Source organism: Macaca mulatta, chromosome 12 (genome assembly GCF_049350105.2).
Source record: "Macaca mulatta isolate MMU2019108-1 chromosome 12, T2T-MMU8v2.0, whole genome shotgun sequence".
NCBI classification, from domain to species: Eukaryota; Metazoa; Chordata; class Mammalia; order Primates; family Cercopithecidae; genus Macaca; species Macaca mulatta.
Genome location: NC_133417.1, coordinates 103,225,264 through 103,297,352, shown reverse-complemented (window position 1 = coordinate 103,297,352; position 72,089 = coordinate 103,225,264). Strand labels below are relative to the sequence as shown.

The following is a 72,089-nucleotide window of genomic DNA, read 5'->3' as shown; positions in this document are numbered from 1 at the left end:
CTCTTCATTCAACCAGTAGAAAGCAGAAACAATGGATGTAATGTGTTAAGACAAAGGCCTAAGACATGTTAGGCCATAAACATGTACATATGTGAAGTGCAGAGTTATTCCCTTTCAAAGGATGATGTGGAACACAAGACAAACTCCTACGTGGTGTGCAGTAGTGTCTGAGCCTTGCAGATGCAGAGTGCTCAGGATTCTGCAGTATTTGATTGATTTTCATTTATTCCAATACCTCCTTCTACAGCTATTGTTTTTAGTCCGAGCTCTGATACAAAAGAGCTGCAACTCAGGAGGAACAGATATTATGGAGAGCTTCAGAGCTACTTACTCCTTGTCAGAACAGTGAAGAGAACTAGAAAACTTTGGAAATCTATAAACCAGAGAGTACCATCTCAGTACAGCCCACAATTCTCTCTGCTTCATCCCAAGATTTCCAACCCATTCCTTTTCCTTCTTTCCTCAGGAGGATAATGGAAGAAAAATAGCTTATGTACTTCCATGTGAGTATCCCCAAAAGAGAAACAAGGAGTAAATGAGAAGTAGTCATAATTATCTGCCTGATTCCATCCCCAACTGTAATCCTCCTGACCCCAGAGATAGAATGCACATGGATTTAATTGGGATCCCAGGACAAAAAAAAAAAAAAAAAAAGGCTCATCAAAAAAGATCATGCTCTCAGGTCTTAGCATTCATACCTACCACCGAGCCCTGCTGAAGGGGCAGAGTGACTGCTGGCTGGCAGTGTGTTTGAGGGACCTAATCCAGGTTAAACTGTGTGTGTTGTGATGAGCAGTTTCACAAAGACGTCCTCACTCCTCAAAACTCATGTAGTCCTGCAGGGTCACAGGAAAAATGTCAAAAAGGCAATTGCCACATCCAGCATTTAACAAAATCATATTGGTTTTCACTATTTAGCTATAAACAGTCACTAAGGCTTTAAGCCCTTCATTCTTTCTCTTTACCTCCTACCACTTTCTCACTGTTGATAGTGGACATTCTAACCAGAATATATCTTTCACACGTCAGCTTAAATCACTTCTGTAGGGTGGCATCCCCAACTCACACCATCGAAATGACTCCCCTGTCATAAACCCTGCACTCTCTCTTTTATAACACTTGTTACACCTGTATTCAAAGTTTATCTTTTCTGGGAGGGCACAGTAGCTCATGCCTGTAATCCCAGCACTTTGGGAGGCGGAGGTGGGAGGGTCACTTAAGGCCAGGAGTTCGAACCCAGCCTGGGCAAAGTAGTGAGACCCCATCTCTACCAAAAAATTTTAAAAAATTAGTGGGGTGTGGTGGCACATGCCTACAGTCCTAGATATGCAGGAGGCTCCAGCAGGAGGGTCACTAGAACACAGGGGTTTGAGGGTACAGTGAGCTACGATCACATCGCTGCACTCCAGCCTGGGCAACAGAGTGAGGCCCTGTCACTGAAAAACAAAAAATTATCTTAGAATGAAAATTTCATGACAGCATGGACCATCGTGCATCAACACGATATTAACAATGTCCGTTCCTTGCATGGCATAGGTGTTCAATAAAATATCAGTTGAAGAAGTGAATAATATTTTAGTATCAGCTGATGGCAAATATTTTCTGTCATGGGACTCAGTAATAAATTCTCCAGTGAACAGTAAAGCTGTGGATAATATGGATTAACTTTAACATTGCTGTAAAGATGTTAAATTCTTAACATCAAACCCTGCCACCTTTTCCAGGTTCACCTTGCGCCAGATTTCTCTTGCTGTTCATTCACACTATTCTTTCAGTTCTCTGAGTGCACCATGGACTCCTTTACCACTGTGGTTGTTTTAAGGGGCTATTTTCTTTGCTGGAAATGTTCTCAACACCTCCATCTTGCATCTGTTCCTCATATTCTTTCTCACAGTTGAATTTTGCATTTATTTCTATAACCTTTCAATTCCTCACCAGATCGTGCCATCTGTGAAACTAGGACAGTATCTCTTTATGTTCACTATAGTATCCCAATGCCTAGCACAATGTAGGCACCTGATAAATATTGTTGCATGATTAGATGAATGAACAGATGAATATATATTTACTGTGCCTTAGATCATCCAATTATATTACCATCTTCTTATTGGTATTTATTGCAATGTTGCCTTTGAAACTATAAATTTTTCTATTATTTATAAAGTTGCTACCACCATGGAATGCAAGAAAGTAAAAAATGTGCCACCTACTTCATAATTTTTCTCCTTTCTCAAACCAGGAATTTTCCACAGATATACATCAGATTTACCAATTCCCAGATTTCTCCAAGACTATGGCCAGCCTATAGAAAAGGCCGATCTTTGCATCTTTGGCTTTGGCATTATAACTTTGAACCGTGGTCTGTCACATTCAGTGGCCCCTAGCATTGGTCCTTGACAGATATCAACTAAATTACTACTCCATTAACGAGTCCTAAGGACTAGACCAAAGTGGATTTAAGAGCTATGTTAGGCCAGTGCATTCAAATATATCCAAATCACTCACATTTTATGGGAGACATACTCTCTGTCTTCCACATACAGCAGAGATGCACTTGCCCCCTGTTACCCATCTCAGGGTGGATGACTGGAATTGGTATTTTGATTTCTTGCCTCAAAATGGTAAGGTCTGACATCACCCCTCATCAGAAATATCTAAAATTGATTTCTTAAAATGGGATGAAAATGACTTTATGGATTACACAATGGGAGGCTAGACACTGAATTAGACTCAGAACAAATAGATAAAAATTTACTTTGCTTAGTCTCAGGAGTCCTCTGGGCATAGGCCACTTGACAGCATGCAGAGCATTGGCTAGCATTCTTTTCTTTCTCCTCTTTTAAACCACAGGTCATCTTAAGTAGATGTACCCAGTTAGTCAATCCAACAGACTTTTTGCTGATCTGGGACTGATTGTGACAAAATATGTGGGGTGTTGACTTTGGTCACCAAACCCTAGCTATTCAAAACTGCTGACGTGCCAGACACAGGTTTCCTTATAGACATATGTCAAAGGCACACTGCGTGCTCTGGCTCCCAAGCAGGGATTTCAGAGTTGTTGGCTTCCTAGCTTGCAATTTAAACCCTCGGACAAAAGTATTCTTCTGGGTAGTGTGGGTTCAGCGTTTGCAAGCTTTAAGTTGTTTAAGCTGAGTTGCCCCAAAAGGCAATTACTGGCAGCATTTCACTATCTTTCTGCTCTTTTGATGTGGCATTCATTTTGTTTGAGGCATTTGCCTAATTTAGGAGGTATGAAGATTCTGTTAGGATTACCACTCAACCCTTCCTGGGGTTGGAGAATGGGTAGTCTCTGTACAAACCACAGAGCCCACTGCATAAATTGAAACACTAAAAAAACACACACACACACAACTGTACATCTAGCATAATGAATCCAGCATCTAGGCAAAAACGAGCTGATGTTTACAGATTACAGGGTAACAAGGGGTTACCCTCTTGGGTTGTCACACTTTGCCCCCTTCTCTCATGAGACATTGTAATAAATGTTTTGAAAAGCAGCAAAAACAAAAACAAAACAACACCCTGCCTTTAGATTAACATTGGAAAGGTATATTCACAACTCTTTTCCCTGACTGTAACTTTACAAAGATCTTGTGGCCTTAAAAAAAATGTCTTCAAAATGCGAACATATCCATCTTCACCTAGAAGAGTGAGCCAGGTGGGTTTCAGAACTGCATGAGTAGAAGTAGCAACCGGGCCTGGAGAATAAGCCCACATGTCCTTAGCAACAGGTCAGCATCTGCTAAGTCCCTAGATTTTGAATTATAACAGGTAGGACCTCAGTAAAAATCTAAAGTCCTGTGGGCACTGGAAGAAGGGAAGAGTTTAAGCTACATGCCAAGTAAGCTGCCAGGTGGAAATGGGCCATGCTGATGCACAAAAATAGAGTTGCTTTCGAAAATCAATAAGGTCCATTCCTTGGATTTGAATAAGGACAATGTTTTTTCTCTTTCAATGAACTTTTGTTTCTGGAAAGTAAAATGAGGACAGATAGACTTTTGAAAAAGGTTGTAACCAATGGATCCATTTTCATTATCTATTTCAAAATAATCCACTTTGCTTCACTGGATTCTTACTAGCTTAAAAATTCAAGTTGTTAACGCAAATTTTTACAATAGTGTGGTGATGAGAATCAGTGTGAATATGTTAAATAATTGTGCACTTTTATATACTGGGCATGAATATTACTAATGGTTCAAAATCTAAGCTGACTTTTCTTTGCAAAATGACTAAATCATTCTCACATTCTCAGTACTAATGATGTTACTCAGAATAATCTCTTTTAAAAAATACTTGTGACTTTTAAAAAGCCTTTGCCACAAAATATCTAGTTGCTACCAATATGAATTCAGGAAGCATGGAGTTAAAGAAGTTGGCTTTTTTTTTCCTTAAATCTGAACAATTGGAATCAGCAGTTTGCATTATTTTAAAAATGAATGCTTAGAATCAGCAATTTTCTTGGTTTTTTTTTTTTTTAAGATCTTGAGGGTTTTTTTTTATTTAAAGTGGAAAACTACATTAAGTGCAAGGCAGTCAACAAAGAAGCAGCCATAAAGCCTAAGTATTCCTGGAGTTATAAAATATGTCCATTGTGCCAATTCCACTGCCAACAATGAAGTTTTAAGCATTAATATGCCTTCATTGCAGTTTTAATGCCTTAATATTGACTCTATAGCTCTTTTGGGTAATTTTGCTTTCTCTGGTACTTGAAAGGTGATGATGTCAGCGTTCTTCGCACTGATTCATATGCAGGTTGATGAAGCTGAGTTATTTATTGAGTTCCATTATATTTTCTATAAACATTAGTTCTCAATAAACAGAGACATTTAGCCGAGGGTTTATTTATTAAATAGGTACTGTACAGATGGTTTTGCCACACATGATGTGCTGCAGAGGATATTACTCAGGAATAATCAGCTGTGTTATAGCTTGGCTAAATTAATAAGATGATAATGATGAAATTGATGCTTTTGAGCTAGGCTTGGTAAATGGTTTTTGCATAAACAAACTGATAAATTTGAGAAGCAATTACTTGCTTGTCAAAGATAAAAACACAACAGGGCCCATTTATAGTTAGGTCCTATTTATTTTTAAAGATTGTACCAGATTTTATGTTTAATATGCTGCAATTAAAAAATAATACTTAAATGAAGAAGAATAAAAAAACTTTGAGTTCTTCAAATCTGAAGAAACAGCATTGCTTGATTAGACATCAAGAAAACTTTTTTGTTGCATCTGGAGGGAAATATATCTGAAAAACAACAGTGTAATATTCTACATAAATTTTTTCATCATATAGGCATATTGCACAAACTGCTGATTTACAACTCCTGCTACTCTGTTTTTCACCCCCTTCCCCAGAACACACTAACACACAGACGAAGGGAGATACACACACTATATAAAGGGCTCTACAGAAACTTGTTTATCTGGTTCCCAAATAGCAAAGGAATTATTTAACCTACTTAATGACTTTCTCCAAAAATTACAGTATTCGCCCATCTTCTTCAACGAAAGGTTGTTCAGTGTTTACCTGAAGTCTGAACATGAAAAATACATGCCTATGGATGAAATTTACTGATATATTTTCATTACATGATGCTGGCTTTTTGCACTGTAAGAGTCGACCTGACTTCTAAAATCAAGGAAACATTAGCTTCCCTTCTCAGCTTTAGCAGAATCTTTTAAAGCCCTTAGGGCCCACCTTTTAGACCTGGATATGCTTACATAAGTTCCATTAATATCAACGTGGGCTATAAAACAAATGTATATTGTCTACATCTGTGTGTGGAGGGGTAGGGGGTATGTTTTAAACTATACAAAAAGAACCTACAGGCGATCTCTCTATATACTGCAGCATCTTATCAAAAGCTACTAAATAGCAGTTTTCATTTTTCTCCTCTTTAAAGAGTCTATCATTACCAAAGGTAAGTGTTAGCACATTCTTACTATTTAGATATATTTACTGGTATCTACAATGAACTATTTGTCATATAGAAAGGGAATCAGACAAAAAATTAAATATTTTAGTTTTAGATGTTAGGAACCAAAACTTTTGTTTCATAATACATCTATTTAAAAAAAAAAAAAAGTAACAGAGGCAGAGACCACCACTATTCAAAACTATACCATGATTGTGAGATGAATAAGATACTTGTTTCATTAAAATAGTTATCTTTTTTGTAAAAAAAAAAAAACTTTGATTTCCTTTATGAAAAATGTGTTAGCTTAAATTAATGCTGTGACCATTCAGTGCAAGCCACAGTGTGAGAATGAGTATTTGGTATTTTGCATTTTATTGTTTGTGTGACATAAAATGAGCTCCAGGAAAATGGTGTATATGTGCATGGTAAAAATTCTATCCCTCTGGGAAGCTCAAAAACACCAAAATATTTATCTTCTCAGGAAATGCCAGTAAGTACTAAAATGTAATGATCATAAATAAATAAGAATGGGCAGAATTGTTTTTAACAATATGTAACAGATTTTTATTACAAAAATTCATAATACACTGGTCTGATATCAGAAAGCCTAATGATTTGTTATAAAACTTCAGTGGTGATTTTCTCCTCCTGGTTAATTGGAAACAACTGCTCCCCAGGACTAATTGCAACTCTATCAAAAAAGAAAGGTGAGCACAAATATGTCTTAAGGGAATGTAAAAACTTTGAAGGTGAGGGCCCATAAACCGAATTAAAGGATGAAATTTAAAACCATTCCATAAGCTATGCTTTCTAGAGACTGTTGCAATGAACATCAAGGAAATAAATCCAAAGAGTTTTCCAGTGATGGTATCAAGAGGCATGAAAGCATAACACACTGACATGCCTTAGATAGTGAATCCACATTGATCAGCTCACAAATTGCTTATTGTTAATAGAAACTCTACATTGGGTTTGAAATGTCATTTGCTTTACCGAAAATAATTTTTAGTAAGTGCTTAGCAGAAACTGACTGCTTGAAACTGGTCTGCATTACCTAAGAGCACTGATCTGCACGTGAATGCTGCCCTAAGCTGTAATCTTGGTAAAAATCCTACCTAACATGTACCATGTAGTTGATACTTGAAAAATTCAAAATATTTTAAATTACCTAAGAAATTAAAGAATGAATAAGTGCAATGGTAGCTCTGTGTTTCTTGTTCTGCTATTAAATATTGCAATATCTGAACTGATTTCTCTTGATTTCCAATGTGCATGATCGTATGTCACAAACCTGAGTATCTGGTTTTGTCCTTCCTTTTATAAATACTCTGCAATGGTGATTCCCAGTAATACATGGCACACTCTTGACAACTAATACAAGGGTTATTTGGTTCTAATACTGAAAGGATTTGTAAAAATTTGCTGTTTATTTGGCAGTCTAATGTTCAAAAAAAACAAGTAATGTTGAACTTAGGAATCATATCTTGACATAAAAATTGTCACGTTTGTAAAGTTGTTTCTAATCAATGTTCATGTGACACACTTTTTATCAAAAAAATAGGGAAATATTCTAGTTAAAGTTCACAGATATAGAAAAAGGGAAACCATTTTACTAGTCATAACAAATAATTTTATAATTTAAAAATTGTATTGTCTATGTGCTTTATCACATATTTTATCAATATATACTAATTTATATTCACCATTTGCTATATTTAATAGTCCTATATCAAATGTTGGTAGATCTATTCAATTAAATAATCAAAATGAGAATCAAAGCTCTCATTTGGACACATTTTGACAGCTATTTTTGGTTTATGGTTTTAAAAATTGTACTGTTTCACATTTTAATAATAAATTATATTTTAAGAATAACAAAACACTCAGAAACATTTACCCAGTTCTAATAGACATAAGCAAAACAGTTCTAATATATTTATTTGCAGTGCCAAAATGTAGTCGTGGTTTCTTGTGTTTAAGAAATTCTCCCCTTTGTGTTAAATAATTTTATTGGTTAAAATAATCAAAATCACATTCATTACATTATTATTTCACATGCAATGAAAAACACTGGATATAGCAGTGGTGAAATTATAAACTCTAACAGAGAACACGGAATCCTCCTTATAGACACACATCGGAGCAGGCTCCTCAGCTAGAAAGCTGAATTATGCCGATTACAAAGCAATTGTATAAGATGGCTTGCATAGATTAGAACACTAAGCAACCATTCAAAATGAGAGTGGGAGAATGTCAAAGGCACCAAGTAGAAGAGAATGATGAATTCCTGCCACTCTGTCTCTTAGACTCGGTCTCTTTCATATTTACTTTTCACTTCACTCCTAGATATGGGTATGTGTCTCCAAAGGCTAAGAATGCATTCATTCATTTATTCATTGTTTCTTTCATTCATTTACTGAGTACCTGATATGTGCACTGCGGGAATGTTAAAATGAATCAAGCAAGGGTCCTACCCCAGAAAGCTCAGAACAGTGAGGGAGACAGCAGAGTGTAAGAGACGTGTATCCCAGTATCACCAAGTAAAGTACAGCACAGAAGAAAAATTCATTAACAGGTAACAATTGAACCAACATGCTCAGCTCTTCTATGTGCATGAAAACTGAGGTATCATAAGTCCTGGGAGAAACCAGGAACATGAAGTCTGAGGTTGAATTGATGAAAGAATATAGTAGATACCCAAGCAGAGGTTTTCATCCCATAACATGTTCCCTGAGATAAGAAAGGAGAAAGTGGGACCAAATGTCCAGTTCCAAAATGCAAGAAGATGTGGGAATGGAAAGGAAGGTAAGAGACAGATGATGGACAAATAACTGAAAAAAGTCCTGTCAATGTTGGAAATGTCATCTTCTGAAAATACTATTCTTTGAGCAGTACATAATTATTTTCTGCTTATATCCCCAAAGACTTCTTTATCTTGGGTAACAACAGCTTTTCCTTTTCCCCCATTTATTCCTCTGCTTCTCTGCTGAGATTCCCAACAAAGATGCCAATTAGTGCCAATTGTCATGATGTTCTGAGATGTAGACACCTGTCTTCTAATAACTGGACTGAGACCACCAACTCATTTCATACAGACCATCAAACAGACATCAACTAGTATTGGCCTACATTTACTATCAACCTGGGCTCAAGCCAAGACCTTCTCCCATGGAACTGCTCAGCATTCTTGATGGCAAACAACATGTTCAATATGTGCTCACTCTACTCCAATAAATGGACCAGTGCCTGTGGCAATAAGTGCCACTAAATAATCATGTCTCTCTCTCATTCTCTATGTTACCACCCTATCTGACCTTTGTAGAGTCAGCCTCTCTTAAGCAAGTATTTGTAAGACCCACTGAAGTGGAATGCAGATTAAGACTTACGCACAATTTTTTTAAATATGGAAACTACATTTACATATTCATGTCCCACCATAAGATGAGGAGGTAAAGAAGGCTGCTGTATGTTAAATTCCAAGAAGCAAAATAAACAGTATCAACATCAGGGATGCATGAATTCCATGTAAAGTATTTTATAACCATCTGCATATTGTAGTTCTTTAAAATAATCTTTAAAGTAACTTTAGAGTACTTAAGTTCTAGATTCTCAGGTTCCTGTATATACGCTGAACATTAAAGGGGATATGTGTTTCTTTTTCAAATGTTAGTCTAAATTATCAAAAACACACACCAAAAAAAGGTTTAGATCAAAGGACACTATTTGAAGAAATTAAGAGATGAAGTCCTAAAGAAGTGCAGGATACAGAGAAATTATTTTTAGTTCTGGTGGTAAGATATAGGATTGAAGAAATAAGAGTTAGTCCCTAGAAGGGTAAAAAATTTGTTGGGATGGGAATGCTTCAGGGATATTAATGTAACAGAATAAAATGTACCTTACATAGAAAGACCAGAGGCAGGAAGGGCAGGTGGAAGGTAATAATACTTGCCCCAGAAAAGTCTGAAGTGGGGAGGGGCGTTTCTTAGAGAAAGTGTTGTTCAAATGAATAATTAGGGAGAGGCTGTGGACTTACAAGGAAATAAATTTGACCCTAAGAGGTACCTGGGTATATGGAAGACAGTGAGCTAGCAACAACAATCAATCAATCAATCAGTCGAGGGAGAAAAAACAGAGGAGGTCAGAGGTAGATGCAGATGCAGATGTGGATGAATTTGGATGGGACAAAATCATTTCAAAGTGCTCGTGAGACAGCCAAGCATGGCTATCTCACTAGCACTCACAATTTCTATCTACTTTGGGAGGCACCTGAGAACGTATATTAAAACACAGAAGGTAGATGAAAATGTAAGACTGCAGAGCTACAAGACAAAAAGACATACAACCTAGTCCCTCAGAAGTACCTTGTCTAACCATAGAGAGAATAGTGCACCTTCCTAACAAAACCAAAGAAAAAAAGAGTAAGAGTTAAATGCAAAATGTTGGCAATGCAAAGCATTTAAATGTCTACACATTTATTCTTTATAATATAATATCTCTAATTTTAATAACCTAGAAATTTTGGAATTCTGAGTCATGAAAGCTGAAGGTTGTCACTGTGGAGCAGTAACTCTCAAACGAGGATGATTTTTTCCCTCCAGAGGACATTTGTCAATATCTAGGAATATTTTTGGTTGTCACAACTGAGAGGTATAAGTGACATCTAGTGAGTAGAGACCAGGGATGCTGCTAAACATCCTACAATGCATAGGATACCCCCACCACAAAGTTACATGGTCCGAAACGTCAATAGCACCAAGAAACTCTGCTATAAGTCACTTTGGTTCTTTGCTTAATATTATCTAAGATACTTGACCAGTAAAGTCCACCAATGAGATGAGCTAATATATTACCTGACTTCTATTTGAGTGCTTAAGATAGTTATTCAAGGTACAAGGAAGACAGTAATATGTTCTAAGGTAATTTCTACCATAATCATAAGTAACGTTCATGGCAATTTGTATTATAAGTATGTAGTTAAGCATTTAGAATTTCAGGTATTTAAAATGTTCAACACTTTCCAGTGTAATTGTGTTTTCTACATTTCTGTTTTCCAAAAATCCATCAATTAGTTCATTCCTCACAGTTCCAATCCTTTAAAATGTTAAGATAACTTAGTAGATACAGAAATGTACCTTGGCTGACTTTATTGCTATCTTTCCTCTTTGATCCCATATAACCTCTCCAGCACTTAAATTCCACTACACTCTGATGCAAGTGGTTTTGTTATTTATGCCCATAGATCTCTATGAATACTTATTTTGCTTTTATGCAGATTTTATTTTGGCAATGCTGCTATTGTTGTGTAAAAATGCCTTCACCTAAGCCCTCTCACAATGAAGCCAGCCACAGAACCACTTAACGTCTGTGATTTACAGTTTACAAGGCACTTCCATGACATCGTCTCACTCTTCGGGACAGTATGTGATACCATGTGTTACCTCATAGCACATGCCACGAATTATCACCGTGTTGGGAAACTTTGGTTTAGAGATACTCTTGAAGATTGGGCCCAGACCTTGAGCCCAAGTTATGTGACTCTGGGTCCATTTCACTACATCCCTTACCTGATTGTGGGGAACACACTGAGTGCCCCTTCCTCCAAGCTCCAGGCTCCACGTTCACAAGGTCTGTCACTGTGTCGCCATCTTTTGTGACACAGCTTGTGCAGACAAAATAAAACGTCCAATTTCTGAGGCTGCTATTAAATCTCAAAAAACAGGCTGCTTCAATGGATAAGATTTTGATTACCACACTTTTTTTGGGCAGAGACTTAAGCTAACCATTCAAATGGGGCTAAAATATTCTGTTTTAGCCAATCCATCAATTCTCAGTAGGAAATGTTAGGTTACTAGTTTAATATATTAAATATGAGAAGATTCCATTAACATGGATTTATTTGTTGGATATTCACAGAAGAGTTTCCATGTGAGAAAGAATTCTGCTGACATATGTCGATATTCGCTTCCACTGCTAATGAGAGGTCCCCTTGGTCTCCAAGTTTCTTAGTCTCTTCCTCGCTCCAGCACCACCAAACTCCTCTTAACATCTTGGAAAATGGATACTGAGGTAGTGGAGTCAGTTATCAACTGACAGCTCTGAGATATGACTAGAGATGATCAAACATTATTTGGGATCTTCTCTGAACCACACATGGAAAAGTGGAAAGTGTTCTTGGTAGCTGATAAGAACTCAAAGAAATGTAGAATAGAACCAGAGAAGGCACCTTAGAGTTCAATTGTCCAACAAGTTCATTTTCAGCTGACAAAACTGAGCCTCAGAGAAGAGAAACTTTAATATAAATCATGATCATTGCAAATTAAAATGATGAACATCTCTCCTGTCCATTTACCTTCTGCAGATTATCTTTCATTCCAATGCACCAAGTACCATTTTCTCTGGATTTTTCTTCCTTCTGTTGTTGACTCGTCTTTCTCAGTGCTGTAAACTTCTTGTTGACTCATCGCTGAAATGAATTATTTGTGTTTATTTTACATTCAGTCTGCACTTTTTTCCTCATTGTTAAATATGTGGACTCTGGGACTACCTGGATTTGAATCCTGCTTTTATCAGATGTTGGACAAGAGACTTAATCTCTCTGGCCTGCAATTGCTCATCTTTAACATGGTGATAAAGTTGTAGCTACATAATAGATGTTGGGAGACAATAAAATGAGATTATAGATTTTAGTAGAGAGAGAGCGTGTGTGTGTGTGTGTGTGTGTGTGTGTGTGTGTGTGTGTGTGTGTGTACCGGGTGCATCAAGGCACACATGCTGCGCACCATGCCAGGCACATAGTAAATACTCAATAAATGTCAGTCGTTATTTCCAAGAATAATAGATGTAATTATCAAAATTTTGGTTCTGTAATTGAATTCAATACACAAATAAATGTCACAAACCAAGTCACCTAATTGATCACTATGTTTTTCCTGAGAGTTGGAGCTACAAACATGTCTTATGAAATAGTAGCCATTCATTGACTAGCACTGTGTGCCCAGCCCTGTGGCAAGAATTATTGTTGTTTTGTCCCATTTGAACCTTACAACAGTTGAACCTGTTTTTCTGTTTGCAGATGAGAAAAGTTAACCAAGTCTGAGAGGTGAAATGACTTGCCAAAGATCACTTACAGATATTGGAGACAAGACAGGAAACAAGAGGTGCCTCATTTCAAAGCCCTTTCTATCTAAACCACTTTGATTTTTCCTCCTCTTGAATATGCCCTGCTCTGGAAAGTGTGTAATCACGTTCCCAAACTATGCATACAGAAAACAAGGGATGTGCTATGTAACAGCAAAAGTTTAAGGTCCTCATCCCTCTAACGCTTTTGCCTCTTTTCTTTGACATCTACCACTTATTTGTCTCAAAGTTTCATTCCACAAAGTCTGGATTTTAATTTTAGACTTTCATGACACACCTCTTCCTGCCTAATCACATAACCATTATTATATCTTAATTTATTAAGATATAATATTTATGTCTTAAATTACTAAAATGGTTCAAAACAAAAGCAGTTAAACCTCATCATAGGCAAACTCAAAAAATTGTTTATAGTTCACAAACCTGATGCTATCCATACAAAATAAAATTAAAGCATTTTATTAATGGTTTATTGCTTCCAAAAAATCCCATACCAAGTGTGCTGCCTGTGAGAATCTACAAAGACATAAAATCACAAATTGCAGGAATCCCATTCTGTGGAAGATATCAATTCAAAAGAGTAAGGCCTAGTTTTTTTTCTGGCAATGGAAGTTTAATAGATGTTGAATGATATAAAAAACAATGCATTAAAAAGTAATTATTATTTTTCCTTTGGTGAGGAATACTATTTAAACATACACGTGTGTGTGTGTGTGTGTATGTGTGTGCATGTGTAGTATGTGTTTGCTTTTCATAAAGCCTCTAAATAAAATTGGAGAGTGTACAATCCAGGAAGCTCTAATGTCAATCTTTATTTTACAGGCACCAAAATGTATATCAGAAGAAATTGTCATTCATCATGACACTTCACATGTACTGCATTGTTTTAATAGAAAAATCTAAAGTTTCATTATGTTAATGTTGAGCAATGAAAATAAAACATCATAAAAAAATAAGCACTTTTTGGTGATTGGCTACAGCAATTTTCTGTCAGCTTCGAGCACGATAAAAGCATACTGAATGGAGATAGAACAAACACCAGGAATCCAGCAGCACCAAAAATGTTTTACTGGATCCCTGCAAATCTAGTGTTCATAAGTGCCAGCCAAATAAAATGCAACTTCTTCAACAAACTATGTGATAATTGTTCCAGAGAAGAATTAATAGAATAATTCTTCCTATACACCAATGCTGAAAGAAATGTATCCAAATAACATTTCTCATTCAAAGTGATGGACAAAGTGACACATTTAAATTTTAATAACCGATGCAGGTGGAATTCAAAATAGACGAATACTACAGAGAAAATGCAACCCAGAAGCTCATTGATTACTTTGATTTTTTTCCTTTTGTAGAAACACAAATATAGAATTGATATATGTTATTAACAGAACCATCTACCATATGATCATTGTGCAGACAAAAAAAAAAGCCACAAATACAATACTGTTGTAAATAAGCTTGAGTATTTTCTGTTTACAGACACTTATTTATAGAGAAATTAACTAAAAATGTAGATTGGTATAAGAGGGAAGTATAGAGTTGGCTTAATATAAAATATCTTACTCTTAAAAAGTAAACTCTTATGTATCAAAATGTCCACTTTTAGAATATTTTATTATATTCATATTTTTTCTCTTCACTTTTTGCTTAAAACTCCCTTATTAGAGCAATTCTCTTTGTAATGAAACAAATTTTTTATGTAATGTGGTATACTAAGCAATATATAATACTTATTGTACAACAAACCTATAATAAATTATCAATATTTATTAAATTGAGTTAATATTTAATACAGTCACATAAAAAAATCTTTCAAAATAAACCACTCTATTTGAAAGTAGATTAAACAGCGTTCCCCTGCAATGTACTAAATTCAAAATATCCATCTATTCATTTAGAAACCACTTGAAAGAAAGGAGACATGAAGGTGATATTATCAGGTCAACAGTTTCCCTTAATTTTTTGCAGCAGATTATTCAGGTATAACACAATTCATAGAACATATTCTAGGAGATGATTAAAGATGTTTTAATCTGCCTTTCCTGAGACAAGTGAGTAAATTATTGTTTAATATATCCTACCCTTGCATGAAAAAAAATCTTGAAATACTAATCAGTTTTACTAAATTTTTCTATTTTGTGTCCAAGAGTTTAAGTATTATCCAAACCCTAACTTTGTGAAACTGATTTTCCTTCTCTATCCCAGTTCCTTTATATGCCAGAACAGTAACTGTCCAATAAAAGCAAAAGCTGAAATAATTGCCCAAAATAGATTTGTAACACCCCTTTCTGCAAATCTGGGTTTTGTTTTGTTTTGTTTTTTGTTAATGGCTGATACGAATTTTTCTGAAGACTTAAATGAATAGGCCTCTTTTAGTGAGGGTTTATAGGCAATTGGGGTTTGTATTATGTTCTATATGTTTTACAATACACTGAATTACAAGATATCAGTATTTTCCCAATCTTCTGAGAGTATCTGTGTTATTACAAACTTCGCAGCCTGAATATTCCTGCTTGGTTCTCTTACATTCATTTTACAGGAATGAGTACTTTCCAGTCCGCAAGAGGATAAGCATTATCTACCGTATGACATGTGAACTCTTGGAAAGAGTTCATATGATCTGCAGGAAAAAAATTAACGAGTGTCTACTTTGCAAGAGTCCTAGAGTTTATTTTGGTTTCCAGGACCCCTGGATCTTTTTAGTCCTGGTGTTCGTACTTCTCTGAAAACAGAGACAGTTTATGGCCAAACCACTGGCACTGCCAAACCCTTGGTCGAACTATCTGATGGAGTTCGTGAAGATCCGTCTTTGTTCTGTTGTCTGTGCAGACAACGCTCACTCGACTGTGTAGAAAAAAAGTGCTAGACTGAAGCTGTGTGCACATAAGTAAAATATTGTTGAATAGTGCCTAAGGAAATAGAAGAACATTATTTTAAATTATCTCGATCATAAAATCCAAGTGAAGATTTGGCAATATAGCAACAAAACCTCAAAACCAGTGATTCCTTTTAAATAAAAACAAAAATGAGAAACAGTAACTATTAGAAATCCCACCTGGTGCTTTTCCTGTGTTAATGATGCTTCTTAAATTGCGTGTGGGTAAATGGTAATTTTGTCTCACACCATTAAAAACTAATGGAACCCTTGATGATAAGAAATGCCATAGCTAGCTTGTTGGAAAACGTTTAATTAATAAAGTAATAAAATTATTGTAAACTAGTGCAGTTTCAGGGAGAATTCAATGGGATATAAAACAGATAAAACATCCTAGCGAGTTTGTATAGAAAATAAACATTACTATATAAAATACCATATAAAGTAAAAGGGGTTTCTCTCACATAGAATTAAAATTAGCTATTATACTAATAAAAATAGATTATTCTTTCAGGGAAAACATGCTAGAGAACACAGCCTATAAAAAGCTATTTTCTATCATTCAAGAAAAGTCAGAAACAGAAAAACATAAAAACAAAACAAGGAATGTTACTCTATTTTTTCATAAGTTGGAACTCAGAATTTAGGCATAAATATGTATAATAATAAGATAACAAAACAGTGGGTTAAGATAAAAACAAAGTTATTCTTTCACTTGCCTTTTCTAAAAGTAAGTTAATTCTTTAGATAAACTTCTATACTTTTTACAGTGCACATTTTTGTCAAATATTGAAACGTGTTCAAGAATCCTAAATGAAGACAATTTTGTCATCATTTGGGAATAAATCACAAAATCATAAATATTCTAATGACCAGCCCAGTTTTTCCATGACTCCATAGCATAGTGTTGATTCTTTTCCAATTCTCCAAAGCTCCTTAGGAGTTATATTATTCTAAGATTAAGTGTATAAAAGGAACAAATTTAGTGTCCTCACAAACAGGAAGACTGGGAATCTTCGACCAATGCCTCAATAAACAAAGGAATTTGAAACCTTCCACTACCAGTTCCACAGTGATGAGTAAAGTTGCCTTTGTAATGGTGGTGTTGCCTATCTTCTCAGTAACTGTAGAAGTCATACTGATTTTTAGAGCTTTATTAATTCAAATTTTCATGTATTCTTTTATATATAAGCTTAGATGTATACATTCATTCATTATTTCCAAAAATATTATTGAGCAACTTCTGTGTTCTGAGTGCTGCCATGGGGGGACACAGCAGTGAACAAGACAGAGGTTACTCGCCTCATCCAATTTATATTCCAGTTCTCATTTCTATTTTGTTTGGAAATTGAGCAAGTTTCTCCTTCTCTAGAGACCATTCTACATCTGTTCCAATTGCGTATGTTTTTGTCAATAAATCCCTAATTACTTTTTATTTTTCACTTGACCTTTTATCCCTAGTTTTTTGTTTTTAATTAAAAATTACTCTGCTTATAATCTTGGCAGAGGAGGTCTTAGCAAACTCCAAATCATAAATGACAAGAAAAAGTTTGACTTCACTATACAAAGAGCTTTTAATAATCAATAAATACATAATAAATAACATAATTTAAAAATTAGCAAAGAACTTTAACAATAATTTATAAGAGAGAAAATTTTAAAGGATAATAAACATAAGAGATACACAGCATTATATTTAAAATAAAAGAATTTCAGATTAACATAGTCACAAGAATTTATTTTCCTTTCTGATAGAGAAAAAAAATCAAAAGTTTATTATACCAAGGTAAGTAACAGTATGTGAAAAGGTTTGCTCCGGAATTTAGCTGATAGTACAACTTCTAGGTATTAATTTGAAAATATCTACTAAAATTTAAAATATGTGCAACCTTAACTAAATGATTCTGTTTCAGAAATGTATCAAAGGGAAAAAATTGAAAAATATACAAAGATATATGTAAAAGAATATTCATAGCAACATTATTTGTCAGCTGAAAATAATGTTGGGGAAAAATAATAAGGAACTGGCTAAATAAATTATACATACATACAACTAAAAACACAATAGAAAAACAGCTGTCTATATATTTGATTAGAAAGATGCCCATGACAAACCATGACACACTATTAAGGAAGGCAGGTTATGAAAAACTATGTATAATTTGGTAATATTAAAAATATGTATGCTTGTATATCTGGAAGATACACCCTAAACTTTAATTACTGTTTCTAGTGATGAGATTATGGCAGATTGTAAGGCACTTTTCATTTTCCATTTTATATATTTCTAATTTAATTCTCTGTTGCTTGTAATGAGCATTTATTAAGTTTGCAAACAAAAAATACAAATACTTTCATCTCTAAGAAATTTTAAAAAGTCATTCTATTCTCAAAGATGCAGAAACCAAATATAATTGTCTGGTTCAGTTTTCAGGATGCCAAGGTCAATTGCTTAGAGTTTAGAAAGTGAGGGGTTTTTTTTTAATTTTTGATGAGTTTGAAATATTCACATTGTTATAACTTATGAAAAACTTCCATTTCTAGGATCAAATATTATACGTGGATAAAGAAAGAAAGTGTCCAATATATATATCAATATATCTTTACATACATTTCCAAAACATGGGGCAGAGCATCCCTGATCATTCAAAGCATTGCTGCTTCACAGAATAGCAAGAAAGTTCACTTCAGATTTACATCAGCATTTGCATATGATTAATCATCAGCCATAAATACAGATGGAGATTAGGATTTTTTAATCTAGGTATCCAGCAGTGCTAAAGATATCATTAGATAGGCCAGGCATGGTGGCTCACACCTGGTAATCCCTGCACTTTGGAGGCCAAGGAGGGTGGATCACCTGAGGTCAGGAGTTCGAGACCACCCTGGCCAACATGATGAAACCCTGTCTCTACTAAAAATACAAAAAATTAGCTGGGCATGGTGGCGTGCGCCTGTAATCCCAGCTACTCAGGAGGCTGAAGCAAGAGAATCTCTTGAACCCGGGAGGTGGATGTTGCAGTGAGCCAAGATCACACCACTGCGCTCCAGCCTGGGCAACAAGAGCAAAACTCCATCTCAAATATATATATATATATGTATCATTAGATAACACAACAGTAATTGGCAAATTTTTGGATTTAAAATATTGGATTTAACATATTTTAGCTAACTGGACACTGTTATTGTCATTCAGAAATTCATTAATCATGTGTGTGTGTGTGTGTGTGTGTGTGTGTGTGTGTGTGTGTGTGTATACTTCTATGTATACAAAACAGCTGTTCAGATTACCATAGAGTACATCCCAGCACATTCGTTCTGGGAATTCACAAGAGGTATTACTAAGAAGCCATCATATTTCACAAGGCTTCTTTCTCTCTTCCACATTTGTCATCAAGCTCAGGTGATTCTCTCTTAATGTCTGTCTTATCTTTCCTCCTATTCACCCATCCACATAATGTTAGCTGCAGCTCGAGCAGTTTCTCACCTGGCTTTCCAGTCTTGTGACCAATCCATCCTCCTGATTAGGGTTTCTAAAAGACTGATTGAATTATGTGGCTCTCTTGCTCAAAGCCCTTTTGTGACTTCCCAAACTTTTCTAAAATCCAACTTCCTGCTTCCTTTGTTTCTCTTATAAGACTAAGACCTTCTTGGAGGCAGAAATACATTTGGCATAATTCTTGGCACATAGTAAACTCTCAGGAAATTTTCGTGGGCTGACTGAATGAATGAGTGAGTGAGTGAAGAATGTATCACCCTGCACTCCAGAAAGCTACACATCATCAAATATTTTCATTAATAATTATATGACTGAAAACCATCACTGATTTCCACTACTTAATTTATAAACTAACCATTCATGCTCTGGTTGACCAAAGTCATTTTTAAAAAGTTAAATGAGAGGTAAATATATTCCTAGTGAGATTTTCAGGTTGAGCTTAGCACCAAAAGATCATCAGTACCCATGTTAAACACCAATTACATAAAATGGTTTTGTCATTTAACCTGATGTACGGCTCTAAGTCCACATGTTGTTTAAGATAATGGTGTTTCTAGTGACAGTCAAACAAAAATATGTCCTCAAAATAGGTTATGAAACTGTAGGGAATCTCTTTCCATTGCAAAATGTCTGGATCTGTGTATGATTTAATAGTAACAGCAGCTTTATGGTGTGATGAAGTTAGTCAACACATGATATAGCTGTGGATTTGAAGGAAATAAAACCAGCAGGCAGACGGACAGATAAGCCTTGCCAAAAAAGTAAGAATAAAGGAAATTCTTAACAGCAAAGATCAACCAAGAGGCAAAAGAAGATAGATAAAAAGTGATTCAGAGGCCAGCTGCAGGATGGTACTGAGAGCTCTGAACTAGGAGTAGGGGCCTTGTTTGAGTCCCGGCTTTGGCCTGTAAAGCGGATATATCCCCCTTGAAACTTCTAAATTGCTAGCTTTGTGTGTGTGTGTGTGTGTGTGTGTGTGTGTGTGTGAGAGAGAGAGAGAGAGAGAGAGAGAGAGAGAGAAAGAAAGAGAGACAGAGAGAGAGAGAAAGAGAGAAGACAAGGTAAGATAACTCTTTTATAGCCACTTAAACATTATATGGTACAATATAAATAGAGAAAATGTCATTAAACTATAATATAATTATTCAAAGAAGCATGGTTGGAAGAGGCTGCTGGTCACCTTCAGATTTTCTAATTTACACCTTCATCTAGAAGTGTTCTAAAGTTTGTTTCATCTCAAAAAATTATTTTGAATGCAGTCTTTCATTGACATCTAGCTATTTTTAAACTGCCTTGTGTCTCCTTTACCTAAGAAACAAGTTTCCCAAATGAATAACGTAAAATTTTCTATTGCTTCTTATGACACTGAGGCTTCTGATCCCAATTCCCTGGCAGCCTTGGCTAATGGATGTTTTTAGTCATCATCTTTGTTCATTTCTCTGCGCCTTTTGATACTTACTCACCATCTCTTTCTTGACACTCTCTCCTTTGACTTCCATTTACTACTGGTCTTCCTCCAATACCTTTGACTGTTCCTTTTAAGTCTCCTTCACTAGTTCTTTTCTGTGTGTCTCTTAAAATTATACCCCTGACCCCACTCCAAACACACACACACACACACACACACACACACACACACACACACACACACACAGAAAAAGAGACTTGTTTTATTTTCCCTACTATTCTTGGGCAAATTATCTGAAGTGCTTGAACATACCAAGAGGAGATTTATACAAAGTCTGAGTAAGGATTAACAATAAGGAGATAAATATAAACACTTAACTCTCTAAGAAGGTTGTAGTTAAAGAAATTTTCTAAGAAGGTTATTAAGAAGATGAAGGTATAAAGGTGTCAAATTCCTATCTTCTATATAAAGAAATCAGTAGACAATATATAAAACTGAAAAATGAGCAGTCTATAGTATAAGCAAGTTATTTCAAATGCAGGGGTAAACATCAGGAAAACAAAAAGTCAATTAGAAACAGTGAAAGCATTTCCCTGAGGAGGGGGAATTGTGGAAGAGTCCAAGGTCTGCTAGGCAAGGGACTGCTGCTTTTCACAAGACCTCCTGTAATACCATTTGGCTTTTTAAACTTCATACACATTCATATAAAAGCTGACAAGGATACTATTCCAAAGCCACCAGTTTCTTCAAATATAAAATTAGTATTTTCATGTAAAATTTGCCTAAATGAAGAAAGATAACTGGACCCATTCCAAAGCAGACCTCCAAGAATGGAGCAATAAAACAGAAAAAAAAATGCTAGCATGGCAGTTGAAGGAGGAGATGAAGCGAGAACTGCTGTATGGAGTGATAAAGAATTAACTGCATACTCCTTTTCTATTAAGCACAGAACTATATTACAATAATCAACTCCTAAGTCTTCATAATATCTGTTATAAGCAACTCCTGTGTTTGCCAATAGGAGTTTCCTAGGTAAAATTTTATCTACCAATTCTTTTTTTATTTTGGGGGGTATTAAATCTGTTCTAAATGTATTTGATTCTTAATTTAGATGTTAGACTAAGTACCATGGTCTTATCTTTTAGGTCATTTATGTTGGCAGATAACACATTCATTATTTATCTTTTTACATGCACTAAGCATAAAAAATACAAACAGAAAGTTGTTGATAATAAATCAAGGGATTCATGTTTATATAACACATCTTTTACAGAAAAAATGCAATAGTATGAAAGGAGTAAATACAGAACTTTCCACAGACCCCTATATATTCCATATTGTAGAAATCTACCATGAAGCCCTAGTGTGGCATCTTGTAGAAGCCTTTGGGGCTTTACAAGTGTTATTGGATTCCAGTACCAATAATTGGTCTAATGTATCCTCTTTACAGGTATTGCTGATTAAAAAACATAGAAAGACAATCCAGAGAATGGAAGGAGTGAGGAAGGAGCATGCTGTAGCAATCTCAAACTAAAAGGTAGTCATAATCCATAAACTATTGATCCAATAGACAGAAATTTCCCTTTGTTTTAAATCAATTAACATTTATACATGAGCCATTAAAAAGCTACCATGCTTATAAGCCATTACAGTGTGTACCTATTGTATTGATTAGCATGTAGTCAGTTATTAATTAATGACATCATAACTCTCCAACCTCTTAAAGGTTTTAGTGTCTTAAAGAGACACACCACCCACCAGAGTTAATTAAGTACTGTGTATCTGACACTCTTTATATCCTTGAGCAGAATACTATGTTTTCTTAGATCTTGTGTGTATCCTTCTAATGCATGTTGGCCCATACTGCATGCTGTGTCCTCCGAAATAATCCATTGCATTTTATAAGTAAGCCATAAAAATCTCCAGAGACACGATGGTTTTAACATTATTTGTATGAGTGACAGAAGCATATTAACTTCTCAATGCATACCCAAGATGAAAAGTGTGGTAATTTGCAAGGTATGTACAATGACTGGCTTCTAAAGCTAAATACCTCTTTCATCCTGAATACCCTCTTACACTATTCCTAAAGTGTCCTAACAAAGCAAGGCCTAAAACTACACAAAAACACAAACTGTATAAAGTCTGTAATATCAAATGTGCTTTCTTTAATGCAATATAAACCAGAATAATACTTTTTAATACCTTTTCTTTTCTTGATTATTATCTTCAAGATGGTTGTCTCTTTAGAAAAGAAAAAAATGTCTTCAAATCTTTGAAAATGAAATTTTTAGTTCAAGCTTCTGCATGGATGTAAGAGAACTAGAATAAAACCCTAAATCATACTGTGAAGCAGTCACTTACACTTAAAATACTGCAGTCTTTTGGATAACACACTGTCACCATTGAAAAAAGTCTTATTAAGTACACAATAAAGTAAAATTTACCCTAGGGAATCTAAAATCTATTAAAGAATGCTAACATCATCTTTCTATCTAAATCAAAATAACCTCTGAAGAAGACACATATACCACAAAATAACTAATTATTCTTCTGCCTATCCCCTATTAATCATTGACAAGCTAGTTATCTGGTTTTCTCTCTAAAATTTTAAAAATAATACAAAAATTTAACTGACATTTCTTCTTTATTCAACTGTACTTTGTGATTTAAAAAAAGAATTCTCAATAGATTTACATTAAACAGGCACAAGAATGAGATGAAATCTGCTAAAGTTTCTTATTTTTCTACTGTGTTCTCTGAGGTCTTAGCAAATTATTAATTATCCTCATTCAGAATCATTGAGGAAAAAGAAGGTGGAACAAGTTTGTGTTAATTAGACCTGTTGAGGTTGAAATAATGTATGAATACATTAAGTGTGCAGCATTATCTCCTCGAGTAACATCCTCTAACATAACTCAGTCTGGAAGATGAAAGAAAAAAGCACCAAGTAAGATGATGATGGTTATTAATATTACTTTGCCCCTAAAGAGCTCTCTCTACTATTAGTCTCAACAGAGCTCTAACCTCTCATTAGATTAGAGATCAACCTGAAATAATCTGAAATGATGGTTACAGCATGAGAGGGTAGAGTAAGAAGTAGGTTAAATAAGGCTCCTGTGTCCAGTATCTGGACCTCAAGTAGAAATCAGGTGTATCTGCTTTTATGAAAGATTTTGGTTCACGAAACAGTTTTTTGGGGTGTTTTTTTAAAAACCACAACAAAGTTATGCTTATTTCTTCCATGAAGGAAGACATCTTTTTTTTAATAAAATTGGCAGTGAGGTTATGTGTAAGGCAAATTGTGACTGAGCCAATAATCTGTCATTCTTACCATCCAGAATGTTCACATGAAGACATAAACAGAAAAAGAAGCCACTTCATATCTAAAGAAAAAAGAAGAACACTCTTCCTCAGGATCCCAAAAACTCAGATTCACACTAATCGTGCTCAGAGGTGACCAGTAAGGAAGGTATGAAGGGAGAAAGAAAATACTAATGGGGGAAGAGACACCGCAAATGATTTCACAGTAGGGACTTTCCTGTAAAGTCTACACAAGTGCGTTTGGTAGGCCCAGTAACGCTGCTCTGATTTTAGTTGGGACAGGAAATCTTCATCACATGCTATGTGGTCCTGATGCAGACACAAATGGGCTTTTCTTCAGAAATAATAGCCCAACCTCTAATGTCCCTCTTGTCATGCAGTGGTGTCTGCAGGACCATGTCACAGACACAAGAGCCATTTCTGCACTCCATTCGAAGTCACAACCGTGAGATTAGTAACGGATTCATTACATGAGAATGAACTCATGTTAATTATCTCTTTGTTAGTACCCTGAATTCCATTATTTTAAAAGACTGTCCCTTCATTTAAGGAAAAATCCACAGGTAATTGAAAGGTATCATTTGGTGTTTGTGTACTTGTAACTATCTCAGATAATTATAGAAAGGTTGAGTAACTCTAAAGAATACATTTGGGGGCTGGGCATGGTGGCTCACGCCTGTAATCCTAGCACTTTTGGAGGCCGAGGTGGGCAGATCACGAGATCAGGAGTTCAAGACCAGCCTGGCTAACACGGTGAAATCCCGTCTCTACTAAAAATAAAAAAAATAGCCAGGCATGGTGGTGGGTTCCTGTAATCCCAGCTACTCGGGAGGCTGAGGCAGGAGAATCGCTTGAAACCAGAAGGTGGAGGTTGCAGTGAACCGAGATCATGCCACTGAACTCCCGTGTGTATATACATATATACACACACACATATATGTATACATATATATGTATACATATATACACACATATGTATACATATAAACATACATATATGTATACAAATATACATATATATTTGCTGACCAGAAAAAAAGGAACATAAATATGTGTGTGTGTATGTGTATATAATGTGTCTGCATATATGAATATATACACACAATAATTATGCATGACATAATGATGAGGATAGGTTCTGAGAAATGTGTCATTGGGTGATTTTGTCATTGTGCGAAGATCATAGAGTGTACTTACACAAACCTAGACAATACAGCCTACTACACACCTAGACCGTATAGTCTAGCCTATTGCTTCTGGGCTACAAACCCACTTCTCAGTATAGTTCAGTACAGGAGTATAGCACACTCCTACACTGAACACTGCAGGCAATTGTAATACAATGGCAATATTTGTGTATCTAAACATATCTAAAGACAGAAAAGGTAACACAGCACTATAATGTTATGACAGATATGACATCACCAAGCAGTGGGGGTTTTTCAGTTCTATTATAACCTTATGTGACCACCCTCTTAAATACAATCCATCATTGACCGATACATCATTATGTAGTGTATGACTGTATAACAAATATGGTAGTTAACTAGTTATTTGGAGCAGATCATTTCACTGGCACTTATCTCAGGTGTCAGCTTCTATGAGTCCAGAAACCAATCTGCTAAAGATCTTACTTTACCTTAAAAAACAGATTGGCACTTACTTAGAAAGAATTATATGGAATCCCTTGCTATTTGAGGTCAGGAAGGAGCAGCAAGTGAAAAAGAACAAAGTTTTTTAAGCATCTCTTGTGTGCCAAATAATACAATAGGTGATTTAAGCATTGGTCCCTCACAACAGGATCCTTATTTTAGAGGATCCTGAGACCCAGGGCAAAAAATACAGCTAATAAGTGATAAAGGCTGGATTTGAACCCAGATCTTGCTGACTTCAAAACCCACTTCCTCTCCATTTGAGACCCAGGGCGAAAATACAGCTCATAAGTGCTAAAGGCTGGACTTGAACCCAGATCTGGCTGACTTCAAAACCCACGACCTCTCCATTCCACCAGTCTGCTTTACTTGCATTAAACTGGAGATGCTCCTGTGATAGTTATCACAAAATGTCCTATAACACAGAGCTTAGTACCCTGCACCCAATGAAGAAACAGCAAAGCAAGGGTTTTTATTTTTATTGTTGCTACTGTTAATACTGCTTTAAAGCCTGGGTCAAAATTCAGACAGATTATTGTGAACCATGGCCTGCTATGGATCATCTAACATAGGACTCTCTGACATACGGTAGGTGTCTACTATTTACCAAGCTTTTCTTCTCAGTGGCGAAGAACTTTAGTCTTCCATTAAGACTTTGATAGAGTTCTTCAAAAATCAGTCAAGACAAAATTGAAAGCGATTATTTAAGCCTCTTCAAAAGCTTCAAACCTGAAATTTAAAAACAACAAAAATGGCAAAATTAAAATTGATAGCAGCATGAATTTTCATGTACACAAACACACCATATAGCCATGTGTGCTTTAAGGGAAATGTTCCCTGTCTTACTGAAAGAGAGGCAACTTGTTATGATTTGTGCACACTTTCATGAAATACCAAAGAGGGAAAAAACCCTCCTGTCACTTGTCAGCTAGTTCAGTCAGTGCTGCTGTAGAGGTACCATAACATATGCACGTCCCCCTTCTGAAAATGTATCAAAAGGGGCTTTGGTAAACTCCTGTACAAGCATATCATATGTGCTAAAGCCAAAATGACTTAAATTCTATTCCCTGAAGGATCTGCACATCAGATGTATAACTGATTAGTGACAACTGACACAGAAACAGAGAAAATGTTCACTGTTAGGATGAACACACGATTCACAAGAAATGCTATCAGGATGGCATACTATACTTTCTGTATGCACGTAGAGTATGCCCCTCTCCTAGGAGAAAATTCTAGCCAAAGAACTTTGCCTTTTAAGTACTAAACCCTCAAACTGACTTGGAAATATGTCTTAAAAATGCTTATCAATTTAATATGTTCATCATTAAAACCCTGTAAAGCAGCACAAACATTCCACTCTTGAGTTAAAAATAATTCATTCAGAAATATTTCTCAAATACCTACTCTGTGCAGTGTGTACTTCACCAAAGCATAAGTGACAGAAAAAAATATATCCTGGTAGCATAAAAAAGTTCAAATAGAAGTTGATCGAGTTATGTACATGGCTCATATATTGAACAATTCTCAAAGATGTCAAAAGTGTCAGAGATTTTGAATGGCCCTTCAAGAACGAGTAACTTAAACCAAGATAGTATTAAAGCATCCAAGAAAAAGATAATATTCACCATGTATATGAAAGACAAAACTGTACAACACCAAATTCTCTACCTAGTTTATTTTTATTTGTCCTTCAGGAAAGTCACAAGGGCATTTCACTACCCTAAGGAAAACTATGCCCTGCCATTAAAAAGAATACAGAATTTAGGCCAGCCACAAAACAGACTTAAGAGAAATGATTTTTCTTCCTTCAAAAAATGTAAAAACATATTAGATGTATAATTTCCACAAGTTCTTACAATTGGCAAAAAATTATCTCATGTGCCCTTGCTTTCATTTGATTTTTTAAAGATTTTTTTATCTTCTCAAAAAGTTTTCTCTCCATGAATATAGAGATGATCCATGTTATGATCCCTGCCTTACCAGGCCTGTCAATAAAATGTCAACATATACAGGTAGTTGGGTCCAAGGTCTCAGGTAGTCAAAGAAAAGACAGTCCTGGATTATTATGCCTCCCACTCCCCTCCCCTGCCCCCACTATATCTAATTCTGAATAGTTTGTTTTAGTTTTTCTTCCTTTGCAAGCTTACCTCCTGGCCCCCACCTACCCAGTTCCCCCCCAAAAAAAAAAAAATTCTGCCAGTTTCAAGCTAGTTGGAAAGAAGTGCTCTCTCTGCTATTTTCTCTGCTTGTTCAGATCACATGTAAAGATGTAGATTAAAGAAAACATCTTAATTCAGTTCGCCTAAAACAAAATGCCTTATGTGCCCATCTTAAGTGCTGCAACAACTGCCAGCCGTGAAGAGACATGAATTACTGGTTGGGGAGGGTACAGGGCCAGTCCTGTCACATCGAGTCTGCACAGGATGAAGGAGGCAGCCAAGCACAGGTAACAGGCTCTCTTCTTTCACCCACAGGACTTAGGGGGGCAAGGGGATCCCTTCTTCCACATGTATTCTAAAAACTCTTCTTTTTCCTTTCCCCTCCCCTTGCCTCCTTTTCAGGTAGGATTTTCACAAAAAGTGGCTGCAGATGCTCTTTGTGAGATGGTGACATTCCCATCCCAACCCAGGCTGCTCTGCCTGGCACTTGCTCTGTTTCCTGGGTGCCACGGCCCTTCGGGAGCTCTGCTTACCCGCGCTTCCAGCCAGGATGCCAGTGCCATATTCTGATTACTCTGAGGAAGCCAGTCACTCCAGGAGGCTATGTATTTAAAGTTTTTCATACCAGAAGAACTGCACATAGATAAAGATGCCTTTCATCAGCCCTGTGAGAAACCAACACCAAAACACAACCCTGCAGCAACTGAGTCACTTTCTTAAAGTGAAAACCCAAAAAGGCAGACTTCTAGGCCTTTATATTACAGTGTCCATTCTTAGGTTCTCTTTCACGAGCAGTGGTGTTTGCATTCTTCTCTTTACAAAAGGAAGAATAAGATCATGTAGGTTTTATATAAATGTAAAAAAAGAAAAAAAAAAAAGCTTCTCTCTCCCGCCTCTGGCACTAATATCCTTGGTATTCTGCTGTCTTTTTGCTTGGTGTGTTTTTAGCATGTTTTCATACTCTGTGCTCAGTACTGTAACACATAATGAAGGTTTCCAATCTCTGCTTACATTATTTGCCAAGGATGGTTTACAGAAAACATAATCAACCTATATGGAGCGTAACACCTGAAGAATAGGTCAAACTTATGAGAAAGATGCCCACAGGAGAGGCTATTGCTTTAAAATATGTAAAATAAAATAAATCAGCTCACATGCCAATTAACAGCTTTCCAGAACATTACCTTCTTCTATGTGAATTAACTGGCTTTTGCACCAGATCCTAATGTTAATGAAGGTGATAAAGAAACTGCAAAACATAAAAGATATATGTTACAAATCAACCTGTTGACATTTTGAATAAGAAAACTTATACTGCACCAAGTTAAACACTAACTATAATATAATATATGGCACAATATTCTAATGTACCAAGGAAGTCCTTTAAGGTTTAAATTCTGATGATCTATTCACTTTTGATAAATTTTATGATCTGAAGTAGTTCTCTCTCTAATATAAAACGTATCTCCAACCACCTACTAGTTATGAAAGCCATTAAATTCTTGCAGATTGAAGGTGGAAAAATAAATTGTGTATATTTTAGACCCTGAATGATCTTCCTATAGCAATTTTAGAACAAACTATGAAGAATTCTGCAATTTTAATCTCAGTAGCTTCCCATTACTAAACAAGCAAAGCGCCACGATACAAATGTAGACGTTACATGTCATCTTGATCTGCTGCTTTTTTCTTTCATTAAAGCTTTAATGCAGCAATTATGGCTACGTTGCCCTATAAAAAAGGAAAAGGCAGTTTACTTTAAAAAGTGAAATTGCATAGCCTACTATTTAATTATACACAAATGTAAATGGCCTATTTTTCCATAACTGGTTATTACAGCACTGTTTTACTTTCTGAGTTTTCACAATCTCTAAAACCTACAAAGCTTCCTGCTATATAATTGTTTTGTTACATTATTGTTTTCATCTTATTTTTTCTTTTAATGTGAGTGCAGCGGGATAAATCTTGGTTTTAAGCCAGCCACTACTTCATCTACTTAAGCTTTTATAGATGAAGATTGCTGTAATTATCAGAATACCCGCTTATTTCTGAAGTATTATCCTGGCAACCTGCTGGCATTTACAACCAATTAACAAGCTTTGCCATTAGTTGCATAAGGGGTATCGCAGAGTAAACCCATTGTGTGCTAATTTTCTATTTTAGATAATCAGTTTGGCCATCCAGAATAGAAAGAAAAAGAAAAGAAAAGGTTTGACACTCAGTGGCAGACATGGAAAAATTGCTGCGTGCCCCTAGAGACAAAGGTATCCTGCAACTCAATGATTGCTTCCTTGCCATCACTATTGGTTCTTAACTATTTCCCTTTGTCTCTTTTGGAAGAAAAAAAAAGTGGAGATTCAGCAAAGTAATCATGTCCTGTCTCACATGCTCTCTGTCTTTTAAAACTGACTAGCTTCTCTTGCTGTCCTGCCCATAATTTGACCAAATTGTACAAGTGTTAAACACCTTAAAAAAAAGGCAGAAAGAAATTGAGCACGAGTTCTTGGTTTTCTTTTTTCTTTTTTTTTTTTTTTTCTAACAATGCCTTTCAACCTCTTTCCCCTCCTCTCCCCCATTGCTATTAGAGTAAATTAATGCACAGGCTTCCTCCAATCCGGCTGCCTTAAAATTACCCTGCAAGCTGGGTTTAGTTAAAGTAGTGTGTTGTTTTATTGCTCTGTTTAAACAGTCTCTGATATTACTATGTCTCGAAGTTTGGTCTAAAGCAAGACAAGAAGGTACAGTTATGTTTTGCTCTTAAAGCTCAAGCTTCACCACAAAAGGTTAAATGGCATCATCAGACCAAGAACGTCAGTGTGGGGGCCAGGAGCCCTCTGGGACTTATGTTCAGAAATAGTCTGTCACCCTGTATCTTAGGCAATACTAATAATTGTTTCATCCAAATTCTCTCTATGTCTATCTGAAAAGTTCTTCTAGGCCAAAAGCTGCCTCCTTCACCCTACCCCCAGATGACACTGAATCAAATGCAAGTCTTCTCTCCAGAAGAAAAAGCACAAACTGTCATTTTAAAAGCACTAGTATTGATCAGCACCCATACTGGCATTTGTAAAGCTCTTTGGCCACAGAGCTTCTTAAATTTCCATGCCAAGAGCCATTAAAATCATAGTGTTTGGCACCTCCAAGGTGAGTTAATAGGTTATCTCTATTTGCAAACCTATCTTTAGAGCAGACCAGCATCCTCCTTGCTCTGCTCCTTCTCAAAGGACCCATCTAGGACAACACAGTTGTAAAGTGCCCATCTCTAAGAACCTGAAGTTGCTTTAACTGGAAATCATTGACTGCCTTCCCCTCCTCACAAAAAAAAAAAAAAAAAAAAAAAAAAAAATCTGTAAAAGAACATTCACTATCCCATGCATCAAGTTAAAACTTCTAAAAATCTCCTTTTGTCCAATAGTTTGGTCACAGATGCAGGTAACGAATGCGTCTAGAGACAGAGCCATATTATCAGGGCATGACATCACTATAATAGATTTTTCTATCTTCATAGTCAAATTCAAGAGTCGTTATGCCATTATATTTGAATATATCTTTCCAGCAAATGAAGACATTATTATGCTTCTCACAAATACAGCTTATTGAAATCAAGAAGAAACGTTCTATTCAAGGTTTGTTACACTCTCATCCTATTGTAAAATTCTTATGAAGAAAATCCTAGCTAACTTTTCCACTTTCACAGCATGAGGACCTAAATGCTCGTGTTTTGTGCACAGAACTGCACACACACACAGACAGACACACACACACACATCAGAAGTCACTTAAAAGCTTGGACAGGGACAGAGAAGTAAATAAAAATGTTGGAAGTTCTTTTATCATTATTTATATCTCTTGAATATTTCAGACAGTTATGTTAGTTAGCCCTGTTTTATAATTTTATATTGTTACCCCATAGTTATTTTGAGAGGCTTTTATTCTTTAAATTTACTATTATGGCTGTATTAGTTTCTGATTTAAAAATTGCTGATTTCAGAACTTAGTGAGTTGAATTTTAACCTCACTTGATCTCTTGGAGCTGTGAAAGAGGACAGAGAAAAAACACCTAAAATGACTTCCTGGAGAATGCTGGAATTAATAGGATCAACAGGTAAGAGAGAGGAATATTCCCTAATCTTGTTCCCTCAACAAGCAAGAGGTGATTATGAGCATCATCTCTGAAGTTCATATATTTCTCCAACTTTTTCTAGCTTTGTGATCTTGGTCAAGTTACCTCTCTGTGCTCAGTTTTCTCATCTGTAAAATGTGAGTGACAATAGCCACTTCATAGAGTTATCTTAAGAGTTAAATTTAATAATGCATGTAAAATGCTTAGCACAATGCAAAGCACATAATATATACAAACGCAATTTTGTAATTTTATCAGTGTGCTAATGATTATGCTAATCACTGCCAGGCTGCTCTCATTGATCAGGGCAGAAGTCCTTATCACACAGAGCTTATGTAACCAAGTAAAAAATCCTGGCAGAGGCCAGAAAGGAAGAATTCAAGAATATTTCATAACACTTCCCCCTGAGCATAAGAAGAAACCAAGACCTGTGGTTTGGATTTTGCTTGTTAAACAGGTAAGCTTGTTTAGTTTGTTAAACAGGTAAGGCTAAAAAGATTGTGGTGAAGAAGAGCTAATCCCAAACATGATATACTCGTAAGCACATGTGTAGTATTTGATAATCATCTGCTAATTTTCGAAGAACTCCAATAGAGTAAGCGAAATAAACAGCAGTGCATGGCTATTACTAGTCAGTATTTGACATTACAAAAATATAACTCAACTTGAAATCAGCGACAAGAGTTTATCTAATAACTGGAGATTTTATTTCAAAATTACTGCCATTAGGTACAATAGAAAATTTTTCCCATAAGGAGAGGAAATTTGGTTTCTTTGCCTGTAAGTTTTATGAGAGCAAAGACCCTATCTAGTTTGCTTGTTGCTGCATCTCCAGCTCTCAGCCAGGGTTTAGCACAATTATTATTTGTTGGATGGATGAATGAATGATTTCATTTTCTGTTTATGGTATTTCTATCAACCACTGGTCTTTAATAAATTATTAAGTCAATAGGTGTTAAGTGTCTAGTGCTGTATTAAATATGGAGCCAAGAATATGAAGAAAATGATATGGGAAGATTTTATCTCCAAATAGCTTACTAAATAGTTTCAGAGCCTCTTTAGGGACTTCCCTGTGGTAATGTTCATAGGTACTAGAATAGTATTAAACTTTGCTGAAAACTGCAACAGGATTCTCAGCCTGCAATTGTTTTATAAACAACAAATCCAAACTTCTTGTTTCATGAAGACTGCAGCAAGACTGAACAACTGCTCATTAAACTCCAAAGTCTATTAAAAATCCCAAATATGCTTTTTTCAAGTAGTGGTTTAAGGTTTTGTTCAATTACTAGGCCAGCCCTTGTTGGTCTAATAATCCATCATAAATGTTGGAAAAGAAAAAGTAGCATCTGCATCAACACTAGACAAAGGATAACTTAAAATTGAATATAAGTCCATTTGTAAAATAAGCTGACAGTTTTCCATTTTAAAATAAAGCCAGAACATACCTTACGACTTGAAAACTTCTGAGCCACATTTCTATTGCTGTCAAAAGGTGAAATTGACTCCACCTCTACAGCCTCATCAAAGAGCTCCAAATGGCAGCTTTCAGCTGTTGAGAGTTACATTTCGATTATATTTGAGATGAGTTTTCTAGTGTGCTTTTTTAATTGGCAGGAGTTTAAGAAACACTTTTATATCACAAAGTTTCCTTTTAAATTAATGAAAGCAAATAAAATCTTGCAAGATTATCATTTGAAGTTCATATTTTGCTGTGTGATGTTAAATTAAATAATATCCCATGTAGTCATGGGAAACTCAGAATAAAAGTATTTGTAGTTTAGATTAAAGGCAGTAAACTGTGGTCTAATAAGTTATATCTTTTAAGATATCTGTAGCTCTTAAAGAAGAAAGCAAGACAATTATGTTTCCAGTCCAATAATTAAGAGCACATTTTAATTGTCATTGTTTATCACTGTTAAGTTAAAACAGCTTTTCAAGGGAATGTTAGTCCACAGAACGATATGAATCATCTGTGTTTCTTCTGAGCTATGTGGCTATTAACATTCAAATTCACAAGTCTCAATTCAGCCCCAATATCACTATTACAGGTTTGATCTATGGTATAAAAAAATATCAATTCAATTCTGTCATTATGACCAAACTTGTCCGTGTCTTCATAAATTAAGTTCTTCTAAACTGTGGAATGTCAAATTCAATAAAATTTGAAAAAGTTATAGGGGATATGACATTCTTTCTAAAATGTCTACACATAATTTTTACCAACGTAAAATAATTTCAAAACTGTATTTTATTTTCTGTTCTATTAATTTATGACCAGGAGCTTTTCAACCACACACATACCCACACACGGAACTCTTTATCATTTTTACAACTTTATTTAAAAGCATTTTAAAACAGTCACATAGGTAAGGCTATGTTTTCAAGATATTTGTGGAAGGAGCCCAAATCAGAACAAAAATAAATAAATAAGTAAAAGTGCACACAGACTCTTAGGAATATGCTTTATCATGTCACTACTTTTGAAGGAGAAAAGAATAAAGGTCAGGAAAAGCAGGTGCACAGCACATCAATCTGGAAAGGAAGAGAAGTGTCGTTTATAATGACACAAAACCCATGCTCACCAATGAAGTGTTCTGGGTTGGGGAAGGGCAACCATTTGAAATGGTTGCTGAATGTGGTGTCAGGGTATTATCAGAGAAGGACCTCTCTTCATTCTGTGGTTTATTATAGTGGCCCAAGCTCTCCCATCCTTGGGGCCTCACTTAGTCCCATGTAGGAGAGAGGAGCTAGCAGGCTAAATGTCACTCTCTAATCCAGAGACAAGGTCACCACGTACATTCTGCTTTATCCTTTTACTGCCCCCTGCCACTAGCCTTAGTCCCAGTCCTGACTACAGACCCTCTTGTTAGCAACTTTACTGGAAGACAGAGAAGAGGAGAATGACAAATAGTTATAGTACAACCCAAAGCATAAGAATCTGGAGACTACTATTTCTTGCTAATACTAAAATATAAGGGAGCTCTAGGGCTTGGGTTGAAGCCCTAGTGTTGCCAGTTTGTAGCTGTGAGATCTTAAGTAAGTTACATAAGCCATCTGTATTTCAATTTCACGCTCTGTAAAATGGATGTGAAGACAGCACCTATCTCATAAACTTGTTTTGAGAATTAAATGAGTTCTGAGGCTCCATGTAAAGTGCTTAGTGTAGTGCCCAGCACATAATTGATTCTCTATAAATGTCAGCTATTTTTATCATTATTGTAATGTGAACAATGTCTATCTCCTCGGTGCTGGCACCATCCCACCTCCCATTCTTATGTTGACCCAAAGCACCAGAGACTGCCAAAATAAGTTTGTGTCTCTGGACACATGAGTCTTTAGATGGCTCTAGAAAATAGAACATAGCTTTATTTATTAAACACTGCCTGTTTGGGAACCCATTGGTCTTGCACAATGGACTAAGCCAAGATGTTGAGAGGGGCCCCAGTGGCCATTATGAACATGTAGTGTAGTCAAAGTTCTAAGGGGTGCAGTCAAACAGACCTTGTTTGGAATCCCTCCTCTTCAATTTATCAGTTATGCAAACCTTTAACCTGGTCAAATTCAATCATCTTTCCAAGCATCAGTTCCTTTTCTTTAAAATGGAAAGAATTAAGTACTTGTTTGCAGTACTAGGGGAAATTAAATAGAAAGTTAGAGAGCTAGAGACGTGTCATTTATTACCTAGCACACGGAAAGCACTCAATAATGTGTAGTATATTTACTAAAATCAGGAAAAGGTAGATTGTGGACCCAGGGAAACTGTGCGGGCCACATTATAGTCCCCCAAAGATGTCCATGCCCTCATCCCTAGAACATGTGAAGATGTTACATTACATAGCAAAAGGGACTTTGCAGATATAATTAAGGTTAAAAACCTTAACATAGGGAAAGTGTCTTGGATTATCTGGGTGGACCCAGTCGAATCACATGAGCCCTCAAAAGCTGAGTACTTTCTCCAGCTGGAGGCAGAAGAGTGATAAGGTGAGAGAAGTTAAAGAGGTTCTAAGTATGAGAAAAATTTGCTGCACTGTCCCTGGCTCTGAGATGGAGGCAATCACAGGCTCAGTGAGGCCTCTAGGAGCAAAGGGTGGACCCAGCTGATGGCCAGCAAAGAAAGAAGAATTTCAGTCCTGCAACTGCAAGGAACTAGATTCTGCCAACAACCCGATTATCTTGGAAGCAGATTCTTCCAGGAGCCCCCAGATAACTCGTCAACACCTTGATTTTAGCCTTGTAAAACTTGCCACAGAGAAACCAGCCATTGACCAGGCATGGTGGCTCATGCCTGTAATCCCAGTACTTTGGGAGCCCAAAGCAGGCAGATCACTTGAGATCAGGAGTTCGAGACCAGCCTGGCCAACATGCTGAAACCCCATCTCTACTAAAAATATAAAAATTAGCCAGGCGTGGTGGTGCACACCTGTAGTCCCAGCTACTTTGGAGGCTGAGGCAGGAGAATTGCTTGACCCTGGGAGACAGAGGTTGCAGTGAGATGGCGCCATTGCACTCCAGCCTGGGCAACAGAGCAAGACTCTGCCTCGAAAAAAAAAAAAAAAAAGAAAGAAGAAAAGAAAGAAACAAGAAACAAGCCATGCCAACACAGAATCCTGGTCAGTAGAACTGTGCAATAACAAATGTGTGTTAAGTGTACAGTAATTTGTTACAGCAGTAATAAAAATTCAATACATGAATTACTAGTAAAAATGGTATTTTACTTCTAGATTTTGATAGTCTCACTAATAACAATCAACACACTTGAAAATTTACTTAGTGGAGCACAGTGCCAAGCGTTTTACATATATTATCTCCTTTTTACTTCACAAAACTCTGTAAGGTAGGGACTAATATAATCACTGTTTTACAAGTAAATAAATAAACTAAAGCACAGGAAGGTTAAAAACTTGGCGATAATCACACAGCCCACCCATGGAGGAACCAAGATTCAAACTCAGGAAGTGGCTGCGTAGCACATGCTAGTAACCATAATACTATGCTTTCCTCAGCACAGTACAGGGATTGGCGCATAATCTGTATTTCATATTTTGCTGAGTTATTGAACAAATTAATGAATTGATACAAATAAATAGTTTATCTCTACTAATTTAACCAATCTTTTCATGATCTGATTTATTTCAAATACAAAACCAAGCCAACCAAGACAGTATTATTAGATTATTTTACTAGTGAATAAAACTAGGCTGTGGTAGCAAATAGTCCCACAACCTCAGTGTGTCGGCATGACCAACGTTTATTTCTCATTTATGCAAATTCTATTCTGAGTTCGGCAGCACTCCAGGGCAATTGTCTCCCATACAATAACTTGGAAAATCTAGGTTCCTTAGATTTTGAGGCCATGCTGCCTCCATAGGAAGTGCTGTAAGTTGGTGATGTACAAGAAAAAAGCACCTGTCTATATTCCACATACTCTTCTACACTTCAGCCTTAAGGTAACATCAGTTATACTTACAAAACCATTGGCCAGTACTAGTTATATATCACCCCCCTATTGCAAGAAGCCTAAGACATGCAATCTTCTATGTGCTAAAAAGAGAAGAATCAGATATTGATGAGCACAAGAAAAATCAATCAAAATCATTAAATCTCACCATCTCCAGAAGAAATAGTTATTAAAAAAAATAGCCCCCAACTTCCTGTATCAATTATGTAAAGAAACTCTATTTCAGCCCAGTCTGTTCAACATCCTGCCCTCCTATCTGCACTTCAAATTCTTCATGACAAAGGAAAAGTTACCAGTTTTCATGTAGGAAAGGCTCTACCTCCTTTCTTAGTCTGTATATGGCCAACCACGGGGTAACAATTTAGATAGTCTACCTGCCTTCCAGGGACTCTCAGACCCAGGGTCTGTCCTCACACTCCCCTAACTAAAGGACTTTCATAACTAATGTCAACTGGTATCAATCAAATATGTATCTACTCTCAGCCAAGACAATTCAACTATCAAAGAAGACCAATTGAAATTTGTTTGGATTTTTTAATTATTAAAAACTTACCCCTGAATGTTATTTCAAAGTTATAGAAAGTTCTTCATCCTGCTCAAATAAGGCTTTTATAAGAATCTCATTTAGGCTCTTACTTCTTTTCTTAAATTAATTAGTGAGTAAAGGTCTTATTTTGAGTTAATGAAGGTGTGAGAAAGAGCAGGAAATGTTTTCTAATAAGTTAATGTACATATCCGCATAGTTTTGCTATTAGCATTCTGTGTGTATAATATCACAAATCTGATAAATGCAGCTTAAACCACAGGGATATTGGTGTTCAACTTGGAGAGATTGACTAGATCTCTTATTTTAATGGAAATCTGCAAAATTGTAAGATTTCATGTTTTTAAAAAATGAAAAAATAAGTTTTGCTCCACGTCTGGAGAACGCTAGGAGGATATTTTTTCTGTTTATTATATTTAAAACAATGGTTCTTAAACATCAAATGTATAGAAAGATTATTTTCAGAGTTTATTAAAAACAAATATTTCTAGTAGCTCTCCTCCCTGAATGCCTTATTTAATAGGTATTCTATGTAGCCTTAAAACTGCATTTTACCAAGTGATTCAGGTGATGTATCAGGCAGTGCTGCTCAAAGTGTCTAGGCTACAAAGTGTTTGTTTTCAATCTACAATGAAATAAGGAACTCATGTCAGACTGTAAAAAATACATAGATTCCTCCATTAACAAAGTCTGGCTAGAAAAAAAATTGTTAGCTACACTTGGTGTATTTGGTAATGAAGATGACTTATATTCTGGAACAATATTTTGTCTTGAACAGACAAAAAAAACAGTTGATAGGACAGAACTCATGCACATTCCATACTCTGAGGAACCACTGGTAGATGTCCATACTTGGAAAACCCAGCTCTAAGAATACTGAGATGTGGGCTTACCCTTTCCTATAAAATACACTTCTCTTTTACAAGTCACTATGAAGTCAGACCCTTGAGAATGGTGTCCACCCTTGTCCTACTTCCTGCTTCCTATAATATATTACAATGTAGAAATATACTTGTGAGTCTTTCTGTGTGTTCTGATAAGGGCTATGTACATGTAGGCTTAAATAAACATGTCTATACTCAGTACAACTGCTAGATTCATTTAATTTTATCAATATTTTGTGCATATTCATACTGTGAATGGTCATTTACTGAAAAAAATAAGTTTCTGGTACAAAATATAAAATACTCTTTCTACTTCTAATGAAATCTATTAAAATCAGAATATCAATTAAAAATAATGAAATCTCAATTATCCCTGATTATGAAAATAATGAGTCAGCTTTAATCCAAACCACCAGAAGAAATCATAGAATACATACATTTTTAACTTTTTAATCAATTTTAATATATTTAATATTAAATCACACCTCTATTTGGAAAAAGCCACTTTTAAGGGCAGGATTCAAATTTATCATATAATACTATAGTATCCAATTCACAAAAAAGATATTTTCATGTCAAAGAATGTACCTGAATATGAGTGAATATGAGTTTCTTATTTTATCCTTTCTTCATTATGAAATTACAAATGTATTAAAGGTAGAGGGGCAAACATCATGACTTATTCATATTTATAATTCTCAGAGTAACTTGGACATAGTAGGGCTTAACAAATCAAATAAACTTAACAGCAAATTTAATTAAACTTAATTGATTGCCTATAGTATGCCTAATAATACCAATTTTAACTTTTTTTGGTCCAACCAACAAGTATTTATTGAATGTCAACTATATTCCCCATATTGAAATGGATGTAAAAATCACTAAGACAAAATTCTTGCAAAGTGTTTGCATTCAAGTCTGTGTGACAAACTAAACAGACAATTACAATAGCATATGATAGTGCTAAAAGAAGAGTATGCAATAATAATAGTGGCCAACATTTCAATTGTTACGTGGAACCGAGTGGTACTCTTGGAACTTTTCTTGTTTTCACTTGTTATTCCTCAGAAACACAAATGCATTGTTTCAGTCTGAATTCTTGGATGCAAGCAACAGAAACTGACTCCGACTACTTTAGGCAAAAGATCAGTTCATTGGAAGACTTTTGTGCCCTTCACAAAATGAATAGGAAGCTGGAAGTCTGGGCTTAGGTATAGGCAGGATTCAAGGCCCCTTCGAAGGATGAAGAAACAGGAAGCAGAAGCATAGCACCCAGCTAGCTTATGGCTGGAATTCCTGGCCAGGATGCCACCAGCATTATAGGCCACCATGGCCGCCACTGCTGCTTCTAGTCATGCTTCAGGCCTTGTCACTTCCTCAAATTTGATGTACCCAAAGAGGGTGTCTAATTGGCCAAAATCAACACTCAGTTGCCCCATGACAGTACTAGGGAAGTATACTAGTAGAGATGCAATTTCCTAAAAGGCGGGGAAAGTGCTTAAAGAAATAACGGAGATTCTGGACAACCAAAAACTGACAAATGTCAGAATCATTGTAGATAAGACAGAGTCTAAAATAAAAATGGATTGTAAGAAAAGAGGGCAGAGAAAGGTATTTTGAGATAAATTAAAGTTAATGATTTTCCAAATTAGAATTGTAATTAGTACATAAAAAATTGAATTAACTGCTGTTGTTTAAGGATACACCTAAATTATTCCACCCTATGCTTGAGCCATTCAATCTTGTAAAAACTGTCTATTAAATAAAGCCAGTTGAGAATTAATTTAATACAATTTATTCATTCATTTAATAAAAATCCATTCAAAGTCACTTTTGAGATAGATAGCTATTGTACACACAATGATACAGAAATACAGACGTCTTTGGCCTTTCAGGTTCAAGAGTTTAAAAGCAAATTTAAGCATAACATAACTCATGTCACTTATTCCTTTTCATAGTAATAATGCTTTACACTTAAATGACATATTTTAACTAAGAATATTTCACTGCCCTTACTCCTCACAATACTTTCATGCTCTAAACTGAGAGTATTATTCTTTTCACTTTAGAAAAGTAAGTCACTTGTTTAAAGTTACACTGGCTATTTAGAGTAAGGATTATCAGAAGATCATTTATGCTCACCTTTACAAGTTACATTATTTACAAAGTCCAACTATCATTCCAAAACTCCTACTGCTTTAATAGAGTGTTATAGATGAGAATAATGAATAACCTATGTTCCAGGATTGTCTCATACAAATTTTATTGTATCTGAAAATATTGGATGACAAAGTGCAAAGTGACAGTGAGTCAAGACTTGAAGTGTTTATAGAACTAATTTTTTCAGTGGTAACAGAAAAGCTTGAGAGGAAGGAAAGACTAAACCACACCTATAAATGGCAGATGAATCAGGCTGTGACTGCAGAGTTTTTTTCTTTTTTTATTATCTTCATGCAGGATATGGGCTACCACAACAAAAATAATTTGTGGTAATCAACTTCTACCATTCATATAGTTGATGAGAACAAAATGATTATGTTACAGTCATTTATTTCACCCAGGACAGCTTGCCTTGAGTGAGGAAAAAAACACTTTTGGAGTCAAAGTTCACTTTTCACAGCCAGGGACTACTGGATTATTATAAAGATTAAATGAGATAATGTATATGAAAATACTTTGTAAACTATAAGAGAATCTTAGGTGCACCATAAACCAGTGATCGGTGTGATAAGCTATCAGAAGGTCACCAACTGTTTAACAAATAACAAAGAATCTCAATGACTGAAGACTCAAAATAGCTAGTTATGAAAAACTTTCAGTTTTGCTAAAACTTTTCCATGGTAAAAAGAACACCCTCCACTTTTGTGATGCTGCTGCTGACACTAGAGTATTTTTGCATAAAATATTTTAGAGATATCAGCAAGAAGAAGGTTAATGTCATCAATCTGTTGAAGAAAGTGACCGTTGTCCTGTAGTACTTTCTCGTTCCTGACTTTGCCTTTCTCTCACCTGTCATATACATTTGGCACCCCTTTGTCTTACATACTCATTTCAAAATCTTAATAGGACAGCAAGTCACAACCTGATCTTTAATTTTTCTTCCCAATGAAGTGTGGAAGCTGAAAACATTACAAAATTTTGCCTCTCTCAAGAAAATGTGTACATACCTAATTGGAATCATTGCAGTTGATAAGTCACAGTGTGATAAAGAGATGGGGTAATAATGGCAGAATTTTAGGCATCAGACAAATTAGGAAGAAAAGGATTATACGGGCATCAGAACCCTTCTGCTAAGCCTGAAACCATACTCCCTAGGTCATCATTTAGTTAAAATAAATTGAGGCTGAACAAAAATAAACTCCAGGACAATCTAACATTATCAAAATCCAAGTTGCAACAAGCGTATGATTTGCAATAAGCCAGCGTGGTACACTATTGTTCTCAGAGAGGTAAGATTTCTTGCCCTCAGAGATGACTCAGCCCACAGCCAGTCTGATGTGTTTCACCCACCTTAGTTTATATCTCTGCCATGGAGGACTAGAAATACAGTGGACATTTGACTCATGGTTTTCTTTTATTTTTCTCATACTCCCTTAGTTGAAGCATCATTGACTCTAAAAAGATCAAAGGCAAAAGAAAGATATGTACCAAAACCTTTAAAGCTGCCTCAGGTTTCTCACAGAATCTTTCTGACATCCTTGAGATCTGCGGACAAAATAGCATACTCATTTCTACCACTGGGTTATTAGGAAAATGTTCAGTAGGAGACACAACAAAAATTTCATCTATTCAGCAAATATATATGAACCACTATGTGTCAGACATTGTTCTAGGCACTTGATTTGAAAGGAAAATGTGAACCAGAAAACAACATTTATTAATTTCAATGGGAAAAGTGACAAGTACTTTTTAACTGGATCTTTAGGTAATAATTGGGTAAAACAGAGATAAACCCAAAAAGATTATTAGGTGTCCTATCTAGTACACCCTTCTGGGCCATCCCTACCTTTTATTGTCTTTGAGTTATTTTCTCTCTCTGTGACTTATAGAAAATTAAGAATAATGCAAATCATTCTAGTTCATAGAAATACAAATAAGGTATGACCTGTGGAATGCAATTCATTGTTACCTCATGTATTGATCCATTTTGCTTCTATTTGTAAATTCATTTCAGCATTGTTTATCTGCCTGTATGTGTGTATATGTGAATTTGAATCCTTTTTTGAGTAGGTTGTAACATCTTACTGCTTTCCTCATTAATTAATGTAATAAAATCTTTAACACATGTTCATCTTATGTTTGTATAAGAATCATAATTATACTTTTAAAAAAAATTATCCTTTAACAGTTTATAGTAACTGTTCATTATGGGACAACCTACTTCAAAAAATACGTTTAGAAAGAAATAGTAAATTGTTTAAAGCTCTTCAAATGTAAAGTATTAAATGCAGGGAAATAGTATCTTCTTACTATTATGTGGTATTTTAAGGCATGTTTGATAAGGCCTCGAAGTACCCTCATATTTCTGATCCCAGATAGAGGAATAGAGCTGAGCTATGATGGAAAAAAAAAAGAATATAAGATCTCTTGTTATTTTTTGCTTTAAAGAAATAATAAACTGCATTGTTGTAACTCAGTGTAAGTAGATTCGAGTAAGGCAATAGATATGGGTGCCAGAAGCTACTCATATCGTTCTTTAAAATGGAAATTTACCGTCTGCTGCATCACATGGACAAAATACAGAACTATTTTTCACAGCTTGTTCACTGAACAGATTATTGTAGAAAAAAAAAACTTTTACATTTTCTGCAGATTCCCAAATCTCAGTCAAAAAACTCTTGGCAATTTTTAGCAGTGAAACAGATTTCACTTTCAGATTGAGATACTCCATTTAGCAGTAGTCAGATGATCTTCCAAATAAATATAGACTCGTTTCACTCTTGATTTTATTTAAAAAAAATGTTTTCATGAGGTGTCTTGGAGGAAACTTGCACTTATTTGGTTTTCCCAAGCTAAAGCAAAGAAAAACTCGAAGGTCTAAAAATCAGAGTTAAATAAAAAAAGGAATGTTAAACTGAAAATGTTATTACAAATAATGCATGTTCATCACAGTACCAATAAATAAATAACCCTATAAAACTTTAGAATTAGTTGCAAAGATGCTACAGTCTTTTCTTCCCTAAATCTCAGCTCCCCAAAATATTACTAAACAGAAGTGCATGTGTTCGGTACAATATAACAGGCAGCAATATGTTGAGATACTTCACACAAAGAGGTCTCTGGGCCACTTTTCTCTTTCAAGATTAGCTCTATCACTTAGGTGTGAGGCAACTGCACTTATAAGTCTATATAACCAGTTTTCCCTTAACTACCAGTTATTAATGCCTCAGAAAATAATGGCTTATTTCAAATTAAATACAACATTAAACCCATGACCAAAATCAGAATAATAATTTAATATAATCCTATTTCTGAGATCCCACTTCCATAGATCTATGCCTCCTCCCTGAATTTCTGTACTAAATTTTGCAAATGTTTTTTCTGTTCATGAAGGGAGGCTATATTGTAATGATCAGTAAGGTCCAGAGGTATTATCTTACTTTTATATTTATAAAAACAGATGATGTGTACATGAATACCATAGGATGCCCACTAAATTTCAACAAATTTTGTTGCTATTTTTAACAAGTTGTTACAGATTTGTTAAAAGTTCATCCCAGTGACATTAAAGATGATCTCAATCATAAGCCAGATAACCTGGAATTGAAAGCGGATGCTTTACCAAGTAGAGAAAACCAGAAATAGTTCATGCTGCTAAAAGCATTTTATTATTCTCCTAATGAAAATTTTACTGTCTGAGAAGGATTCATTGTGTCCAATCCCAAAAGCCACATTTCTATGTGTAGTGTGACACAGAAGAATAGGTTTTTGAACTCACCATGACTCATTGAAAATTTTCGAAGGAAAAAAGCATTTTTTCATATCCTAATTATGATTTTATAAATATTTGGATAACATGAAAGAACAAATATTCATAATTATTTCTTAATAAAAATTTAAACTATTATCATAAAATGTATAAAAAATTGAATAAATCTACTATGTCATGATAAAGTGTTAAACTTGATAAAATTTTTTTAAAACCAAGTTGCTTGGCTCCAAGGTGAAAACTGAATGAGACAAACTTGCTCTGCTTTTGCATTTAAGTGTTGGTTTCATTCGTAGGTCAGTGACAGAGGAGTGGGGAAGATGGATTAGAGAGAAAAATGTAAAAGCTTAATATTCAGAAATTTTCCATCTGAAAAAAAAATTTGAAATAAACCTAAAGAATTTTTGAAATTATAATTCAAGTAAATGGGAAAATGAGACCTTGCACACAAAAATTTTACCACCATCAAATAATATCCTTTCCTTCTTTCTATAAAATTAATCCAAATCTCTGTGCCTGCTTTTAAAAGACTCATTAGAATAAAACATATTCTGAACCTCAAACTGTTGAAAGTTGAGGCAACTAAAGAGAGTAACTTGGATGGATGAGGAAAGTGAAACACCATTTCTAGGCGCATATGGCCAATTGGCAAACCCACCATAGGGGCCAGTACTGAGCAAATGACTTTGGGACTGAGAGGAGGACAGGAGGAGATGCAGAGAAAGAGGGAGAAGAGACAATGGCAGTTGCTCCTAATTTTTCTCAACATGTAAAGTTTAAACAACTAAAATAAATAAATAACAGAATAATTATAAATTGAGATATTCCTACACATCTCAGAAATTAACCCCAAATTCTGATCTTTTCTTGTAAGAACCATCTGTGAGCCCAATATATCAAGATAGATACTAACCCAAATCATAGTATTATAATAATAACCACAAGAGCTGTACCTAAAATTAAAGGATTCTTTTTACATCTTATATTGAATTTTGGAGCTTACACTCTTTAGGAATATATTTTGATGCTGGCTACTAGCCCATACTGCTGAAGTCAGTACTCAGCCTAGAGAACCCAGACCTGTTCAAGGCTATCTTCCTTATTGATGATGGTGCCTGCCTTCTGGTTTGTTAAATTTTTGGAGTCTTAACCCTGTAGAGTGCCTTTATCAGACAGCTGAACTGAGCCCTTTATTAGAGTACATGTCATGGGATGAGTCAGCAAAGGACACACCAACTACCATGAGTCTTAGTCCATGCTTACAGCCTTGTTGCAAGACATCTTCTCGCATGGAAAGGGATTAACTCAATTCATCCTAGCTAGACTTTAGCTAATAGCTCACCAAAATGCTCAGTTGACAGCCAGTGTTTCCCAGCAAAAGAAGAAGATAATGAAAGCTGATGGTGTGGATGTACTGATGCTCAGCTCCCTGCCAGACACTCACAGCTAATGATGTAACACCACAGGTCTTAAGAATTTAGAGTATCAGGTACAGAAGTCAATTGGGATTTTCCTAAACAACTGTGGCTTTCACAGAAGACTATGACTGTGAAATGATGAGGCTACAGTTATTGTTGCTTTTCTTTTTTTTAAAGAGGACTAAAGATAAGAGGGGTGAAAGTGGTGAATTATCCCTCAAGTAATTTCTATCATATGGCCCTTGCCCTGCTAAGGGTTATCTTTTATCACCACCCAACTTCCTCTTTACCTCTGGCTCAGCCACTCAGTCTCTGTGACCTGTAGATTTCCCTGACCTAACTACTTGTGCCTATGTACTTACTCGCTCAAACTCTTACCTCATTGCCTTGCCATTTTAATAAAGTGATTATATATTTTTGGTGGTTACAAAATATAGCATGCAAGAGATGAAAATCCCCTTGATCCTAAATGGGACACCTGCGGTAAATGCAAAGATAGCTAGCCCATATTGCTCACTCTCTCACTTTCTCTCTTCTCTTGTCTCTTTGGCTTTTTTTTTTTTTTTTTTTGTAATGGGAGAAAGAAGAGGGAGTGTTTTGCTTACTCTGAAATCTTTGTTCAGTAAATGATGGCTTTTCAACATTTACCTGTTTTTGCGGTAATACCTATAAATTTCATTCCAGCAATTCCATTGCTTTCAATAGCCATTTTACTCTTCATTTTCTAGGTGAACTTTAACTGCTTCCTTTGTGCATGCCAAAATGCATTTCTAAATTTTTTTTACCAAAATTTGGGAATGTTACACAGAAAGGTAACATAGTAAGAATGTGAGCAATACTTCTTAAATAAAAAGGGAAATCAAGAGGCATTTTATTCTTAACTTTCAAAGTTGTAGGATTTTAGAACTTTTTGTGACCCAAGAGATCATCTAAACTAAAATTCTCATTTTACACATGAGGAAATCAAGACACAGAGAGCTCTGTCAGACCTAGAACCGGTTCCCTGTACTCTTACAATATATTCCAATACCCTGTCTAGTAGACCTACAGCTTATTTTTACCTTTAATTTTCATTTTATTATATTCCAACAAATTAAGAAGTAAACATCAAGTCTGTAGTTACTTCACTTTGTGGGGACTTCCTTCATAAAATTTCTCACACCATTAAAAAGGTATCTAAAATTGTTATGCATTTATTTTATGGCTTAACTGTTCGTAAGGACAATATAAAATATTATTCGCTGGCAAGAAAATTTGTAGTCACTGACTGTGACACATAAGGTAAGCCTCTTATGAGTTGATAATTTACAAGAAACTGGGTGCAAATGTGTATTTATTTTTTATTTAGATTTTCATGGTCTCTTTTACTCCAAAGAATCATTTTTACATGAGTCTTTGTCCCAGGAAGAAATGCTGTGATTAAATTTCACGGGCAGACTCACTGCTGCCCAGCTGATGAAATCCCAATTCTTTCTCAGTGTTTGGTAGCCTCTTTTTTAAAGCCGCAAGTTTGTATTTTTAATTCAGAGCCTCTGAGGAAGCTATTGGGCATTTGAATGCCGTCCTTACTGGGGCCCTGCTCACAAGAAATGATAGATTGTAAGAGGTATTTTACTAAGTAAATTACAAAATACAACAATCATTTGAAATTCTAGGGGGGAAATTAAGCTAAATGTCAATGGGATTCTCACATAAAGTTTACTGTAATGTGAGTCCTGACTTCCAGGACAACCTGGGTTTTTGCATTTGGAAGGGGTTTTTGGTCATTCCATTGATATCAAATCTATCAAAATGAGCAGAGGTCAAAGCTCTGAATGTCTTGGCATCTCTGATTTTTGTTAAAAGTTTCCCTTGGCTTCCTGACTGGATGTATTATTCTCAACAGATCTCGGTGGTATCAATGATTCAGATTCTATAACCTGGCCCTTTTAATTAACCTGGGTATTGAAGCCACCTTTTGACTGTGAAGACATAATTTGTGTTAGTATCACAAATGATGGAAAGGAAATTATTAATAACTAAGATTTAGAAAGAATGTTCTTTTGCCAGTTTTAACTTATTTTGTGCAATTTTCTTAATTCCATCTAAAAAATCAGGGGAACTCTCAATAAATATATACAAAAAGGTTTTTTAATGTGATAAAAGTAAGAAAATTGAATAGTGAATAATTGTTCATTAAATCTTTCTTTCTGTCATCAATCAAGGACTTGTGCCCTAACCCACAAATAATTCACAGGCCACAAAAGAAGGCTTAACAATTTGGCAAAAACAAAATCTCTGTATCAAATAAACAAAAATCCCATCTCCTCACTTCTATGGTTGAGAATCTACTTTATTAAATAAGGCAGATTATTTTGTTTTTCATTCAAAGTAAACCTGACTTTTTACACTCTTCATTGTGATTTAGCAATTTAAATTAAAAATATGTTTTCTGCTTCTATTTGTCAGTAAATAATGAGCTTTGTCTTATTACATTTTCAAAGGCCAATGTTCTGCTCTCAACTTATCTTACTATTTTATTCTACATCTCTTAATAAGCTAAATTTTTCACTTTTAAAATGACTTTTCCTGTTCATCTACTACACAGGCTGCAGATAAAATCTCCATAAATTTACAATTGTAAAGAATCCCTTTTACAAGAGCAAAAAAACAGTCATCTTTAATGCATTGGGCTTTTTACAATTATACAACACATTTTTTATTTTACTTTTAGAGAAAAAGAAAATAATAATATCTTAACATTTATGTTATGCCATGCAATAAAAACAACTCATAACTTTTTCTCATATTTCACCAAGTTTTCTATTAGAACTTCTTCCTAGCTATTTAAATATGCTTAAACTAATGGTTTTCTGTAATTTGTCTTTTTTCTTTGGAAACATACCGTGCCATTGTCAGTTTTTAAAAAGAGGCAATTTTCTGACTTTTGAGATTGAGTACGTAGGTCAAGGAAAAATGACTACTGTTGAAAACCCATAATTAAATAGAAAATGCAGCTGCACTTATGAGAAACTAAAATGAAGTTTATTAATACTTGATTCTGAAATGGGTTTTTGAATTTTGGGTTAAGGTTTCATTTAGAGCCATGCCTTATCTATACCCTATCTTTGCTGATTACTTTTCATAAGTAATATGTAGGAATATAATAATCCTACTTTTATGAAGAAACATTTCTGATCTGTTTTCTTTTCTCCTTAAAATATCAATTTCAGAAGTATTTTAAAACAAACTAATGAAATATTCTTTGTCAATTTGCTTTTCTTTTGTGATTATTCTAGATAAATACATGTTCTCCCCAAACATTAAAACTGTATGTTCAATAAATACATTTTAAGCACAAATGTTTATGATCATTTCATAAAGGGTAGCATTTTAGAATATAAAATAATCAAAGCTTTCTTTTTGTATTGATTTTCATCTTCATTAATTTTTCTAAATGTACCATATACCATTTCATTTCATTAAACAATACTCATAAAGCAGGTTTACTAAGAATACAAGCTAATTTTTGAATTTATGAGATTACCAGATCTATTTGCTGAGTATAGCTCCTATTTGAACAATTCATCAAATTAGATTATGTTTAAAGGGTTAAAATATTTTGTACAAACACAAAACTAATAAACAAATAAAACCATTTAGAACAATTTAAAAAGTCATAATATTTGTCACTGCTTAATTTTAATGGTGCATTTTAACAAATCAAGATAAACACCCTTTAACCTCCCCTACAAAACTCTTGGATTGAAATCTGAATAACATTTACATAAAATTAGGTATAATGTGAAAGCCTTCTTAAAGCAAATGTGAGTACTATAAAATTATTTATGTATTGAAATAGTAGTAATCTCCATTTAGAAGCTGAAGCTGAATGTCAGAATATACATAAATGTTTGCGGCATCTTTAATTATAAAGCTTATGATTTTTCATAAGTATATGTTAAGTGGCACAGCAATATAAAAAATAGTAATTATTTAACTGCAAATATCTAAAATCTTAAGCTTTGAAACTTACTTCTACTTTTGAAAAAATAACTTTTTTCTGAGAAAGAATGTTCTTGTTCTGTTTTTGCTTTTGTTTAGAATCGTTTTAAACACATCTTCAACCAATGTGTTTATTTTTTTATTCTCACTACATGTACTCCAAAATGATGGGATAGTGGCTGGGAGACAGGGATATACAACAATGTATTTTTCAATTACTACAGATTTATGGAAAGAAAGTACTAGGAAGTGAGAAAAGCACCCAGTTTGAGTAGGAAAGAATTACAATAAAACTGGGGCTTTAATGAACACACTCGTCTTTGACATTCTATGTCAGTCCTGTTATACCTGTGTGGTTTGGTCATTTCTGTTCATTTGTTAATGTGCAAAGGCTCTTGGAATTCTATTTTCCAGATGCTTATATTCCACAGAGGGAAGGAAAACTGATCCATGAAGTTGATATTTGCATAAAATGCAGAGGCATCTGTCACAGGCTTCCTCCTGGTTGAGTTCGGCAGGCAGGGATTCTGCAGCTGCTCTGCCGCAGCATTAGGTCCCCACGCAGGCAGCGAGAGTCACCGCTGAGGACAGCATCTAGGGGCAGGGTGAGAACCTGCTCAGTTCATAATCAGCGTATTTACAATTATATTTTTGATAGGATGATGACATCACTGGTCCTGTCTCTATCTGTCTGTGTCTCTGTGTCTCTCCCACACACACACACAGACACATACACACACACACACACACAGACACACACACACACACACACAGACACACAGACACACACAGACACACACACACACAGACACACACACACACACACACACAGACACACACACACACACACACACAGACACACACACACACACAGACACACACACACACACACACACACACACACAACTAGCTCAGATTCAGCCCAAGAACAATTATAATTGACCACATTTTTCTGTAAATATGTTTCTTATCAAGGTCGTGATAAATGAATCATAATCAGGTTGCATAGCATGATGCAGCACAGAGGGTGGAAATCGGAAGGCAAGGTTGGTCTTATTAACAGACCTTTATTTTGGGGGAGATTTTTGTTGTGCTTGTCTTTGGTTTTGTCTCATTTTCTCTTGAGTCTAATTAAAAACCTATCAGTGTGGGTATCTTTGTGCCCACTTCACTCACAGAAAAGAAACATTTCCTCTATTGCTAAAGTCAATTGTAAAATCAGAATGGATCAGGCCCGTCATGGTGGCTCAAATAAACTGTAAAGAGGTATACTGCAGTTTCATTATGTTTCACCATTTATTCCTGCATGACGCTCAAACCGACAATTACAAGTGTCAAGTTCAGTGACCAAAAATGTCTATAAACTCCATGACTGCATTGTTGCACAAATGTAGATACGATTTTCCACAGATAAATATAAATCAGTTAAAAGCCAAATCATTTGTAATATTTTCCAAAGCACATTTTAAATATATCTCAAAGTGTCTGATGTAGTAATACTATTTATAAAATACTTGGTATTAGTCTACCTTCATTTTTCAGTGCCGACATATTCACTATGACCTGTTTCCTGAGGATAGAGTTACTGCAATCTGTCTGACAAGGCCTTTGTGAGTAAAATGGCACAAAGAAGCAGGCATAGTAACCAGTTAACAAATTCAGACTTTGAAATAATAACAGTTCTTTGTAACAAACTGGGATAATTGGACTAAAAGTTTCTCTGATGCAAGTTCATCAGTAAGCAGTAATCAGATAGGAGGCTTCTTTGAAACTTTTCTGATTCATAAATAATATAGTAGTTTACAAAGAGGAAGTTTGTGGGAAGCAGCAGTAAACAGTCTCGCAATCCATCTGTTATTATGGAATCCAGAAGAGCTGAATCAGGATCCACGTTGTTTATGATATAAAAGATGCTTGGGAAATGTTGCTGAAATAATTATTAACCAAAAATGTCATGTTTTTACTTTTTAGAAGCCTGAGTCATATGTGGTTGTGATGAAATGTACCCACCTGTGTGAATAAATGCAGGAAGTTTACCTGGATTAATAATTTAACAGAATACCAAATGCGTTTCTTAAAAAGTTTTTAAATAGGCATTGCAGAATATGTTCTTATTTTTTTAATTACTGGTTAATTTTTCAAAATTACATTCAAATATATTCTTTTTAAGCATAATGTGATTCTTCAGAATATAGCTTTAGAATTCCATTTGATAAAAAATGTGATTAAATTCAGTACTGAGTATGAAATTAAAATAGACAAAGCTAAAATTGTCTTTCTACTCTGTCTCTCGACCTTGACCTCACCCCAGTGTTTCTCCTCACCAACAGCTCTAGCACACACACAAACACACACACAGAGAAAGAGAGAGAGTTAAAGGAAAGGAAAGATTTAGGGTGAGAGTTGCAGTGTTGCCTCCTTTTCAAGTCCAGGAATTATTCCTCAAGACTAACTTTTTTGATACTTATTTAATTTTTCAAAATTTTGCAGAGAACAAACCAAGAAATGTGTTACTATAAAGAAATTTCAAGAGTGAGACCTGCCTCGTTTCAGATTTATTCTAAATGAAATCAAAATGTTTTTCCTTGTACATCTTTTTGTCTGGAGCATAATAATAAATACATACGTCCTATCATAGTAAGATAAACCACCACAGCTGGAAAACATGGTTGGTAATATACAACCAGAGCAGAAGTTTTAACATCTTAAAACAATAGCAATACAATTATGTCTATGGATTTCCAATAATACTAACTTAGAAATGTAATACAATTAATCTATCACTTACCCTTAATTAGCTAGAAATAGATTTTGCTCATTATGGGGAAAATAAACTAAAAACCTAACCAAAATAGAATGCCCATATGAAGATGCAGCTATATTGACCATAAGGAAAGTAACAGGTATATGGATCTAAAACATTGATCATGTATCATTTTTCTTGAGTTTCAAATTGGTTTGGGATTTTTTTTCTGTGTTTTATAGAAAACCTATAGAACAAAAATCTACACATAATCCTCCTCTAAGGGCATTCAATTGGGCTGAACCATACAGAAACCAGCTTGAAAAACGGGACTTTGTTATTCTCTGCCTGCAAACATTGACAACAGTGCCATCTTCTGGCTCTATAAAAGCAACTCCTGCTTTCTACTTTTGCCAAACTGCAGAAAGTTCTTTCTTCCGAGAATGAACAATCCTCAGCCAGGTTTTCAAATACAATGGTCTTTATTAACAAGTGTGAGATTGCGCCTTCATAACTAGGACCAGGACAACTTAACTCCTGTGTTTCTTTTCCTTTGATGTATATACCTTTGTAAGTAGTAAACTCTTTATTTCTAACTGTTAATTCTCTTTCTCACTCATCCATTCTTATCTTCAATTTCTGGTGTTTTACTTAACCTTAGCCCATGCCTACCTACTTGTTTTGTTCTAAGAATTTATTTCTCTCTATGTAGTTCTAAGTATGTGTCTCTACCCCTTTTGTTCTCTTTGATCTCCGCAGCTGTATTGGTGACGTTTATTTGGAATTAATTTCAAACCTTAATTCTGTACTCTCTAGTATTTCTTTTTCCTTTCTCCTCATGGCTTTCTTTTAAACCTCCTCTGTATTTTTCTAATGTTGTCCAAATTGGTAAAATTTAACAATTAGTAAAATGTAAATGAATAGCTGTAATTGCTTTAAAAATCTCATAGCCATAAAATACTATCTGCTGTTGATGAACGTTGGAAGAAAAGCTACATCTTTTCATGTACATTCGGCAACAGATAAATAACCAAAATAGTAATGTCTCTTTCAACCTTTCAATATGTTCAGTACAGTTAAACACCAAATGGAGTAATGGTAACACGCAAGGGGAATTCTGCATCTCCGTAACAAGTTTCAAACTACTATTGAAAGAGGAATAGCAGTGCTTTGGACAGGATGGGTGATCAACAGATACTGAATGAAAAATAATTAGGTGATCAGCTCCAAACAGGGACACAGGAAATGACACAGGTGGATGGAATATGAGTTTGTAGAAAGGAGGGCAGAATGTGTGTAAATTTCCTAATCAAATGAGTGCACAAAAGACATTGGAGCTTTTTTCCCTTCAAAAAAAAAAAAAGTTGCATTTTTTTTTTAAGCACTAAGCTTGTCAAATTTTAATCAGGGAGATAGATGAGTGACAGATGAGGAATAGTAAATGACGAGAAATGTTCAGTGAACAAAAAACTGAGTGAAAATGGAGAACAAAAGCTGAAACAGGGAAGTGAGCTAGATGGTGAGGGGAAACGGAGGAGAAAAGGGGAACAGCCAGGGCGAGACCACAGAAACCCAGGTGGACCAAAGCTCTTTGTTGAACCTTGTGCAGGAAGAAAAGAAACCGAAACACTGGTTGTTGCCTGGGGCTTTGTGAATCAAAGTAATGTGCTATCCAGAGCAAAGTGAAGAAAACACAAAAGAGCAGATTTGAGGGTCTGCTGACCTGACTTCAATGGCAAGTGAATTATGAAAATTCTTGCGGAAATTACAACCCAGCCACACAATGCCACATGGACGTACCTCCTGCTTCACAATCAATGTATGACAGCGTCGCTCTCCTGCGAGCCCAGCAGTTCCCAGACTTTGTACCTTAGCATCACCTGGAAAGCTTTGGAAAGTCCTGATGCCCACATCACACTCTCATACAAACCATTTAAATATGACTTTCTGGGGGCCTAGCAGGTGTTAGTATACACATTCACAGATCCTCAGATCAGTCCAATGTGTAGCAGTTTGGGAACCACCAAAGTAGACTAAAAATATTCCCAAGGGCAAGGTCTATAGCTCGGCCCCTTTTGTTACCTTCAAGGTATTAGACACAGTGGCTGCATTACACACCCTTGTTAAGGGAAAGTAGTAAACATTAGCTTCCACCTTCCACCTTTGTGTGTGTTTCAGAGTCATGGACTTTCCTTCCTTTCTCCTGAACTTGAGAGTTGAATATTTCTGCTTCCTAATCCTATGACCTAGGACAAGCTACTTAACTCTCTCAGCTTTAGTTTCTTCGTTTGTGAAGTGGGCTTTATCACAAAGCTGTTGAGAGGATCAAGTGAGATAATGCGAGCAAATCCCTCGGCTTAGTGCCTGCCAAATAGTCAACGCTCCAAAAATGTCAGCCGGTATTATTATCCATTTATTCATGAGTTAATTCCCTGCCAACATAAAGGATTTTTAAAAAGTCTTTTGAGAAAGAAAGTATCAAGAACTTTATCACAGCAGCCTGAAAAAGGGAAGTCCAAGAGACAAGGGGAAGAAACAATCTTTTCTGAAGGGTTAGGAGAAAGTTGAAGATGCATGAAGGATGGGATATTTACATTAAATCCAACTCAATGCCTTATATTTTAGCCCACCGTTCCCAATTAAAGAAGGTGAGATTTAGAAAATCAATCAACGATTAATCAGTTGTTTGGAAAAACAGAAACATGCTTCAAGGGAGGGAACATTATAGCAAGTGAAGACCAAGTTTAGGGTCCCTCACTTCCTCCTGTCCCTTAAGCCGGGCCCTTGGAGCCTAGACAAGTGAGCATGTGCCTGGTGTCCAGTGGCCCCTGTAAGGCAGTGTAGGTGCAAGCTGCCCCACTTGCAGCTGGTCAACCCAGGAGACTTCACTTTGTCTTCATGTGGCCAGAAATTCCTCCTGAAATAGAGCAACACCTGAAAACAGGAGACTCTGATTTTTTAACTGCCCCTGTTGGCCTCTCTGCTACAGTTTTGGAGACCCTGTACAAGTTGTCCAATTGCAAAGAACTCAGTTATTGCACCCCAAATGAGGGGTGGGCACAGCAGCAGCAGTGTTGGGGCAGGGCTGCCAGGGCAGAAGAAATTGCACTGTGAACAAGACGACAGCTTATAATTGAGTTAAATGTATTATCTTTAAGCGGTTGAAGTCTGAAAGGCAAATTAACCTAAGAAGCCCTCCATAACCATTATGATGGGGTAAAAAGCAGACCACTCTGGGTAGGAAGGGTTTCATCAAAGGCCAGGAAAGCTAGATGATTGGCCATTATGTGTAAATTGGAATCTGTTTTCACAATAAGCAACTTGTTAATTTTCAATGAAATTATTTCAAAGAAATTTTAGCATTTCCTGAACTCTCCTTATTTGCCTCTATCCTTTTCTTTCACCAGATGGACATAATGTCAATGTTTAAAAGGAAGTATTTATGCCTTTCTTTCAACAGTTAATTACTACCTGTCAGGCAGTTGAAGATATCAGGCAAGCCTAAGCAGAGTAAAATGTGTCACTTTTCCAGGCAGAAATTCACTTACTCAACAAACGCATATTGAGTACCTGACGTGTGCAGGGCACAGAGGTTGTCTCACTGGAAGCTGGTCAGTAAACTCAGACAGAGAGCCCATTGCCCTCCACCATTCTAACCTTACACAAGCAAGGAAACAAGATGTTATGGATTGGATTCTGTCTCCCCAGAAAGTATCTGTTGAAGCGCTAACCTTCATTATCTAAGAATGTGACTGTATTTGGAGATAAAGCACAGGTCCCTAAACCACCCCCCACCCCTCTCTGCCACAGACCAGTACCAGTCTGCAGTCTGTTAGGAACCGAGTTTCGCAACAGGAGGTGAGCAGCTGGCAAAGCGTCATCTGTATTTACAGCGGCTCCCCGTTGTTTGCATGACCGCCTGAGCTCCTCCTCCTGTCAGATCAGCAGCGGCATTAGATTCTCATAGGAGTGCCAACCCTATTGTGAACTGCGCATGTGAGGGATCCAGGTTGCGAGCTCCTTTTGAGAATCTAATGACTGATGATCTGTCACTGTCTCCCATCACCCCCAGATGGGACTATCTACTTGCAGGAAAACAAGCTTAGGGCTCCCACTGATTCTACATTATGGTGAGTTGTATAATTATTTCATTATATATTGCAATGTAATAATAGAAATAAAGTGCACAATAAATGCAATAAGCTTGAATCATCCCCAAACCATCCCCTCCCACCCCGCCCGTTTGTGGAAAAATTTTCTGCCACAGAACTAGTACCTGGTGCCAAAAAGGTTGGGGACGGCTGAGTTAGAGCCTTTAAAGAAGTGTTTAAGTTAAAATAAGGCCTTCGGGGTAAGCCCTTATCCAATGTGCCTGGTGTCATCATAAGAGGAGGAAATTTGGACATGTGAAGACATGTCAGGATTCCATGCACACTGAGAAAAGACCACGTGAGGGCATAGTAAGAAGATGGGCATCTACAAGTCACAGAGAGCGGCCTCAGGAGAAACCAATTTTGCCAAAACCTTGATCTTGCACTTCTGGCCGCCAGAACTGTGGGAAAATAAATTCTATTGCTTAAGTCACCCATTTTGGCTTATTTTATGATGACAAAAATATTTTGTTATAGGAGCCCTAGCAAAATAACATATAAGCCAAATATTTATAGGACCAAAATGCCTTAGTTCTTCCTCATGCACGGAAAATCTAGGTCCTTCAGGTACCATTTTGTGTCCTCTTTTTTCTGGAAGTCTCAGCCCTAAATTAGTCCCTGAATCCTCTAGACAAAAACTCACTACTCTCTTCCTGTAACAAAGGAATTTGTGTGTGTGTTTGTGTGTGTGTGTGTGTGTGTGTGTGTGTGTGTGTGTGTGTGTGGTAAATATCCCATTATCAAAAACTGTTTCTTAGTGAGTTACAGAGACAAAATGCTCAAAAAAGTATGTGCCATCTTGTTACATTCTCTTAATTCCCTTTAGAGTGAGTACAATAAAGTAAAACTTCATTATATCATGGAATATAGTTTGTACAAAATAGTACTACTTCTACATTGAAAGATTAGTTCTGCTTGGATCCAGTACACATGTCATATTTCTGGAAAGTCATTTGACACGAATCAGTCTAAAAAATAAAACAAGCAGGTGCGTAATATATTACCCAGAATAAAATAAACATGGCTTCATTTTTAAGTGCCAGAGTGTTTCGTCCATTAAATCTCCATCAGCTACTGCATGCTTGGCGCCCTCTTGTGTCCATTTTGGGATAGGGTTTTTTCGTGGAATTTGTGAGCCATTCACCCCACGGCATCTCTAATTCAATTCCTCAAAATTGCAAGTGAGCACGCGATAGAAATCACTCTCTTCCTTGTCTACATAAATTATACCAATTGTAAAAATACTATTTGGTTAAAATATATATTATAAGATTGCAAATTTTAAGTAAACATTTCTATACCCATTTGACTTCCTGAATATTTGAGCTTTTTTCTGTAGATCATCATAGAGAAAAGTTTTTTCTCTTGATTTTATAGTTAATAGGTATCCATATTTATTTGTTGATACTTCAGCATTTTAGTTCTAAAATGTAGCTCCCTCAGGTATCCTTTAAAAATTAATTTTTAACTCAGATTTCCACTGAAAAATATTATGTAAAACACTTTTACAAATCAAACCATAAAGCATCTCTGCCATGACTATATCTGTACAGTTTTGTTTGAGATACCAACTGTTAATACCATCATTGCTATTTCCACCAAAAAGATGAATAAATATAAGCAAATTGCCAAAACAAGACCTCATGAAGGTTAGCTTAGTACATTGGTGATTACGGTACAAAGGTCACATTGCATGTTAAAGTTAATTTCCCCAATTCTGATCTAATAAGGCATCCACCTTGGTTATTTCCTTGTTTGGTGTAGACATCATAAAATATGAATTGGCATCTATATCACAAATCATCGGGGCCTATCCCTATTCTCATTACTAACATTTAGTTCAAATACCATTCATCAAAATCTAACCACCCAATTTACATTTCTCTGTACTCAGATAAATAACCATGTTCATCTGGGGCATGGGCTTTATTTCTCCTGAAGGCATAATTAGGGCCAGGTGTGGTGGCTCATGCCTGTAATACCAGCACTTTGGGTGGCTAAGGTGGCAGGACTGCTTGAGCCCAGGTCAAGGCTGCAGTGAGCCATGATTGTGTCACTGCACTCCAACCTGGGCAACAGAGTGAGACCCTGTGTCTCAAGAAAAATTTAAAAATGTAAAAATAAAAGCGTCATTAAATCCCCCAAGTAAATTCATTAAACTTTACTCCCTAGGCGAGGGACTGGCAAACTGACAAATAAGGACTATCTCAGAAGCTTCCAAAAGACGCAAAGACAAAATAAATACCTCGTAAGTTATAAGCAAGATGGACAACTGTTGAGAACAAAGAGAAGTGACTTGAAGCTGGAATCAGCAAAAGCTGCTGTGAGATAGAACAAGAACGTTTGACAGCAAGGCGTGCACCAGCCAGGGACCTTGGTCAGATCATCAACAGCAAAACAGGGATAATTCTTACTGTATCCATTGTTAATGGGATAGCACATAAGAAATACTTAAAGAAAAGGGTATGAGTAAAAAGATGCATTTAATGAATCAATGTAGTTTAGATATTTAATATAGAGTTAGAGGTAAATATACAAATAATGCTTTTATTCTTTCAGACTCTGAGAGTTAGTCTAAAATTACAGATAAGTGCAAAATTACAAACACAAACTCAGAATTCACCTTTTTGTGGGGGAACATAGGAAGAAGGTAAAGCAAAGTGTCTGTGATTTTGCATCAACCTGGTTAGGCCACAGTGCCCGTTTGTTTGGTCAAACATCAGTCTAAATGTAGCTGCAAAGATATTTTTTAAAATAAGCTTCGAATAAAGCAGATTCACCTCCATAATGTGGGTGAGGCTTATTTAATCAGTTGAAGGCCCGAATTCTACAGCAGATTTTGAAAATGCCAATATTCATAATGGCATGAGCCAATTCCTTATAATAAATATTTATTATGCACGCTCTCTTTCTCTCCACACACACACACCACACACACATCCTTTTGGTTTTGTTTCTCTGGAGAACCCTGGCATACGTACTCCATATGTTTTATAAATATATATTTGTATTTACATATATATATATCTTACACATACTCTGTATGCATATATATGGATGTATGTGTGTATTTCTCATAGAACCAAGTCAAAAGCATCCTTGACAAGGGTACTTTTATAAATAGGTTATAGCATTCTGGCAAAGCAGGAATTAGATGAGGATTAAGATGTTACAACCTTGTCCAGGCCTGAATGAAACTATGGCCTGAGATTTTCTAATTCTGTGAAAGCTTGCCTCACCCTATCCTCACTGCAAGGTACCAGGTCACTGTGGGTCACGAACCCCTCATTACACTGAACCTGCCCCTCCTCCCCTCCCCACTGTCACTCTCTAGCCTGTGACCCCCTTTGCCTATGACAGTGTCCTCTCTTGTCAACCTTATTCCAGTCCTCTCCACACCCTTCTCCCCAGCATGACTACCACCTTCTCGCCAGAGGAATCCAATCACATCACTCCCTTAAACCTTTGGGTGGCTGTCACTATGCCTCTGTCATTGTCATTCTTTTAAAACATAATTACTTGTATTTTCTCAACCATGCCCCCATTGTGTACTGCTCCACACCTTTACAGAAGTGGCTACCTCTTCTTGGAATGGACTCCTCTTGTCTTCTCTTGTCCTTCTCATGCAAACCCAGTACAAGCATCATCGCTGCCTCTGAAAGGCTTCCCAGCCAACCCTTCACAGCAGGATTCATCACTGCCTCTTCCAGGAGGCTGCTCTGCATTGTACCCTGTGATAATAATCAGCCTCTAGTTGATTCATCTTTGCCTACCAAGCACATGGCCCCAGTGCCTGGCACACAGTGGGCCCTTGCTGAGTGTTACTTGAGAGAAGCGAATTGAATTCATCAGATGCCTCGGTGCAAGCTGCCACCCTGACGACCTATTAGCAAGAGGGCTGCAGAGGGTGGGGAAGGTGTCTGTTCACATCCCTAGCTGGAGCCAAAGAAAAGATCTTCCATCTTTCCTTGAAGAGTCGTCAGGAAATCTAAAGTTAATGATCTGGTGCCTGCCTGGCTGGGACAAGGGTCACAGGAAGGCAGTGCCCGGGGAGTGTATAGGGCTGGAATTAGGGGATCAGAAAGAAGACAGGATATCCTGGACTGGCAGAGGAAGTGAACTCAAGAAAAAAAGAGGCCATCAGGCCTGAGTTTTTGAGAGAAAGATCTGGAGTAATGTAGAACCTGGGAAGTGGTAGCACAAAATAATGGTGATGATAACAGCAGCCATAAGCAAGACTGAAATAGAATGTGTGACAGAAGTTCAGGGGTAGCAGGAAGAGACAGTGAATGAGAAGATACAACTGGAAAACCTTGTGTTGATGGGCAGTGAACAGCTGGCAAGTGGAGAAGAGAGTGGCAGGTGAAATATTTTTGTTTTTAAATCAATAACTTGTCTTAAAATGATAACTGAACTTGCTATTATTTCATACTCATCTTTTTTTGTTTGTTTTTAGTTTAGTTGGGTTTTTTTTTTGTTTGTTTGTTTTGTTTTGTTTTTTTTTTTTGAGACGGAGTCTTGCTCTTTCAACCAGGCTGGGGTGCAGTGGCGCGATCTGGGCTCAAGCGATTCTCCTACCTCAGCTTCCTGAGTAGCAGGGACTACAGGTGTGTGCCACCACTCCCAGCTAATTTTTCGTATTTTTAGTAGAGACAGTGTTTCACCATGTTAGCCAGGATGGTCTCGATCTCCTGACCTTGTGATCCGCTTGCCTCTGCCTCCCAAAGTACTGGGATTACAGGTCTGAGCCACCACACGTGGCTTCATACTCGTCTTTTATAAAAGCTTCTTTGGGAATGATAAGCCCTCATATGACACAACTGGATCCTCTCTTTGAAGTGTCTATGAATTTTTCATGGTTTCCAACATTAATTATATTGTTTTATTATCACTTCTCTTTTTGGAAACACTCCTAAAAATGTTTTAGAATGTGGGCATGGAAAAAATTACATTATCTTAAATTAATATGAATGAAGAAGGTAAGAACATTCAAGGAAATGGCAAAGATGGTATTAAATGCAAATTTTTTCCAGGTAACTCCAGCAAACACCAACAAAGGGATAACTTGAGAAATCAATAATCTGTTTCTTCTTTGCCTATAGAATCAAGTTGGTTCAAAAAAGGAGCCAAACGTTTTACATTAAGAACAACTGGCATACTAAAATAATTATTTATAAGTAATAACATGTTAGTCTGAAACTTTAGATACCAGTCCTGACTCTCAGGACTGGGAAAACGCACTTGGCCCAGCTCAGAAGCCACTGAAACACTGTGGGTTTGGAGTCTCATGTCAAGCCCAATCCCTTTGCTATTTGAGTTCATTTATTCTTGGCAAAATACAACTTCCTGCCCCTAAGAAGAAAGATTTTTAAAGTCTCATAAAAATGATTCCAAAGTTTACTTGGACTTCAAAAGGCTCTTACAAAACAACATTTTTATTAGTTAAATTTATGGAATATGGTGCATAAGGATTACATTTTCTTTTATCTTAAATAAGTAACAATTAGGGCAAAACCAATGGGATGTGGAGTTTGGAGAAGCTTAGCAAAGAAGAAATCCACAGGGGACCACTTTGCCATGAGTTACAGGAAAAATAGAATCTCCAGAGAGGGCGTGTGCTCTCTCTAGGAACTCTAGAACTGGGGCACAGCTCAGTTTTTCTTCAGATCATCAAAGCCCAGCGCTTACTACCAAGGGAGGCGTCCTTACACTAAGGTCTCTATATAATAGCCCACATCAGGTCTGATCCAATACCAGAAGGCAAAAGGAACCTGATAATGCATATTGCTGACATCTTACTGGGTGCTCATGTTTTTCAAAAGATGAAAAGGTTGAGTTACCTTCTCCAGTAAAGACTGAGCACCAGCAGGAAGAGCTGAGGTGTGAACAGGAAAGCCCCAGGTCATGAGCCTTCCTATTTTCACAGCCTGGGCAATACCCAGTCTCAGAAAGATCCCAGGAATGTGGCTCACGCCTTCCCAGTGTCCACTCTGCTTCATTATTAATCTTACATTTTAAGTGCTGGGTTAGGTTGAAAATCTTGACATTTAGCACACTAGATTTATTTAGTATAATAGATCTCTGTTAACCCAGCATTCATTGTGTGACTTCCTGAAGATGCCAGATTGTTTAGGAAAGCAAAAATCATCATGACATTAAGTGTTTACTAGTAATCTGACAACTTATAAAAATTAGTCCCCACTCCAGGAGTCCTCCTGGCTGGGTCCATCCCCCCATAAAGTCAAGGCTTTGTTCATTAATTTTTCCCCAGATAGTCTGCTGTTGGAAATGTTGAACAGTACATTGCTGAATACTGCAAACGGATACAAGTCTTGCAAAAGATGCAGGCTTTCACAGAGCCAGTGAAAGTGATGTTGGTGGATCTGCTGGAATTGCAGGCAAAGCCATTCCATATCCTGCCCTGGAGGTGTCTAAATAGACAGCTGCAGAGAGGGGCTGCCTAGGCCCCCAGATGTGATCAGAGAGAGCCAGTGCCAGCAACGCTGATGGCTGAGAGGGAGAGGGGAGGGAGGGGAACTCAGAGTTGATAAACAAAAGGAAATCACTCAGGATGGGTTGGGAACATCCTGCAGATACCAGAAAATGAGGATAATGTGAAAAATATAGGGACAGTGATTAAAAAAATCAACGGATCCCACTTTAGAGAATTCTCATTGAAAAGTTGTGATAAATAATTATTACCGTTATATTATAATTAAAAATAAAATTAGTGTTAGGTATAAAATAAAAATAGTATTAGGTAATTGGAATGATTTGATCTATGAAAGACTGAGTTCAAAATCAGAGTCAAAGGAGAAAAGCTAAAAAAAATAGTAAAAGAAAAGAAACATAATACAAAAGAACGAAAACAGGATTAATGTTTGTCATTATTTCATGAGGTAAGGGATGTATATATGCCTATATGTATACCAATGTACATACATATGCATATATAAATTATATGCACAAATTTTGCTGCTATATTAGTTTATAAATATGTATGTATATAATATATATGTTCGGGGTAAGTAGAAAAGAAGAATGGACAAAATAATTGGGAGTGAGTTGAACTAATACAGAAATAGAAGGAACTCTATCAAGAACAGGAAGGGCTGATCAGTATTCTGGTCTTGTATAATAACCAGCGGACCCACATTTAACCTCTGATGGTCACACAAACTGACCAAGTAGAAAGAAAGCTCAACAATGTGCTGCAAATGACAAAACAAAAGGAGGGTCCAAAGAGGAGGGCTCATAAAGCAGACTGACTTCATCTCCTAGGAGCCAAAACCTTTAGAAACCCACAAATTCTTATACTAATAAGGAACACACACTTCTAATGATGCTTTAAAAAAAAGTAGCTCAGTGAATCATAATGTTAGGATAATGGCTATGTACTGAACGACACGAAGCTGGAAGGATACCTTATTTCTGGGGAAGACATCTAGTTACAAAAAATTAAAACCTATATCCCCGATGAGGGTTGAAGACATAACAAGAAAGCCTTGATTATTAATGGACACTCAGCCTAATGATCAGTGTGTAGGCGTAAAGCTCCTGAACAAAATAAGCAGGTCTCACACCCACCCAAGGGTTTTGAACTGGGCAGCCTAGACCTTGTAACTTCTACTGGTCTGAGGCCACATCTATTTTTACTTTGTAAATGTTTACTTAGTAAATGTATTGCTTACTGAAAGCCTAAGGAGGCAGCCTCAGGAATAGATGAAAATGAGGGCTAAACATTGCGGTGAGAATCGAGATAAGGATAAAACCTTCTGCTTAATTGTTCTAGTGGTAAGTGTGTTGAGCACTTTTAGAACCCTGGTTAGCTTGTGTTTGGTCTGTTTTGAAAGATTTTTCATCGTTGTAAGGTCATCTGATCTGTTAAACTTGTGATTTTTTTTTTCTTCCTGAGATGGAGCCGTGCCCTGTCACCCAGGCTGGAGTGCAGTGGTGTGATCTTGGCTTTGCAACCTCCACATCCTGGGTTCAAGCGATTCTCCTGCCTCAGCCTCCCAAGTAGCTATGATTACAGGTGCCCGCCACCACACCTGGCTAATTTTGTATTTTTAGTAGAGATGGGGTTTCATCACATTCACCAGGCTGGTCTCAAACTCCTGACCTCAAGTGATCCACCCACCTTGGCCTCCCAAAGTGCTGGGATTACAGGTGTGAGCCACTGCACCCAGCCTTAAACTTGTGATTTTGTTTAAGAGTGTTTATATGTACAAGTATTATTTACATGTTGGGGGGAAATTTATTTTTAAAGTAAATTCTGTAAGTAGTATGTTAAAATTTAGTATAATTGCTTATTTTTTAAAATGCTAGTCATTTGATGAATAATTAATGAAGCATTATACAAGTGATCTTGTATACCTTTCCACACTCAAAAGGCCATTTCATGGAGAAGAATCTATCTTTGTTCATTCTAAAACTAATGCAAAGTTGTAATCTTTACTTATATTTTTTAAGTATAACTTATTTTTATATATTTCTTTCCCTTCTCCTAGGTAAAGTTTCTCATAAATTAGCTTGAACTTCTTGTACATCAGTTTACGTACAAGGTAGCCTGGGATGAATCTTCCCACTAATTCTGTTTCCAATACACCCCAGGCCAAAACTTTTTAAAACAATAAATAGGGAAGGACATAGCAAAGGCTTTTGTAGTTTCTTTTAGAAGGCAGAGCTGAGCAAACTTGTCAATGTGTCAACATGAAAAAGACATTGCTGGCTGGGTGCGGTGGCTTTCGCCTGTAATCCCAGCACTTTGGGAGGCCGAAGCAGGTGGATTGCTTGAGGCCAGGAGTTCAAGACCAGCCTGGCCAACATGGCAAAACTCTATCTCTACTAAATATACACATAAATTAGCCAGGTGTGGTGGTGCATGCCTGGACATTCAAGGAAATGGAAAAGAGGGGATTGAATACAAGTTTTTTCCAGGTAACTCCAGCAAACACTAACAAAGGAATGACTTGAGAAATCAATAATCTGGTTCTTCTTTGCCTATAGAATCAAGTTGGTTCAAAAAAGGAGCCAAACGTTTTACATTAAGAACAACTGGTATGCTAAAATAATTATTTACAAGTATTCTATTTCCAATATTTCCCAGGTCAAATCTGTGATCCCAGCTACTTGGGAGGCTGAGACACAAGAATTGCTTGAACCCAGGAGGTGGAGGTTGCAGTGAGCCAAGATCGTGCCGCCAACTCCAGCCTGGGCGACAGAGCGAGAATCTGTCTCAAAAAAACAAAAAAGAAAAAGAAAAGAAAAGAAAAAGATATTGCTTAGAAAAGTAACTGAGTCCTGTTGAACCCAAGTGAAGGACAATAATGGAAGCTTTTAGTCTGCAAAATATGAAGATGCCCCTCAGAGACACAGCTATGGGTGCATCTCACAAGACAGATGTTCAGGAAACCTGGGCTGTTGCTCTGGAATTTTCAGGGAGTTATTTTACTTGCCTTTGCCTCAGTTTACAGAAAATAAACTGGCAACAATATCTCCTTGTTATTGTGAGGATAAAATAAAAGAGTGTGACATTTCTTTTTTAAATGTATAAAATGCCAAAGAATTGGAGGCAACTGGAAGGTACAGTGGTGCATGTGAGGTAGTAAGGGGGAAAAATGATGATATGTAAAGCTCCTAAGATGAAATTGGCATTCGGAAGGCCATAACGTGATGTGTGAGTGACACTGATTAGCTAAAAATCCTATATAGTGTCTTAAAACAGCAGCAGTAACAACAACAAAGTTTATTTGAGAGGAGGAATTCTGGAGAAAAGCTTCTTTCATTAAAAAAAAAAAAAAAAAAAAAAGAGGCTTCCAATGCTCAGATAGTTCATTCCTCAGCAAAGGCGGGTTATTCTGTTGGGGACCATTATAGCTCTGAGGAGCAAATAGGACAGGACAAGGAGATGGTTCCTCGCCCCTATCCTCCTCCCACAGGTCTGTCCCACCTCCCAGGCACCATGTATAGAGTGACAGAGATGGAAAGCCCAGGACCAGTCCCTTTAATGCACTTATTTGCAAAACAAGATGTCACTATGCAGCAGAGTGACAGTCCTTTCCCCCGGAACTGTCCCAGAGTTCTCCAAGCTAAAGCCAGGACATTCACCATCTCAGCCTCCCGCTGAGCTAAGTAACCACCCTCTGCTACCTTCTCTTCAGGAGCCCTGGCACCCTTGCCCCGGGGAGAGTTTGAAGAGCAACCTGGAAGTTCCCACAGTTTTTCCTCAAATCTGGGTTTCCAGGAGCATGGGCCATGGAACTCTGATGCTTAGAAAAGTAACTGAGTGCTGTTGAACCTAAGTAAAGGACAATGATGGAAGTTTTTAGTCTGCAAAATATGAAGGTGCCCCTCAGAGACACAGCTGTGGGTGCATCTCACGAGACAGATGTTCAGGAAACCTGGGCTGTTGCTCTGGAACTTTCAGTGAGTTATTTTACTATAACTTATTTTTATACATTTACATTTATACATTATAAATGTATTTATACTTGTATAATGTATATAATTTTTATATACTTATACTTTATAATGTATATACTTGTATAACATAAGTATACATTATACTTACATTTATACATGATACATATACATACATTATACAGTGGGCATTCAGTGAGTTATTTCAGTGAGTTATTCTCCAGCCAGGAGAGCCACATGCCTGCCCTTGCCTGGCTGAAGACTGTCACTCTCTGGCAGATTCACATCGCTGTCTGACTCCTAGTCTTCCAGTCTGGATTGTGACTTTGAACTGGACTCTGTAGGGAGTTCTTAACATTAAAGGAAGTTATTTCTCTTTTTGATTCACCCAAGCACTTCCTAGCACCTTATAGCAGTTTAAGCTCTACGGCTCCATTGGATAATATGTTGGGGAGCAGGACATTGACACAGCCACAGAATATCACACACAGAATCCTCATTCATTCCCCCAGGGGAACAGCACTTGTAGAGGGCAAATCTGGCAGACACCACTGTGGCCGTTGATTTTATGTCAACTTGACTAGGCCACAGGATGTCTAGATATTTGGTCAAACTTTTTTTGGATATGTCTGTGAGGACGTTTCCGGATGAGATTAACATTGAATCAGTAGACTGAGTAAAGAAAACTGCCCCCCCGCCCAGTGGGGGTGGCCCTCATCCAACCTGTTGAAGCCCTAAATAGGACAGAAAGGCTGAACCTCCCCCAAAATACAGTAATCTCAAGCTACCGGACTTCTGGAGCTGGAACATTGTTCTTTTTCTGCCTTCAGACTCAAACTGAAAATCCGCTCATCTTGTATCCTGTGTCTGCTGGCTTCCAGACTGAACTATACATTGACTCTCCCAGGTCTCCAGCTTGCAACTGCTGGTCTTGGGACTTCTCAGCCTCCATAATCATGCATAAGCCAATTTCTATATATATCTAGAAATTCATATATATACACATAATTATGTGTGTGTGCATATATATACAATGATGAATCACTGAGCAGTGGGGATACTTTCTGAGAAATGTGTCATTAGGCACTTTTGTCATTGTATGAACATCATAGTGTGCTTACACACACCTAGATGGTGTAGCCTACAACACACCTAGGCTATATGGTATAACTTGTTGCTGGTAGATTACAAACCTGTACAACCTGTTACTGTACTGAATACTGTAGGCAATTGTAACACAATGGTAAGTATTTATGTGTCTAAACATAGCTAACCATAGAAAAGGCACAGTAAAAACATTGTATAAGAGACAAAACATGGTGTGCCTGTATAGGTTGCTTTCCATAAATAAAGCTTGCAGGTTGGAATTCACTCTGGGTGAGTCGGTGAGTGAATAATGAGTGAATGTGAGGGCCTTGGACATTACTGTACCTTACTGTAGACTTTATAAACACTGTACACTTAGGTTACCCTAAATCTATTTTAAAATTGTTTTCTTTCTTCAATAATAAATTACCCTTAGCTTACTGTGACATTTTTACTTGATGAACTTTTTAATTTTTAAAATTTTCTGACTATTATAATAATACTTAGCCTGAAACACAAATGAATTGTATAAATGTACAAAAATATTTTCTTTCTTTATTTTTATTTTATGAGCTCATTTCTATTTTTCATTTTTTTAACTTTTCAAAATTGTTTGTTAAAAAAATAAGACTCAAACACACATTAGCCTGGGCCTACACAGGGTGAGGATCATCAACATCACTGTCTTTCACCTCCACATCTTCACCCACTGGAAGGTCTTCAGGGGCAATAACATGCAAGAACTGTCATCTGTGGTAACAATGCCTTCTTCTGGAATACTCCCTGAAGGACCCACCTGATGCTGTTTTACAGTTAAATTTTTTATATTAGTAGAAGGAGTACACTACAAAATAATGATCGAAAGTATAGTGTAGTAAATACACAAGCCAGTAACGTAGTCATTTATTTTTATTATCAAGGACTATTTACTATACACGATTGTATGTGCTAGATTTTTACATGACTGGCAGCATAGTAGGTGTGTTTGCACCAGCATCACCACATACACAAGAGTAATGCACTGAGTTATGATGCTACAATAGAAGTAATATGTCGGATGATAGGGATTTTTCAGCTCCATAATAATTGTGTTAAGACTGCCATCATATATTCAGTCTACTGTTGACCAAAACCTCATTACACAGCATATGACTGTCTACATATGAACAAAGAACCATATTTTTGAGTAATTTTAATAATGTATATAAGAGTAAAGTGTCTGGGATTTGTTTAAATTCTTCAGAAAAAAAGGAAGAAAAACAGGATAGAGAAAACAATACAGCAGAATCTTGCTAAATGAGTGATGCCAATGTTGGCAAGTTGGGTGATGGATATATTGGGGTTCACTGCAAACTTTATATTTGTGTATGTTTGAAAGCTTTTATAATAAAAATTAAATACAGTATATATTAAATACGTATGCCACTTAGCACTTAATCAGTCTATTTTGCCTTGTTAGACTTTATTTTTATCTTGAACAAGTAGTATCAACATAGCCTGGGCAATATAGTCAGACCTCGTCTCTAAAAAAAATTTAAAAATTAGCTGAGTTCGGGTGCGGTGGCTCACGCCCGTAATCCCAGCACTTTGGGAGGCCGAGGCGGGTGGATCACGAGGTCAGGAGATCGAAACCATCCTGGCTAACATGGTGAAACCCTGTCTCTACTAAAAATACAAAAAATTAGCCAGGCGTGGTGGCGGCGCCTGTAGTCCCAGCTACTCGGGAGGCTGAGGCAGGAGAAGCACTTGAACTTGAGAGGAGGAGGTTGCAGTGAGCCGAGATCACGCCACTGCACTCCAGCCTGGGTGACAGAGCGAGACTCCATCTCAACAAAAATAAATAAATAAATTAGCTGAGCAGGCTGGGCACGGTGGCTCACGCCTATAATCCCAGCACTTTGGGAGGCCGAGGCGGGCAGATCACCTGAGTTCAGTAGTTTGAGACCAGCCTGACCAACATGGAGAAACCCCATCTCTATTAAAAATACAAAAAAAAATAGCCAGGCGTGGTGGTGCATGCCTGTAATTCCAGCTACTTGGGAGGCTGAGGCAGAAGAATCGCTTGAATCTGGGACATGGAGGTTGTGGTGAGCCAAGATCCGGCCATTGCACTCCAGCCTGGGCAACAAGAGCAAAACTCTATCTCAAAAAAAAAAACTTTAGCTAAGCATAGTGGTGCACCACATGTAGTTCCACCTACTCAGAAGGCCGGGGTGGGAGGATTGTTTGAACCTGGGACGTGAAAGTTGCAGTGAGCCAAGATCACACCACTGAACTCCAGCCTGGGTGACAGACAAGACCCTGTCTCAAAAAAAATAAAAATTAATAGAAGAAGTGTTACTGGTGAACATATAGTGCCCTGCATCTAGAAAAAGGAAGCTACTTTCAAGAGATTAGTAGGAGAAGGGATCATCGATGATCCTTTGAAGCCAGGGTCTTATTGAAATTTGGAATGGGAAGCAGCTCAGTTAAAAATTAAAAAAAGAATGATACCCTTGCTGGCACAAGGACAAACGGTCAGTTATCACTTCCCTTTTTCTAGAGTTAAGTAAATTACATTTAACAAAGATGACTCTTGTCAATTTTGTATCACTTTGACTCAGGTACTTATGGAGCAAGTTTCTTAGCAGCACTGCTTGCTGTAACTCAGGCTAGAGAGTTAAAGGCAGAAATGCAGCTTTGAAATATGCTACAACTACTCCTTTCGGGAAGGATATAAGAGGAGTAACTTTTAAATGCTTGGCTCAACATCTTAAAGGCAATTTTTTGTTAAGGTGAGAAAGGAAACAGTAGAGAATGAAAAGCGTACACAGCTGGATTCTAAAGCTGACTCCCCAATTAACCAATTATGTGACTTTAAACCAGTGACTTACTGTATCCAACTCTCTGCGAGGTTGTTTTTGTTTTTAATAAAATGGGCTGGTGAGTGAATTGGACTATCTCAGAGAGCTCTCCCAGGACAAAGACATGGTCATGCATATTCACCAGACCATATCCAGCATCTAGCACAGCTCCTCAAATATAAGAGGAGTCCAATTCAAATTTTAAGAGAACAAAAAACCAGAATATCAAATAATTGGTTACATCCAAAAACCTGTCAATCCGGAGAGTTTCTCACATTTGTCTATCTCCTTGCCCTGGATCTTTTCGGGTTTAATCATCATGTTTTCCCCCCAAGAGAGCCTCCAGAAGCGAAGACGGCGTATATTTCAATCTGACCACTAGATGGCAGCACGAACCCACCGCAGAATCATCCCTAAAGCGGGCGCAGACCTCAGACCAGCTGTTTCAACTGAGCCTGCACAACTGAGCAGATTGTGAATAATTAAGGCTGCCCTGGCT

At 36.5% G+C, this 72,089-nt stretch overlaps 2 long non-coding RNA genes across 3 annotated transcripts in view; one reads left to right on the top strand and one right to left on the bottom strand.

Annotated features, from left to right (window-relative positions):
• Positions 1–13,122, top strand: part of LOC106997072 (uncharacterized) — an 18,323-nt gene extending 5,201 nt beyond the window's left edge. The window contains exon 3 of the long non-coding RNA XR_013402099.1: positions 13,018–13,122. This is a non-coding gene — a long non-coding RNA (uncharacterized LOC106997072). The remainder of the gene's footprint in view (positions 1–13,017) is intronic.
• Positions 13,123–26,312: 13,190 nt separating this feature from the next.
• Positions 26,313–55,201, bottom strand: LOC144333446 (uncharacterized). 2 transcript variants are annotated; one of them, XR_013402100.1, is made up of 5 exons: positions 54,889–55,201; positions 50,694–50,939; positions 42,663–42,719; positions 29,190–29,254; positions 26,313–26,572 (listed from the first exon to the last, which is right to left on the bottom strand). It is a non-coding gene; the product is annotated as an uncharacterized LOC144333446 (long non-coding RNA). The 2 variants fall into 2 exon arrangements; XR_013402101.1 differs by lacking the exon at positions 29,190–29,254 and having other exon boundaries at positions 54,889–55,200.
• Positions 55,202–72,089: the final 16,888 nt, after the last annotated feature.